This window comes from Uranotaenia lowii, chromosome 3, assembly GCF_029784155.1.
Source record: "Uranotaenia lowii strain MFRU-FL chromosome 3, ASM2978415v1, whole genome shotgun sequence".
Lineage (NCBI taxonomy): Eukaryota > Metazoa > Arthropoda > Insecta > Diptera > Culicidae > Uranotaenia > Uranotaenia lowii.
This window is the reverse complement of record NC_073693.1, coordinates 6,956,121-7,028,209: the sequence shown is the minus strand read 5'-3', so window position 1 is coordinate 7,028,209 and position 72,089 is coordinate 6,956,121. Positions and strand designations below refer to the sequence as shown.

General features: G+C 37.1%; 1 long non-coding RNA gene across 2 annotated transcripts; it reads right to left on the bottom strand.

Annotated features, from left to right (window-relative positions):
• Positions 1-31,485: 31,485 nt before the first annotated feature.
• On the bottom strand, positions 31,486-43,043 carry LOC129757807 (uncharacterized). 2 transcript variants are annotated; one of them, XR_008739813.1, is made up of 3 exons: positions 42,555-43,043; positions 42,316-42,490; positions 31,486-31,773 (listed from the first exon to the last, which is right to left on the bottom strand). It is a non-coding gene; the product is annotated as an uncharacterized LOC129757807 (long non-coding RNA). The 2 variants fall into 2 exon arrangements; XR_008739814.1 differs by lacking the exon at positions 31,486-31,773 and adding an exon at positions 40,584-41,276.
• Between the last annotated feature and the right edge of the window lie 29,046 nt (positions 43,044-72,089).

Sequence of the window (72,089 nt, the reverse complement as noted above, 5' to 3'; positions counted from 1 at the left end):
ATTTTTCAAATCATCTGGGTCGAGGTGTAGGTTTTTTTTTCGTTCGTTCGCGACTTTATGAAAAACATAAAAAAAAAAATAAAATCGGTACCGGGCGGGGAAATTTTCCACAGTCAGGTGCGCAGCGATCGTGATTAATTGATTTCAAGGGGTTAGTCGCTCAGTCTTCTTTGTTGACATATGCGGTTGCGTTGCGGTTGAGTTTGTTTTCGGGGTACTAAACCGAGAACTCCTAAAATTAGGAAACTTAGGCCGCGTTTGATGGTGCGAGTCGAAATGGATTCGTTTGGCACTTGTTTGATTCTTGATTTTGAAAAAATAACTCCACTATGGCGACACAAAAACTCTTTTTTGCTTAAGCTTGTGTTTTTTGTTTGCGTAAATTCGGAAAAAATGCTGTGTGTGCAATATTTGCTCGTTAGAGATGTCAGTGTAGGAGGACATGAAAGTAGTTTCAAAAAGTTTCCACAATTGAAAAGTATATATGAACACACATGAGCGTTTCTTTATGTCTAAGCACAATTAAAAATGAACAACATTTATAAACACAATTTAGGAGCGAATCTAATTTTTATTTCACTTTTATGGTCTGTATCTTTATTAACAGTGATTAAATACAAAATTGGATTCCAGATTTTGGTGGAGTTCTGAGTAGGCCTTGGTCGGTTGCGGACCCGTTTGTTTGACAATTTGTTGCAAGCGTTGTTTTTCGGTTTTTCATCATTATTTAGTAGCTAGAGAAGCTTAAAATATTCTCAAAATCAGGAATAAATTTTTTCAGATTCCTTCACGTTTCGAAGTGCCATCATTTTATATTCTTAAGAAGCCGGATGGTGCAGGCCCACTAATTCACTAAAGATGCACCGCTTTCATAGCACGATGTCCATCGCGAATTCAGCGAAATATCTACAAATTGGTGAGTTCGTTCCATTATTTTTTCTTTTCTTGTATATATTATCGATCTTTTTCATCGATAACAAATTCAAAATAGCTTAACTCTATCATTGGAGATTAGTGGAAGGGCAGGACAGGGCATCAAACGATCGGAAAACTGATATACAATGGATTGTGGGTTCAAGCCAGCACATATGGAGTCATGCGTAAGGTACTAGGTACCTTCCCAGGATTCTTTATTTGTTTCGAATAGTTTGAAGAGAGCGAGATAATTAAAACCTGTCCCAAGCCAGTAGTAACGGCCCCTTGGTTGTATTGCAAATATTGTTGATGAGTTAAGCATAAACAATATTTGAATGTGAGATCGAGACTTCCCGTACCGCTTCGGGTCGAAGGACCTATCAGCTACTGGTGGGTTCTTATACATATATACATACAATTGGATTCCAGATTTTGGTCACTTTTTCCAGTCTTATGCGAAATTTTCGATTGGATCTGCAGGCTTCGCATGTTTTCTCAAATTCGATTAGGTAAGAACCCAATAAGTTTCAATTGGTCTAACTGGAGGACAATTTGGCGGATTCATCTTCTTCGGTACGATCTGGACTTTGATGGATTTGTACCAAGCCATCGTCTCTTTCAAGTAGTGAACTGATGCCAAATCCAGTCAAAAATGTAGTGGGTGATCAAAGGACTGCCCCAAATTTGTATGAGAAATTCAAAACCTGTGAAATGTTATGCGCTGCAGGCTAAAATTGATCCTAGGCCTAGTACTAGATCTCATGCCAAATTTGGGCCAGATCGGATCACGGGAAGGGGTCGCTCAACGAGCCTGAAATTTGTATGGGTTTTTGAGACATTTTGTTCGGGAGAAACATGAAAAACCAGTTTTTTATCAATAACTTTGGCTCCCGTCGGCCGATTTCTTTCAAAAACTTTTTTAAGGATGGTATTCATCACTGTTAATGAGTCGGGCGGTCGAACTTATTGACGCCTCATTAGCAGTGATGAATACCACCGTAAAAAAGTTAGTCCATTTTGGATGTCTAATAACTTTTTTGTCTTAACTCTTATCGATATGCAGTCTTCGGATGAAACGTTTTTCATAGTTTAGGCTATAAGAAAACCCGTTTTTGAAAGCAATCGGCCGACGGGAACAAAAGTTATTGATGAAAAACTGGTTTTTATGTTTCTCCCGAACATGTCTCAAAATCCCATACAAACTTCAGGCTCGTTGAGCGACCTCTTCCCGTGATCCGATCTGGCCCAAATTTGGCATGAGATCTTGTACTAGGCCTAGGATCAATTTTAGCCTGCAGCGCATAACTTTTTCAAAAGTCGGGTCATTTGGGACACTCTAGTGATCATGCTTGCGGATCATGGGCATCAGGCGACGGTTTTGGCACTCTCGGACGACGTAAACAGCTGTATCCATTGCGTCAGTAGTTACGAACGGCTTGGAAAGCAGGCCACACTCACATATAAATGGCCAAATCATTGCATTTTTATCGATTTTTTGGCTCAAGCAAGCATGACTTTCCGGTCCAAAGTTTCGTCCACCGGACTCAGTTTGCGCTCCGTTTGAATAATCGTACTTAACTTACCTCAGGATATAGCTACAGAAGGTGAGGCGATATAGCTAATATGACTGCATTCCAAAATTGGATTTGCGATTTTATTAAGTCATTTTAGACATTTTCGTCATTATTACCATTTTTATCATCCTTTTCATTTTAATAATTTTTGCAATTTTTGCCATTTTTATCATCTTTTTCATTTTTATCATATTTCTCATTTTTGTCATTTTTGTCATTTTTGTCATTTTTGTCATTTTTGTCATTTTTGTCATTTTTGTCATTTTTGTCATTTTTGTCATTTTTGTCATTTTTGTCATTTTTGTCATTTTTGTCATTTTTGTCATTTTTGTCATTTTTGTCATTTTTGTCATTTTTGTCATTTTTGTCATTTTTGTCATTTTTGTCATTTTTGTCATTTTAATCATTTTTGTCATTTTTGTCATTTTTGTCATTTTTGTCATTTTTGTCATTTTTGTCATTTTTGTCATTTTTGTCATTTTTGTCATTTTTGTCATTTTTGTCATTTCTGTCATTTTTGTCATTTTTGTCATTTTTGTCATTTTTGTCATTTTTGTCATTTTTGTCATTTTTGTCATTTTTGTCATTTTTGTCATTTTTGTCATTTTTGTCATTTTTGTCCTTTTTTGTCATTTTTGTCATTTTTGTCATTTTTGTCATTTTTGTCATTTTTGTCATTTTTGTCATTTTTGTCATTTTTGTCATTTTTGTCATTTTTGTCATTTTTGTCATTTTTGTCATTTTTGTCATTTTTGTCATTTTTGTCATTTTTGTCATTTTTGTCATTTTTGTCATTTTTGTCATTTTTGTCATTTTTGTCATTTTTGTCATTTTTGTCATTTTTGTCATTTTTGTCATTTTTGTCATTTTTGTCATTTTTGTCATTTTTGTCATTTTTGTCATTTTTGTCATTTTTGTCATTTTTGTCATTTTTGTCATTTTTGTCATTTTTGTCATTTTTGTCATTTTTGTCATTTTTGTCATTTTTGTCATTTTTGTCATTTTTGTCATTTTTGTCATTTTTGTCATTTTTGTCATTTTTGTCATTTTTGTCATTTTTGTCATTTTTGTCATTTTTGTCATTTTTGTCATTTTTGTCATTTTTGTCATTTTTGTCATTTTTGTCATTTTTGTCATTTTTGTCATTTTTGTCATTTTTGTTTATCATTTTTGTCATTTTTGTCATTTTTGTCATTTTTGTCATTTTTGTCATTTTTGTCATTTTTGTCATTTTTGTCATTTTTGTCATTTTTGTCATTTTTGTCATTTTTGTCATTTTTGTCATTTTTGTCATTTTTGTCATTTTTGTCATTTTTGTCATTTTTGTCATTTTTGTCATTTTTGTCATTTTTGTCATTTTTGTCATTTTTGTCATTTTTGTCATTTTTGTCATTTTTGTCATTTTTGTCATTTTTGTCATTTTTGTCATTTTTGTCATTTTTGTCATTTTTGTCATTTTTGTCATTTTTGTCATTTTTGTCATTTTTGTCATTTTTGTCATTTTTGTCATTTTTGTCATTTTTGTCATTTTTGTCATTTTTGTCATTTTTGTCATTTTTGTCATTTTTGTCATTTTTGTCATTTTTGTCATTTTTGTCATTTTTGTCATTTTTGTCATTTTTGTCATTTTTGTCATTTTTGTCATTTTTGTCATTTTTGTCATTTTTGTCATTTTTGTCATTTTTGTCATTTTTGTCATTTTTGTCATTTTTGTCATTTTTGTCATTTTTGTCATTTTTGTCATTTTTGTCATTTTTGTCATTTTTGTCATTTTTGTCATTTTTGTCATTTTTGTCATTTTTGTCATTTTTGTCATTTTTGTCATTTTTGTCATTTTTGTCATTTTTGTCATTTTTGTCATTTTTGTCATTTTTGTCATTTTTGTCATTTTTGTCATTTTTGTCATTTTTGTCATTTTTGTCATTTTTGTCATTTTTGTCATTTTTGTCATTTTTGTCATTTTTGTCATTTTTGTCATTTTTGTCATTTTTGTCATTTTTGTCATTTTTGTCATTTTTGTCATTTTTGTCATTTTTGTCATTTTTGTCATTTTTGTCATTTTTGTCATTTTTGTCATTTTTGTCATTTTTGTCATTTTTGTCATTTTTGTCATTTTTGTCATTTTTGTCATTTTTGTCATTTTTGTCATTTTTGTCATTTTTGTCATTTTTGTCATTTTTGTCATTTTTGTCATTTTTGTCATTTTTGTCATTTTTGTCATTTTTGTCATTTTTGTCATTTTTGTCATTTTTGTCATTTTTGTCATTTTTGTCATTTTTGTCATTTTTGTCATTTTTGTCATTTTTGTCATTTTTGTCATTTTTGTCATTTTTGTCATTTTTGTCATTTTTGTCATTTTTGTCATTTTTGTCATTTTTGTCATTTTTGTCATTTTTGTCATTTTTGTCATTTTTGTCATTTTTGTCATTTTTGTCATTTTTGTCATTTTTGTCATTTTTGTCATTTTTGTCATTTTTGTCATTTTTGTCATTTTTGTCATTTTTGTCATTTTTGTCATTTTTGTCATTTTTGTCATTTTTGTCATTTTTGTCATTTTTGTCATTTTTGTCATTTTTGTCATTTTTGTCATTTTTGTCATTTTTGTCATTTTTGTCATTTTTGTCATTTTTGTCATTTTTGTCATTTTTGTCATTTTTGTCATTTTTGTCATTTTTGTCATTTTTGTCATTTTTGTCATTTTTGTCATTTTTGTCATTTTTGTCATTTTTGTCATTTTTGTCATTTTTGTCATTTTTGTCATTTTTGTCATTTTTGTCATTTTTGTCATTTTTGTCATTTTTGTCATTTTTGTCATTTTTGTCATTTTTGTCATTTTTGTTATTTTTGTTATTTTTGTCATTTTTGTCATTTTCGTCATTTTTGTCATTTTTGTCATTTTTGTCATTTTTGTCATTTTTGTCATTTTTGTCATTTTTGTCATTTTTGTCATTTTTGTCATTTTTGTCATTTTTGTCATTTTTGTCATTTTTGTCATTTTTGTCATTTTTGTCATTTTTGTCATTTTGTCATTTTTGTCATTTTTGTCATTTTTGTCATTTTTGTCATTTTTGTCATTTTTGTCATTTTTGTCATTTTTGTCATTTTTGTCATTTTTGTCATTTTTGTCATTTTTGTCATTTTTGTCATTTTTGTTTTTGTCATTTTTGTCATTTTTGTCATTTTTGTCATTTTTGTCATTTTTGTCATTTTTGTCATTTTTGTCATTTTTGTCATTTTTGTCATTTTTGTCATTTTTGTCATTTTTGTCATTTTTGTCATTTTTGTCATTTTTGTCATTTTTGTCATTTTTGTCATTTTTGTCATTTTTGTCATTTTTGTCATTTTTGTCATTTTTGTCATTTTTGTCATTTTTGTCATTTTTGTCATTTTTGTCATTTTTGTCATTTTTGTCATTTTTGTCATTTTTGTCATTTTTGTCATTTTTGTCATTTTTGTCATTTTTGTCATTTTTGTCATTTTTGTCATTTTTGTCATTTTTGTCATTTTTGTCATTTTTGTCATTTTTGTCATTTTTGTCATTTTTGTCATTTTTGTCATTTTTGTCATTTTTGTCATTTTTGTCATTTTTGTCATTTTTGTCATTTTTGTCATTTTTGTCATTTTTGTCATTTTTGTCATTTTTGTCATTTTTGTCATTTTTGTCATTTTTGTCATTTTTGTCATTTTTGTCATTTTTGTCATTTTTGTCATTTTTGTCATTTTTGTCATTTTTGTCATTTTTGTCATTTTTGTCATTTTTGTCATTTTTGTCATTTTTGTCATTTTTGTCATTTTTGTCATTTTTGTCATTTTTGTCATTTTTGTCATTTTTGTCATTTTTGTCATTTTTGTCATTTTTGTCATTTTTGTCATTTTTGTCATTTTTGTCATTTTTGTCATTTTTGTCATTTTTGTCATTTTTGTCATTTTTGTCATTTTTGTCATTTTTGTCATTTTTGTCATTTTTGTCATTTTTGTCATTTTTGTCATTTTTGTCATTTTTGTCATTTTTGTCATTTTTGTCATTTTTGTCATTTTTGTCATTTTTGTCATTTTTGTCATTTTTGTCATTTTTGTCATTTTTGTTATTTTTGTTATTTTTGTCATTTTTGTCATTTTCGTCATTTTTGTCATTTTTGTCATTTTTGTCATTTTTGTCATTTTTGTCATTTTTGTCATTTTTGTCATTTTTGTCATTTTTGTCATTTTTGTCATTTTTGTCATTTTTGTCATTTTTGTCATTTTTGTCATTTTTGTCATTTTTGTCATTTTTGTCATTTTTGTCATTTTTGTCATTTTTGTCATTTTTGTCATTTTTGTCATTTTTTTCATTTTTGTCATTTTTGTCATTTTTGTCATTTTTGTCATTTTTGTCATTTTTGTCATTTTTGTCATTTTTGTCATTTTTGTCATTTTTGTCATTTTTGTCATTTTTGTCATTTTTGTCATTTTTGTCATTTTTGTCATTTTTGTCATTTTTGTCATTTTTGTCATTTTTGTCATTTTTGTCATTTTTGTCATTTTTGTCATTTTTGTCATTTTTGTCATTTTTGTCATTTTTGTCATTTTTGTCATTTTTGTCATTTTTGTCATTTTTGTCATTTTTGTCATTTTTGTCATTTTTGTCATTTTTGTCATTTTTGTCATTTTTGTCATTTTTGTCATTTTTGTCATTTTTGTCATTTTTGTCATTTTTACCATTTTTGCCATTCGATTTTTAAATCATTTTCCTGAAAAAAGGTCCAAGTAGGCCTTACATTTTTATTGGTTTGAGTTTTTTTTTTTTTTTTTTTGAGAATGAGAAATTTTCGAAAAGAAACAAAACAATTGTGCTTGACATTTTTGTTTTAAATTGATTAGTTGAATGATACTCATAGAAAAAGAAGGGTAAAGGGTATCCCGACCAAAGTGATCTCAAGCCAATTGGGCGCCTCGCGCATTGTTTTTATTGCATATTATTGCGCGCCTTCACCAGCACGGCATGGGCGTGGAATCTTCCCCAGTCAAATGAGAACAAAAGTAAAGGCGCCCAAGTGTTCATTTGGACAACGACGACGGACGGCAAAAGAATAGCTAAGTACTCGGCCGGCCCATGCCTCAGACTATGGCGCACATACAATCTTGGAGGTCGCCAGTCGGTGTGAGGAATTTTTATTGCGCATTGAGCGGATGCTTTCGAAAAATCAAAACGGCCAAACCTACCTCCGCAGTCCGAGACTGATTGAATTGAATCCTTTAGCGACGACGTCCGACGCGATCACCACATCATAGGAGGAGGCCAGCTGGCCACAGCGGACATTTGCACAAATGCCTATTCATTGTGGTTTCGCGCGATCCGTTATAGGTCGCCAACTTGGATCGCTCTCGAAGTGTCAGCTGTGCTGCTGGAACTCGTTCGAGTGTCTGTGAGGCTGACGGAACATGACAGAGTTGGTATTCCATCATGATGGGCGGATCTACCGCAGCGGAGTTGTGTCCAGAAGAGTCCGTATAAAAACATGAGCGATCGAGGGAGATCTTCCGCCAGCCAGGGTTCCGCCTGGCCCATTTGGCAATGACAGCTTTGTTAACGCGTCAACTTCGGCTTTGCAGGCAGAAATGAATCGTGTGACAGCACTCTGCCAGCCAAGGTGTTGGCGAACTCCGCTGCATCTCTAATGACCATCATGACAGGGTGACAGTGTTTTTGCGTGTTTGAGTACCATTTTGTACCTCTCTGGCACTTCCCTTTTCAGCCTCTGATGAACGCGATGATGATAACAACGTTGTGATTCGAGACAGGAATCCCGACGAATGATGAGTTGCGAGACTTTACCGTTGTGTGGCGCATTCGAAAGATGCATCTCGGTTACTTAGGCTGGAGATTACGTGCGATTCTTTGCGCGAGTCTGTCTCAGACTAATTGAGACCTCACTTGTTGTGTAAATGACTCAATAACACTCACCGACACACATTATTAGATCCGCACGTGAGGAAATCGAAATTACCAGTCACTACGCGACATGCAATCAATTATGTTCTGCCGTCGTCATCGTACTTACTTAGTTAGTAGACTTACTTGAGACTTCAAATTGAGACCAGCTGTGCGCTGCTGCGCTGTTGCGGAGGCGATGTGAAGCTGAATGTATCACCACCAGTAGAATAATGGTGCAGGCTCTAGCGCTCTGTTGCATTTGTTTTGTCATGCAGCTGATCTTATGTTCGATTGTGATCTGAAAGCTAAGTGTGATTTTAGTTCCGTTACACAAATGCTACCGACTTGAAATTATGTTCCGGAGAACTCGGAATAATGTTTTTTTTTCCAAATGGACTGTCGATAAATGACTCTTTAAAAGAAATGATTTCAAATAGCTGGCAAGATGATTTTGCCTTTCAATGTTTTTTGGTACTATTTTAGAGCGACCGAAGGCTTTATGAAAAATAGTTTGGATTGGTTTTGGATTAAACCTATAATGCAGGGGTGAGCAACGTTTAAAACAAACAGGCCAGTTTGAATTTAGAATCTTTACGACGGGACGCAGTCAAAATAACACTTATTAATAATTCGCAGAACTTTATTCATTATAAAAAAAAATTAAATAGAACATCTTTTCGACGAAACAATTTTGAAAACAAAAAACAAACGAATTCATGTGTTTTTATTCGAAATATTGAAGGTTTCATAACGTTTTTCAACGCAAGTCGGATAATATCAGCCAAGTTTAGAAGTTTTATCACTAAATATTAGGGCCATTGTTTATTTTGTGAATAATTTAATTAATTCAATTAATTTGAACATCTTTGCTAACCTTTGATTTTCCTCTCATAGACATCATTTGCTTAATATTTATTTCTGCGGTTTTTCAAGGCGATTCACGAAAACGTTTGAACTATTTATCTATCCCATTCGAAAATCTTCTGGAGCTGTGCAGTAACTACAAATTAGGAAGACATTTTTGTAAACCGCTGTATTATCAGCTTTTGGCATTGATACGATATTGGATTTTTTCAATAAAGGTTTTTTTCTCTGAGCGTATTTTCGAGAAGTTGTTCCACAATTTAAATTTGCCCTGGAAGCCTTGATTTGTTTTCTACAGACGATTGTTTTTCAAAATTCAGTAAGAAGATTTTTAAACAATTTTCGGCAAAGAATCGATGTTACAGTTCACATTCTTTAATCTTGAAATCAAGTAATTTTTAACGAAAAATTCAATTAAATCAAGAATACAAAAAGTGAAATAACTATCATCTTCCACAATATGTTTTTTTGTCTTATAATCTTTGGAATATTAGATTTTTATCTAAATTTATATAAATTACTTCGAATTTTATTTATTCCCCCCTTCGGGATTTTGGGAAATTTCGAAGATATTTGTTCTAGCCCTATTTACTTAAAATAAATTTTAAAAAAAATCACCGGAAATCCTGCGCGGCATTGAGAATTTTTCCATCGTTCATGGTTCCAAGAAAATTTGATCAAAATCAATTTTTTCATTTATTTTTGCACGAATTTATTGTCTTTTGATTTTGAATACAGTACATTTATCCTAAATTTGTGTACATTTACTGAAAATAATTTTCTTTTCCTTTGATAGAACAAAAAATAAGATTTAGATTCAAAGAACACTACTGCCGTAATCTGGCAATCTGACGTATGCGCCAACGAGTAAAATTTTCAGTACGGAGCTTTTTGCAAAAACGTTTTTATATTGAGCCTACGAGCAAATTTCAATAATCAAATCTGTACACTAGTTTAGACGATGACAAAGCATGGCCAATACATGATTTGTGGAAAAAGGTTTATTAACGGAAGTTATATTACCAACGTCATTTTGTTGTGGAAACAGCTATTATTTTTCACTGTTTCCAAGACCAAATGACGTACATCCATCACAGCATGCCACGAACCATTTCCAGATATTTTCTTTCACAACCAGTCAAATATTCGCGGCTCGTGGATGGTTTAGCTGTATCCGAACCAAAAAAAATTGAGTTTATAGCTGAGTACGGTACCATGAGCGAGAGTGAGCCTGAGGATAATCCGGTAATAGAACAGGTGTCTGGGGCCTGGACTAACAAAGCGTGAAACGAAGCATTTGAAATCTGTGGCAAACAGGAAACGGAAGCAGAATGTGATCCTCACAATATGTAAATGTGAATTCAATTGCTTGAGTCACATTTCCACCGTGATGAGAACTAAAATAAATGAAGAGTATTGAACCTTTCCCTGGATAAGAAAAGGGTCTTCATACTCCAGCTCAGCCTTCGCCAGGACGTTAAACGCCGACGGGTCGAGCCTGATATTTCCGGTTCAGGTTTCCAAAAAGCATTTCATATGCGTACAATCTAACAGGTGAAAGCAAAGCTGTTCACCAAGTATGTCCGCACTAAAACGCGTCTTTCATTATGCAAAAAATATGAAACACAAGGACCTAATTATATCCCAAACCCACCTCCTTCCGCCCTTCCCAACCTTCTCGTGAATAGGCAAAGCCATTGGCACATTTTGAAATTAATAATCATTTTACAAGTATAAAGGTATTAAGGTTTTGTCCCTCATTTCTATTAGTCCTGAAGCTGCCACTAGTAATTTACAAGTTATTTTAATTCGTAGAATTAAAGAATTAGACAAAGACAGTCTTTTATTATGGTCCTCACAGTCACTGTTACTTTGAGACGTAAGCAAAGCGTTGCAAAAATATTTTTTATTAAACTTACGTCACGTTGAGTAGAAATGGCGCATACGTCATTTTGTTTTCATAATGTTATGTTGGTATTTTTTAACATTTCTGAACATATTTTTATGTTATTAGGTCGAGTTTGGTATCTTCTATCGTTCAACTGCAAAAAACACAAATCGGTAATGTTGGCGCATACGTTAGATTGCCAGATTACGGCTGACTAGAACCTTGATTCAAAAACGTATTTTTTTTGGTTCGATGGCTATCTCTGCGATCTCTGGATTTTTACCAAATTTGCTCGAATTTTCCCGGTTCGGATACGTACGGAAAAAAATCTGAAAACTGTATGATAATTGCACTGACGCCTATATAAGAACACAATAAATGTTAATATGGACAGTAAATGTTTCCTACGAAAAAGTGGAGAAATAACTTCAATTCAAGAAAAGCTTCACGGACCACACAAAAGGGTATCGGGACCGCGGGTTGCTGCTATAATTCATAGTTTTGTTTCAAAACAAAATTAACTAAAATCAAACTATCTCGGAAACATATGGTTATTTTGAAGTTCAATGTCCACAAATAAAACGAGATATATTACACAATATTAGGGATTTTTAAATTGTGTATTTGTATTGAAAAAAACTTAAAAATTCAAAAATTATTATAACTTAACCTTTGTATGACTTGAAAAAACGACTTTAAACCTGACCGGTTATATTATTCGAATTATTAAAATAATTAAAATATTTTTGAAAAATTTTTATTTCTAGATTTTGTTTTGATTAAGTCGTATGAACCAATATAAACAAAACTGAGTTATCGACTGCAAATGATTGAGAGAGACTCATTCTATAATAGGTAAAAACTTGGTTTCATTTGACTAATGAATAACTTTACCTCGTTGATTTGAATTTAGGACGTATAACGACTTTCTCATTTTTGAGTGCAATTTGATTTTTGCGACATTTTGCGTTGCCGTGTTTTGCCGTGAATGCAAAAGGATACAAAAAACGTTTCGGCGAGTTGGTTTGTACGACGTTATGCATCGTCGTGAAAAGTTCTTCAAAATTCAATAAAAAATTCAACTTAAGAGTAAACCCGTCTGTAGGCGTGATCATAGCTTTCCTAACAAAATGAAAGGCTGCAAATTTCTGTTGGGTAAGTACAACGAAACTTTAATTTCCTGTTTGCAAAGCCACTATTATTTTCATATTACAGGGGCAGCCGAAATAATTAAAAGCGCTGGAACTCGAAGCGCACTCGTTGAACAGCCAGTCCGTCAAAGGTGATGACCAGAAACGTCCAAGTAAAGTCCAAATTGGTAGTCCCACAAAGACATGAATTCGGATGCACTTCAGCGGTAGCTTCCAGGTATTCATCGGAGTGGAATATCGTTCGACCATTTCTTCAAGCAACTCCGAAAATAAAATACCACAGATTCGGGCCCAAGGAATCAGTTTTATCAATCAAACTAATCGATTGACGAAGATGACGTTTGTGCAAAACGAGAAATGCAATAAGTCGTAAGTACATCTTCATTGATAAGAACTAAACTAACGCAAGTTTTGAGTACAGTGACATGTTCTCCTTCCTGTTCTTCTTTGAGTTTTGAAATTGATGACGAATTTGACCAACATACATTAAAATTAGAATTAAAATTGTCATTCAAAACTTCAGCAGCGATTTTCTCGAAACGCATCAAGTGGCTCATACGACTTAATCAAAACAAACTCTAGATTTAATTTTCATTATGATGGTGATGGTACAAAAAAAGTGAAAGTGTTAAAAAAATCAAACCATAAGAAAAAAATCAAAATTTTGGAAAAAAAATAATACACCAAACGAATACATGTTGAATTAAATATAATTTAATAATTTAATAGATGGTAAAAAATGACAAAACAGGCATATTATGCAACATTTTTGAAAATGTCAATTAAAGTAAAAATGAAAAAATGACAAAAAAGACATGAATGACAACAAAATAAAAATAACTAAACTACAAAAATTACAAAAATTACAATATGGCAAACTTTACAAAAGTCACAGTTAGAACAACAAAATGACAAAAATAACAAAATATAAGAAAATTATAACAATGGCAAAAATTATGAAAACACCAAAAAATGATAAAAATGAAATAATTGATAGAAATGACAAGAATGACAAAAATTTAAAATAATTTGGCGAATTTATCTCCTTCCGTACGATCTGGACTTTGTTGGATTTGTACTAATCCACCGTTTCCTTTGAGTAGTGAACTGATACATATGGCTTTCAAAACCATTCCCTTTAAGCGCATTTTCCAATAAAAATGTATTTCTCCGTCTCGTCAACACTCGGGCCACCCCGAACAGTATAATACTGGTCATCCAAGAGCGTTTTGTAATCAAACTTACAAAAAGTTTCTTCGTTTCTGGACAGACGATAACAGTTTGTTTTTGATTCCGCTTCAGTTTCTTCTGCCATGTATGTCTTTAGAGCCAATCTTACCTTATAACGATGGACGGTGCTGAGAGGAGATCCCACTTTTTGGCCACATTCCGAAGTGAGGCAGTCTCAAAACTGGCGTAAAGAAGCATGACTTTCCGGTCCTAAGTTTTATCCACCGGACCCGGCTTTTGCCCATTTTTTTGTCCACGAAGATGCTTTCCTCTGCGTACTTCCAAATCGCATTTCGGACCGAACCAATACTTACTACTCCCATCATATTGCTATCTGACTCAGCGAAATTTTGGGGATAGTACAAAATTTGTGCAGCGATATATTTTCGCTTTTCCGGGGAAATGCTTCTCGTTTTCACGAAAGTTATGGAAACTGGAGTTCACACAGTAACAACAACACACAGTGGAAATCAGCTGTTTAAACGTCGTCCAGAATGAACAGGATTGTGTCGTGTAAATCGTGCTTAGACAGAATGAAACACACTATATTAAGTAGGAGATCTGAAGTATAAGGTTTAAATTATAAAGAAGGAAGTCTGAAGTACGAAATCTGAAGAATGTAAATTGAATTGTGACATACAGCACAGTGGTAAACGTCAAATAGTAGGTATGAAAAGGATTTTAAAGAATGAGCACAGGTGAAGATGATGAAGATGAGTTGTACAAAATATTGAGTAAAACTCATGCAATCGCCTCAAATATTTTGATCCCTTGAATTGCCGCAGTAAAAATTAAACTTATTGCCCTGGCGTGTAAGGTACCAAACCGAAACACCCAAGTGTAGCAAGCAGTTTGACCATTTTTCACACGCTCACTCACTCTTCGGTGGGATGATGTTTTTCAATAATGGCGTTAATGAAAACCACTTGCCGCGGCATGGATCATTTAGTAGAGGCAGTGGAAAAAAGGAGCGACAGGAGCATTCGTGAAATAAATGCCCTGCTGACTGAGAGCGATGGGTGAAAGTTAATGAAAATCGTTGTGACCGGCGTAAACAAACAGTGAAATGTTTATGCATTACACTATTATTGCTCCCTTTGACGCTCAGTGTAGCTCGGGGTTTCCATGGAATTAAGTGTAGATGTTACAGTGGTTCAGCAAGTTTTAAAAAAAATTAAAATATACATATGTTTATACGAATTTAACCAACGGGTCATTACAAGTTTTCTGCATTGCTTATCAACTATTGAATAATTTATCAAAGTCCTTACTAACTACAATTTGTTATAAAAATGAGGCTGAAATTCATCTCGAAGGAGTGTGCTCCACCATACAGCAAAATGGATCTTTATTCAGAAGCCGGTGGGAAAATGTTACATTACTTTTCCTGGCCTGTCGGTCCCCGATGGTGCATTTATTGATTGCGGAAAGTGTTGAAAGCATGCAATTCTGCCGAATCGGCACCTCCTTTTTCATGTGCGAGAGCTGCATTCGGAAAATTTAATGGAGCAAGATATTTATAGTTTCAAGTGCGATTTGCTGCTAGATTGCAGCTGTCCGATTTCGGTGCCCGGAATACCTCCGGTATTTACATTTATGATCAAAATAAGACTTTCCGCGTGATGGTAATTTTTTAATTTTTAACATAGGCCTATATTTTTCCTCACAGTATGACTAAGTAATCCCACTCCTTTTCTTTCCAATTTGCAGGTGTTCTTACTCCTGCCTGAGCCCATATCGTTAGGTGAGTGACTAAATTAAATCCCATACGTCTATCGGATTCATTAGCATAAAATCTGGATTCCTAACCCCTCGAGACACGAACCAGGGACAAAAAAATCGATATGCCGGAACAATAAACAGAGCGGTGCATTTACGAAAAAAGCTCAAACACAAAAAGACACTTTCCACTTTAATTTCCCACAGGAAAAATCTCTCCCCTCTTGTGTCGGTCTTCTGTTTTGTTGCGCGCTACAGCCTATTCCTGGCTACCTACTTCCGTTTCGTTCCGGTGTTCATTCTTCTCGGGTTTCTGTTTTCGGGCGCAGAGCCGTGCCGTGATTATAACTATGTTATCGTCCTTTTGACGAGTTATCGATCATGGTTGGTGCCGGAGCCCCGAAGTCGTAACCCTTATAAGGAAAGGAAGAGAAACTACGGGGAAGTACTTCCGAATGCACTTTCGACCCCAAACGTTTCCACCTTTCAGTTTAGATCGGGCCGCAGAATACGCGCTTGAAGCCTTGTCATCTCACCTTCCGGAACGTGACATCCAAGTTACGAAATAAATGCTGAGCTACGCTTCCACATAGCGACTTTAGGCAGTTTTCTTCATCCAAAAAACCCATAGTAGGCTGAGAAAGGCTTCATTAGCTGGGACACAAAAGTCTTGGCGTGCTTGATTGTTGTCTGTCGTTTTGTTGTTGTTCTGCTGACGGAGTTGCACACGTGCATCGTCATTATTTTTATTTATATTTTTTCTCCACTCTTGTATGGCATCGCCTGCTTTGCGTTCGATGCTCTGAAGCGATCCACATCGTACTACTTAGGTATATGCAGTTCGTTTGATGCCTACTGTGTTTTTTTTCTGTAATAGGAAGTTGGAGGAACTAAAGATCGGGACGATTTATTGTGTTCAACTTCCTACGCTTATGGCGGCGGCGACGGCGGCGCGTCTTAATGCTTTAATTCCGGCCACGTGACGCTGCTGGCTGGCGAGTTGAAATGTGCGAAACATATATTTGGAAACAAGTTCTACGGTAGGTTAGACTACACCCGAGTTCAAATCTGGTGGGTGGTAACATAGAATTTGATATATTCGGCGCGCGGTTTCCGTAGCTTCGCACGTGTCGATCAATCTTTCGATCTGAGTAAAATGATCAATTCCAACACAGAGAGCGAAATGAAAGCTGCAAATTAGTCGTGTTAATGAAAACCTTTCGCTCGCACCTTCCCTAACCAATGATATGAAAGGTAGGGTTGCGTTTTCCCGATTTCGAATAATCTAAAATTGATAGAATTTAGCTCGTCGTTGAAGCAAGCTTGAGATCGATTCATCTTGTAGCACCAGGATAGATTGGTTTGTTTACGCTTTATAAGCTGTATTTTGATTAAGGTCGATCGAAGTTTACAAATTATGGCCATTCTTTAAAAGAGGTGGGTACGTGTTTGTGGTGGGAACTGTCAATTTTGGTCACCTTCAATATTCGATATTGACAATATCGACAATTTAACAACTGAAGCAAGGTATCACGGAGAAAAAAGAATAGTATTTCCAACAATAATCCATTTATATTCAATCATATATCTGATTGATTCTCGACCAACTATTATTATCAAAATTTCAACAATACATATAAGTGACAATCTGATTGATTTCGTACATTCAACAATATATATAATACATTTAACTATTGTTGTATGATTAATTTTGTGCATATTTATATAATAGATTGAACTATAATTTTACGATTGATGTCATACAGTCAACAATAATTATAGTAGATTCAACTATAATTATATGATTGATTTGATTAAAAACATGATAGATTCTACTAAAACAATATGATTGATTCAATTATAAATATGATAGATTCAGTTATAATATAATGATTGATTTTATTATAAATATGACAGATTCAATTTTATTTCTATGATTGATTCAATGAGGTCAAATATAAATATTGTTGTTCCTTTGTTGTTGTTCTATTGGCATCTTGATGCATGGTTGCCCAGCAAATTGTGCGTCTTGACTAATCGGTCCCGGAAGACGTCCTTAGAAATCCGTGCTTCTGCACCTGGCGAAGATTGACCTTGTGGCGGGAAAATTCACACAATACCATGACATCTATGTATCATACGCTGACTTACCAATGCTCGTTTCCTGTGGGATCCTTCCAGGATCACGTAAAGGAACCTTGAGACCCATGTCGATTTCGCGGGCTGCCAGAGTAGGTGTACCTTTTCTCATTCCAGAAACTGTCGGCCTACTACACGACCGCTGCCAGGAACTGGAAAAGTAAAATATTCCCCCATCGCCGGAGAGCGCTTTCGCTTTGCCACCGATGTCAGGAACTGCCGGTTGAGCCTTAAAAATAGCACTACGATCGTTGCAGGGTACACGTACTGGTCTCACATTTACGATTTTTTTATTGATGCTGATGAACACGGATGAACTCTATAGTATTCAAGTATCACACAATCAATCATAAAAATATGGTTTAATTTACTATTTTCCAAGTAACACTAAAAGATTTGTAAACATCCTCAAGCCCCTTATGAAACAAAAATTGACCAGGTAGCATACTATAAAGCTTTAAATGTTACTTGGGTATTTATAGCTCAATACTTAGAATCAATCATACATTTGTAGTTGAATCTATCATGTTTACAGTTGAATCAATTATACCACTACAGTCGAATCTATCATGTTCATAGTTAAATGTCAACCAGAAATGTATAGTTGAATCTATTATATTTATAGTTGAATAACTAAAATCAACCATACAATGGTAGTTGAATTTATCATATTTACAGTTTAATCAATTATACCACTACAATTGAATCTATCGAATTCATAGTTAAATATGAGACGTCAACCAGGATTGTATAGTTGTATCTTTTATATTTTTCAGTCGAATGCCTGAAATCAATCATACAAATGTACACAGAAAGAAAAATGTAATCTTACATTGCACGTTTTCACATCATCGCCACGAAAAATATGAAAAAGAGTATAACATTTAAAAGCTAAGATGAACTTAACATGTCACCGCATGCGAAATCCAGCGTCAACGTCAGTTTGCCGATTCTGTTTTGTTTTCGTTCCTATTGGATTCCCAACGAAGGTGAACTTCATCAATTAGCTTGAAATTTCATGTAATTCTTAGCGTTCACAACGTTCGACCGTATTTTGTTGTACCTGCTCGTGTGCTGTTCGCTTCTGTTCGAATCGAGGGGGTGCATGCTGAGTTTTAAAGCAATTAAGTGAGAAATAAAACTAAATACCCTTCTAATTATTGTAGTTATTATATCAAATAGTCAATTTTATTTGTTCCAGAAAAAATGCCACTTGAATTCAACGAAAGCTCGGGCTACCCCAAGTGCATGACATCTTATTTTCCTACCAGCATGTCAATCGCCGTTGCCGTCGTCGGGGGAATAGCACCAAAAAACCGGTATTCGTGAAAATTTATTGAATACCAATTTTTCTTGTGTGGATCAAATAAAATGTATGTGCAAGATATTAAAATCTCTTATAGACAAATATCGATGCTTTTCTTATTGGATAAACAACCATACCAAAAAGAATGATTGGAAATGTAGGTTTACAGTAAACAAAACAGTTGAAGGCGATGGGAAGTTTACATGAATTAAGCCGTATTGATACATGCAAATATCCGATTCCCTTCTACCCATGCAGTTGCATCCCAAGTAACACAGATTCAGCCAACTAGCATTTCGATGTTTTATTATGGTTTTATTATGGCTTTTTTTGTGCAGCTCGTTTTATGACGGTTTTATTATGGTCATGCAAAATGCTTATATTCTTGAATCGATCATCTGTTTTCAGATAGTTCTGAAAACTCTCATAAATCTTCCATTAAACATACTGTTTTAGTTATTTAGAAAGAGTTAGGAATGCTACGTTTAAACTATAATAAAACACAAACTTAGAAGTTTGCTCCAAGCTTTTTTTTGCATGTTCTATAATAGCACTCAGTGCCTGATTATTAAACCGCCATAAAACTTAGTGACAGTCAGAGTGCCTCCAGTAGGGTGGGTGCATACTGAGGAAAAGTAGGCAAGGGGTACTAAAAGTTTCTCATTGGTGGGGGGTGGAGACGGTGCGCTTTTTGACAGCGAATTGTTCGCCTACCATGCCTACGATTACGATTGCCTGTCACAAGGGTCACAAGATGGACGATTCCGTGCATTGGTATAAGAACACACCTAGCTTTACCCGCCTTGGTGACAGTTCTCGATCAAGACGTCAAAACAGGACACGCTCAGATTAGATAGCACATATTTGAATAGGAATTCCCATTTTTACAAATTTTTGATAAGTTCTGTGTGTTGATTTTGAGTTGAAATAATAAAAAAATATAAAAATCTAAGAAAACTTCGAATTACCGGAAGTGGAATGAAACTCTACAATATGAGTATTGAGTGAAAGGGTTCAAATAGGAGGGACAAAATTTGTTGCTTGACGCCATCATTAATACAAGATGGCGGCTTCCGCTTTTATTTTCAAAGTTGTAAATAACTGAAAATATCATGAAACCTTTTTAATATTGTTATTCGGAGAAAGTAATAAACGAGTAGAAGTCGAATTTCGTTGTCCGTCGCCATCTTAAATTCCAAGATGGCGGCTACCACTCAACTTGAAAATACTGTATATGACTGGAAATTGCATAAAACCCTTACAATATGGGTATAAGTTGAAAGAGATCAACCGGTAGAAGTAAAATTTCGTTGTCTGACGCCATCTTAAAATCCAAGATGGCGGCTTCCGCTGCACTTTGAAATGTAGAAAATGACTAAAAATGATATGAAACCCAAACAATATTGGTATTGGGTAAAAGGGCTATACGAGTAGAAGTCGAATTTCGCTATCTGACGCCATCTTGAAATCCAAGATGGCGGCTTACGATAAACTTTTAAAATGCTATAAATCATTGAATATCGCATGAAACCTTCAAAATATGGATATTTTTGAATTGGGATAAGCTATAAGAAGTTAATTTTTGCTTTTTGGCGCTATATTGAAATCCAAGATGGTGGCTTCAGCAGAACTCAAAAATACTGTAAATGAATGAAAAAGGTATGAAACCCCCAAAATATATTGTATTCGATAATAAGGCTAAACGATAGAAGTCGAATATCTTATTTCGCGTTTCTCTGAAATGCTTTAAGTGTTGCCCTTTCACCCAATACCCCAATTCAAGATGGCGTTTGATAGCAAACTTCGACTTCTACTCGTTTGGCCCTTTAACCCAATACCCATATTGTAGGAGCTTCATGCTATTTTTAGTAATTAACAACATTTTCAAATTCAGTGGAAGCCGCCATCTTGGATTTCGAGATGCACTTGATTGCGAAATTTTACTTTTCTAGTTAAGCCCTTTAGCCAATACCCATATTGTGGGGGTTTCATGCAATTTTTAGTTAATCCTGCATTTTAAGGTTCAGCGAAAGTCACCATCTTGGATTTCAAGATGGCGTCTGATAGAGAAATTCCTCTTAAACTGGTTAATCCATTTTAGCCAATGACCATATTGTGGGAATTTCAAGTGACTTTCAGTGATTTCAATCATTTTAATGTTTAGTGGAAGCCGCCATCTTGGATTTCAAGATGACGCCTGATATCGAAATTTGTATTCTACTCGTTGATCCTTTTCAATTTATATCCATATTGGGGGAGTTTCATGTGATTTTCAGTGATTAACAGAATTTTAAAGTTCAGTGGAAGCCGCCATCTTGGATTTCAAGATGACGTCCGATAGCAAAATACGACTTCTAGTTTAGCCCTTTCTCCAAATACCAATATTGTGGGTCTTTCATGCGATTTCCAGTGATTACCAGCATTTCAAAGTTTATCGGAACCCACCATCTTGGATTTCAAGATGGCGTCGGAAAGAAAAAAAATCGACTTCTTCTAGTTTAGCCCGTTCACCTAATACCCGTATAGAGGTGGTTTAATGCGACTTTTTGTCATTTACAGCATTAAAAGATGAGCGGATGCCGCCATCTTGAATTTCAAAATGGCGTCTCAAAGCGAAATTCGACTTCTACTCGTTAAGCCCTTTCACTCAATACCCATATTGTTGGGGTTTCATGCGATTTAAAGTCATTTACAACATTTTAAAGTTCAGCAGAAGCCGCCATCTTGGATTTCAAGATGGCGTCAGACAACGAAATTTGACTTCAACTCATGATTTATTCCACGGGTCATTCACAACCAATCCCTATTTATTAAAAAAGTCTGTCCTCATTTACTGTACTAATGATTAACAACTCAGAAATGAGGAACTCATCCTAAGCGTGTAATTGGTTGGCTTGCGAGAGAAACGTCAAATCGTAGCTTTTTTTGGGGTCATCATTAAACCATAATAAAACTATGAATTGACTCACGCCATGTTGGTTGCAAAATCGAAGGGCACAAAATGACGCCATGTTGATGGATTCACAATGCAAGCATTGAAAAATATTTTTTCAGGCCTTTTTCCATGAATTCCATCATGATTGACCATCAGATTTGACGAGGCGCATTTATTTTAAGATACTATTTCATATACATTTTACCTAAAATCTTGACTGGCAGTAGAAAAGAAGCTCAATATATGGTTAAAACATTGGATTTTTAGCTATTAATTTTACCAAATCATATCTGAATAATGCAATCATCATTCATCAACCATTATGGTTGCTGGAAAAAATAAAAAAAAAACTCCGAGAACTGACAGAACCGAAAAAAAACAAAAAATTCTAGCATGTTTTATAATAGCTTTTTAAAAGCTTTGGCGACCAACATTTATGACCAACAATTATATGTCTTGATGACGTTTCTAGGGTAGGGCCAAATAGCCTGATTTTGGCTTTATTAGAGTCCAGGTGATGTTATAGAATGCGCTTTAGCTTTTTATGAAGATTAATGCGATAGTCCAAACGATATTTTGCTGACCATAATAAAGCTAAAATTGTTACTTGGGATGTAATGTTACAGGGATTTTTCTAACTGTGTAGTTGAATCTATCATATTTACAGTTGAATCAATAATACCATTATAGTTGATTCTATTATATGCATAGTTGATTGTGTAAGGTCAACCAGCAGTTTGAAAGTCGCAGAACCTTGTGTTTCTAAAAACCTTGAATTTTCACGAATACCGAGTTTTTTTGGTGCTATTCCCCCGACGACGGCAACGGCGATTGACATGCTGGTTGGAAAATAAGTTGTCAGTAGCTTGGAGTAGCCGGAGCTTTCGTTGAATTCAAGTGGCATTTTTTTCTGGAACAAATAAAATTGATATAATAATTTCAATTATTAGAAGGGTATTAAGTTTTATTTCTCACTTACTTGCTTTAAAACTCAGCATGCACCACCTCGGTTCGAACAGAAGCGAGCAGCACTCGAGCAGGTACAACAAAATACGGTCGAACGTTGCGAACGCTAAGATTTACATGAAATTGCAAGCTAATTGATGAAGCTCGCTTTCGTTGGGAATCCAATAGGAACGAAAACAAAACAGAATTGGCAAACTGACGTTGACGCTGGATTTCGCATGCGGTGACATGTAAAGTTCATCTTAGCCTTTAAATGTTATACTCTTTTTCATATTTTTCGTAGCGATGATGTGAAAATGTGCAATGTAAGATTACATTTTTCTTTCTGTGCAATGTTATTAATTTTAGCGGTTTTGAAATTTTGTTCATTTCGACAATTATGAACATTTCGGCAAATTTTGAGAACCATTATAATCACATTAACAGTTTTGCAAATTGGTAAAATTCAGATATATAATTTTTAAAAAAAATTGACAATATTGGCACAACTTTAATCTTTTTGAAATGTTCAATTTAGATTTGTTGAATTTCGACCATTTTGAAGATGTCTTAATTTTTTTTTCTATATTGACAATTTTGAAAAGTAAGACAATTTTGACAATTTCAACAACTTTCGACAACTTTACCAATTTGGATAATTGTTACCATTTTGAATATTTTTTATAATTTTGGAAATTTGTACGGATTTGACCCCATTTTTAAAAATTCTTACCACATTTTTTTTAAATTTAGTTTATTTTATCAGTTTTATAAATTTTGACAATTTTTACAGATTTCAATATTTAAAACTTTTGACAATTTTGATTATTTCTACAGTTTTGAAAAAAATAAAAATTTTAAAATAATGATAATTTTAATAATTTTGACATTTTTGATAATTTTATGACAATTTTGATGATTTTAACAATATTGCTAAATTTTTGATAGTTTTGACAAATCAATTTAGAACGATTTGGAGATTTTGACATATCTACAATTTAGACAAAGTTTAAAATTTTAGTAGTATTGACAGATTTGATAACTTCGACAATTTTGATGTTTTGACCTTTCTGAAACATTCGGACGGTTTTGATCATTTTACCAATTTTGACAGTTTTTACTATGAGGATTTTTTTTAAAATTTTGACGATTTTGAATATTTTGACGATTCTGTTATTATTGACAATTTCTACAATTTCGACAAAAAAGACTGGACAATGAGCATGAAACATGTTTTTTTTATTTACACGGTTTTGCCATAAGTATACGGTTCGAAAGATCTTGACGAGATAAGACAAAGGAATAATGGGGCCTTTTCTAACATTTTAAATTTATATTTTAATATATTTGTGAGCCGTGTATAACACATTTGTGGTTCGTAGAAAATCAAAATTAGCCCAGTCTCCTTGTGAAGCTTTGATTATTTTAAAAAAATTCTACAATTTAAATTATTTTGACAATCTTGACGATTTTGAAATTTTTTGCAAAGTTGGCAATGTTCTAATGAAGAATATTTTGAAATTTGAAAAAAATCTAAAACAAGGCTAAACCTAAGCAGTCCACAAAACAATATTAGAAGTTCAAACGGTTGACTCATCGAACGGTCTCTACTCTCTACGTACCCTAAATTAGGGCACACAATCGTTCGAATCTATTTTTTAATAATCAAACATATTCGTCACGTGCCGCGACACGTGGCAAACAACATCCAATAATGTTCTTCCCAGTTTCGGTCGAGGGAAAACTATACTAGCCGACTAATGAACTGAATTCTCATCAATATTATTTAGACGGATACATGTCCAATGAAGGGAGGCCCAGACCGAGGAAAGAGGCCAGAGGTTTGTTAGCCGTTCCCAACGCTTAGCGAGCGAGTCTCCGGCTGACACCATTATTAAAATTAAAACTACCGGGGTTATTTGGTTGGACTGCGCCTGCCGCCGGCTGATGTGTTGTTGCTCGGGTCAAAGTAGGCGAGGCAAGCGGGCTATCACGTGACCACAAATTTGTACGAACCGATGATAGCGACGGCCTACTGGAGTGCCGCAGGTAGGAACTTGAACTCCCCGAAAATGTGGATGAATGCTTTAAATATATGGTGACCGAAAATCATGCCCGTTTAAGGAAAATCTTGAAGTGAATAGCAAAGTAAAAAATTAGTTAAATGCTCAAAACCTAAGTAAAATCAGGATAGGGTAAATGATCTTGAGCGGAACTAGTCAAAATCTGATCTTGAGCGGAACCATTTACTTTTCTTAAGAATTAGGCATTGATTGTTTATGAATCTTATCAAATTGTTGAAAAAACACTTTTTCAAGATCTTTTTATACAAGCATTGACAATTTTTCTAAAATTTATGAACTGAAATAATGTTATTAGAAGATTTAAAAACATGTCCATTTCTACTGCAATTTTCATGAATCTACGCTGACTTTGAACGTCAATTTATGTCACCCTTGACCGTTGTAAACTGATTCTCAATGACTAAAATGGTAGAAAAATTCTTAAAAAAGCATTATCCAGGTTTTTGTAACAAGTTTTCCATCAAAATATCAATTTATCACTTAGTTTTTAAAACCAAAATATGATCTTGAGTGGAACCATCTCTGATCTTGAGCGGAACTACTAGCTTCCGAAATAAACCGCTAGGTGCGCTGCCTTATGCCTAATGTCTCACACGCGGTTTTTACCCCTGAATGTATGCAGCACCCTTGTATTTTTCTTATTATATCAGCTTTAGGGAAAGAAAAGATGTAAAATGAAGTTCGAATAGAACAAAAACTAATTAATTGATGCCACAGCGTACCAAACTAGGCACACAAAAAGTTATTTTTTTTTAGATACAAGAAATAAGTTCTTGATTCTTTTTTTCAGAGGGACGACGGGAGGAGGAAGGCTTTCAAACATATTTTTTGATAAAATTCGAGAACTAATGCAGCCAATAAAGTTAAGTCATTATTTCAGAATAAGAATCAATCTTCATTGTCATTACTATTCGTACTTTAAGAAGTAGCTTTCTTTTAAAGAGGTTGTTTTCAATGTTCACAATCCAATTGAAAACGATATAATATCTAATAAACAAAAATTCCAATTTGTTTTTACACACATTCCTTCAGTTATACCAAGTGTAGTAAAACACACCGAGTTAGCAATTTTATAATACTCCACGATTCAATTTCATGGCCTGATATTGAAAACCTATCCGATTCCCTTGTGTTTGACTTTACACTTGAGCTCGAACTGGAAATCGGTTTGAGGAATAATTGTTTTATCAATTGAGCTAAATAATTTATGATTCCATGAATTTTTAATATAAATAAATATTAACGTGATTCATAAGAAACTGGAATTAACTATAAAATTTATTCTATGAATGAGTTGCTCAGCGCAAGGTCGCCAAAATCACAGATAAATCTGTTATTTTACAGAATTTTGAGAAAACTTTTATCACAGCATCTGTGTTTCAGAACACAATATTTTAAAATATTTACAGATTTCACAGAATTTTTGAATCTCGAATGGGTTTTCCATAATTATAATTTTTTGGGTCAGTATGAAATTTTAGTTTCTTACTTTGAATAAGAAAAGTATGATAAGATTTTCAACGAAAACTGATATTACCCAACTAAAGTATAAAAGAAAAAGGATGAAAAGATTTTCAACGTAAACTGATTTATAAATAAAATATAAAAATGACCCAATTTATCATGAATTTCCAATAAAATTAAAGGAATTAAGGGAATAGGAAATTAAAAATAAAATTTTTTTCTCAAAAACATTGATGTTGAGCAATGTACAGTATTTTTTTGCAAAATCTGTAATTTAAGGCATCTTCTTTTGTGTCACTGACTTTGTCGTTACCTTCAAAAGTTGTTCGGGGCAATTTGACCCTAAACACGCACACGCAAAAAGTCAATCAAATATACTTACAAATTAAATTTTTGAGACAAAAATAAAATAAAATTTGAGTTTAGAGAATCGATTCCTTCAAAATAGGATACAGTGTATCAAAGTGAAAATTGGACTTTTTTTTAAGCAAGAAACAAGTTTGAATGGATATTTTGAGAACAACTTTGGAACGCTATGTTTCTTTTTTTTTAAGTAAAAACATTAATTTTTGAACTTTAAAATCTTCAAAGATGAAATTTTATTGAAGTTTTCACAGTTACAGAAGTATTAGGAATAAGAGCTATTAAAGATGTTGACAGAAGAAAATGGTTCCGCTCAAGATCATATTTTGGTTCCGCTCAAGATCAGCGTAGTTCCGCTCAAGATCAGAATTCTTACTTCAGTAAAACAGCTCTAGAGTTATAAGAATTTACTCTAAAATATTCTAAAAATCATCATTAGAAAGCGAAAACCCAGATCTATCCGCTGAACTGAAAAAAATTTTGTTCGGATCTAACCCAAAGCCATACCACTTGATCAACTGTTTTGAGTTGCGTCGAATTGAGCCAATTAGTTCCGCTCAAGATCATTTACCCTAATTAAGTTTCCTTTTAAATTTGAGTTAAAAGTTCAAAGCCTGAAATTTAAACTATTTTATTCCTGATATCCTGTTATTTGAATTTGATATCTGAAAATAAATCCAGTTACTTTAAATACGATATCTGGAAGTAAAACCAGCTTTGAGTCTAAATATTTGCTGGGTTCTAAAACTTTATTCGTTTCAAAGATTAAGTACCGTAAACTGGGGGAACTTTGATCACTTTTTTCATTCATTTTCGAATATTTTGGAAGAGGTTGCTCTTTCGTAATACCTCAAAGCTTTAAAACCCTTACTGAGGTGAGGAGTATTAAACATGATCATTGATTGCAGTAAATTCAAACGACATTGGTGCACAGATAAAAAAATGTAACCTTACACTACAAGTGATTTTACATTTTTACACCGCCCGCCGGAAAATTTTGAAAAAGAGTATAGCATGTTTGCCTCTTCAATGAAAATTACATGTCAATGCATGCTTATTCCAGCACCAGAGTCAGTTTGTCAGATTTGTTTTGTTTTCATTCCTGTTCGTTTCACGTCCTTTTCTGCGTCGGCAAAGTTTTTCTTTCAATCTGACCGTGATTGCTGATTAAAGGTAAATCAATATTGAAAACAACTGAGATTGACTTAACATTTTCACCCTAATTGCTGTTATTTACAGGAAACTGATACTAAACCCCAAAACATCAGAGCGCCAACTGTGCGACAGCCAATTTTCTGCTGTCTTATCGCACCAGCCGTCGTTTCCGTCGTCGGGGGAATCGTCGAAAATTAACCAGTATTTGCAAGTTGAAGATCGGTGTAAGTGGTTTTATGCAAAAAAAGTGTGATCAAAGTTAAACAAAAGTTTTTTTCTGCCTCGAACCAGTGACTTTTTTATTTTGCGAAAACACTCCTTATCCAATAAGATTCATGAGATGTGCTAAATAATGTAAATGTACAGTAAACAACAGGCATGAGCGCTACCCGGAATTTACATGAGTTGTACAGTTTTATCACACGTAAATGCCCGATTCCTTTCTACCCATGTTGTTGCATGTAAATCTACGTGGATTTTTCTAAGTGTGTGGTTATAATTAAATGTTTGTTACAAAACCAGATTTCGAGTTTCGGGGTAATTTTGATCACTCTGGTTTTTACGTATCTCAACATCATCAAATTTATTGTTTTGATGCCATTAAGCACAGAAGGCTCAAATCATCGATAACTGTATTTTTTTGTTTGGACTCAATTGAATTTTTCAACGTTTTCTTTCAAAAACAAATATACTCGAAAGATGGACAATGTTGCTGCATACATTTAGGGGCAAAAATTATAAACCTTTCCTAATGTTTTTTGGCCTCAAAAACAAATAAAATTTTACCTTCATGCAATTCCCCAAGTCCTCGTACTATTCCCATGTTCTTTGTTTCTTCAAATGCTTGTCCATTTGATAGGGGTTTTAGCCATTGTTTCTCTTCGGGCTTTTTCATGGAAAATGACCGTTCGTTTTCATTATCCAAAAATTATCATCAAATGACCGTAAAAATACCACTTAAACTAAACCTAAACCAAAAAAAAAGTTGAACTTTCACATAAAACAATCCATTTGCTCCTAAATGCTTAAATTTGATCAGGAGAGATGTTTGTTTGTAAGCCTTCGAAAAACCAGATATTTCAAGATTTTAAAATGATATTTTAAGTAATATAAAAAATCTCCTAATAAAAACCTAATTTAAGTTCAGTAGTTTTTCGATTTTATCACTATTCGATTTTATCAATACTCGCCAAATTCACGCTCGATTTTATCACGGTTATTGTTTCGATTTTATCACGCTTTTTTAGAAATCATTCAGAAACCATTTCCAGGACCTTAATTTTCTTCCAAAATCGTGGCGCATTTTTGTTTATGATATTTTTTTGGTTTATGTTATGGTTTATAGATATTCAATAATATGAAAATGCCATTAATCTGCTTACTTTAGCTGTATAGTGTTTAAAAACGTCATTTGGATTTTAAAAACATTTGTAATAATCGACATAAGTATTTAAACGTCACGCTTATGCTAGTGTTGTTATTTGTGCTTGGTAAGAAGCTAAAAAAAAATTCGGTTATGCGAATCATATAAAGATGTGGGCAAATTTAAGCGTTTTTGAAAAGAGATAGATGTCTTTGATTTCTTTTTTTAAATTGTTTATTTGAAAGGGTGGTGTGCGCAATCCTTATTGGAAAGCCTTTGGTATTGTCTAAATAGATAATTTTGGATGATCAAAATGAAATTCTGCTAGCTTTGCCTTTCAATATGTAAAAAGGACTAATATTTTTGTTTTTCTACATATGAAAAAGAAAGAATTATCTGCCTTTAAGTAAATTTTGAGGAACGCACTTTAAAAGTCTAGGTTGAACAAAATTCAAAATCTTTTTCGAATAGGTCAACTTTTTAGTTAATCAAAGGTTTGAAAATTTAAATATTAAACTTTGAAATTTGCTGAAGATTTTGCAGTTTTCTTTGAATTTCTTTTCAAAATCTTTATAAGAGATAACAACTGTTAAATTTCCATAAAAACTAAAGAATTCACTTTGATTACATGTTGAATATCAAGTTGATATTATACATGGTTTTACAGCTATTGAAAAACTGAAAATTGCTATAAAGAAGTATAACTTGAACTGAAATCGATCCTTTGTGCTTAGCAAACTTTGATAATTACATCTTATGTTCAAAATTTATTGATACAAAACGTTTCCGCTACTGAAAACATATTAAATTATTGATTAAAGACAATAAAAATGCCCTTTTCCACATTAATTTTTAGTTTCGCCAAATTCACGGTTTCGCCATATTCACGGTGAAATTTTTTTTGGCCGTGATAAAATCGAGAAACTACTGTTATTCGTTACTCAATTTACAGGCTATCAAACGTAGTAAACAGTTTTTAGATATTTTAACTTTATACATAGTTAATGATGATTATCTGCAAAAATTTCATGTTGATCAAAGTTACCCCGCTGATCAAAGTTCCCCCAGTTTACGGTATACCTCCTCTGATTTCAATTAGCTGAAAATTATGCTCTGTCGATGGGAAAACCAAAACCATATGCCCGGTTCAACCAAGGCGGTTCAGATCAATGATGGATTTTGATTTTAGTTTTCCTCTGGTTTGAACCCCGAATCTTGGAACTCTCTCCTTTTCCAAGTCTGGCCGGGCCATCCAGCCAGATCTCGTTAGCAATGGGCGGCCAGGATCTCGCACACACTAAATACATGGCAATTGCAACAAAAAAAGAAGGTACCTACGCAAGAAACTGCCACCACATGTCCCATCCGTCGTCGTTTAGAAAAGCCGCAATGCATCATCCTGGGTAGCAAATTTTAATTAGTAAAATATGTGCGACTGTATATTTTCCGACGACGAATTAAAACCAGAGACAGCACACCGCTTATATGGTATGAAGTGGTACACAAATATAATCTTTGCATGAAAAATTGATGCGAAAACGGTCTTACTTATGGCTTCGCGGAACGTCTTAAGCGGAAATCTAATCTCGCGGAATTAGCTCTCTAAGTAGGCGCAGTTTTCGCTTTTCTGCGCCACCTATGCAGTCTGTTCGTATGTTTAAGGTATTCAGACGACTTCAATCTTCCACCAACCTAGACTCAGCGACTGCTATGATGATGCATTTGTCAGTTGCGACCTGCCGCTGTCTACTATGATGCATTTGCCCGAAGAGGAACGAACGTGGTGAAAACACATGTTGTACTAAAATGTTTCCAATGTGTGCAATAAATTTAGAAAACTCGTGTGGTTTGGTTGTGGTGTGGAACTGCATTTCCGAAACGAGAGAGGGCGCCGCCGAGCCATGCATCGCACCACGCTGTATGAATGAAACTTTCCTAGGACTAATTAAAATCTTGGCTAATAGCAAACAGGCGCGACATTATTCTCGTTAATTATCGGCTCGTAAAAAGTGCAACTTACTGCATGTGGTGCCGGTGTCGGAAGGCAAATAAGTTGTACTGGCTGGCTGCAGTGCTCATACCTCAAGTGGACACAGATATCTTCATATCAAATATGACAGTTTTTCGAACGGTAGGTTAACAATAAATCAACTCAGAGTTCAATGAGAGCAATATCTAAATTGTACGATACTTTGCTCATTCATTAAAGGTTATCTGACTTGTCGTCGAAAGTTTAATGGATGTTAATTTCTGATGACACAATCCCATGATTCTTCAAAAATTAAAAAAAGGATCAGCGGCAAACGTAAGGTGCCTTCAAGTAAAATTAGTAGGGGATAAAGTAGAGACAAACATATATAATTTATAGACCCAAGATACAATGATCGGATAGTGGTACAATTGACATGGACGTGGCCGGCGCTGCCATTGTTGATTTGAAGTTAGAAAGAGCGTAAGAGCTTACTTACCTGACATTTGGATTGTCCGACGCATGGGGCCGAAATAAAAGATCACCACTGTTGACAGTCAGCCGAAATTCTCTTCGACAATTCATATTTCTGCGGCTAGGCCTGGTCACTACGAGCTTGGTTCAATCTATCTTGTCTCGTTTGCAAGATCGTTTAACTGAATTTACATGTCAACATATCATATGCATCTACTTCTATTCTACATAATTTACCGAAAGTTCCATGGCTGCTAGTGATAATAATATTCTGGATGACACTCTATTGTTTATGCAATTCGAAGTTGTATTGTGGTCCACCTGAAAAGAATATAGAAATTCAAAAATTAGCAAAGATTCATATGAAATTTGACTGAAGTTATTTATTTGAAGCTTGAAATTCTTTAAAATTGATCAATTGACCAAGAGCTCTGCAATGGTTGCCACTAAAACGGACATCTATTTGATACCATAGCTGATCCGGTGTGCTTTATTACACCTTCTAAAGTTGGTAGAAATTTCTATTGATTTGTTAGTACATACATTATTTTATATTTAAATTTCAACATAATTAAAAGTCAACCCCTTGAAAAGAAAGCTGCAACTTGTATTTCGAATTGCAAAAAAAAGAAAATTTAATCATATTTAATTTTTTTTTGTTTTCCAATCATGTTTTGTATTTGAAATTAAAACTCTGTATTTGTTTATTCATAAGTTCCTAAACTCTACCAGAATAAATGTTTTACTTGTATAAAACCCCTCCCCCATGCCAATATTCTGCAATCAAGGGTTATAATGTTTTATACTACTTTCCTCAGCAAGTGTTTTAAAACTGTAACACCCATGGAAGAAGTTGCGAAAATCCAATGCCTATTTAGCAAATCTCTGTGCCGAAAATGCGCTGAAAAGTGTACTGTGCCAAAGATGATATGTTTAAAAAAGCACTACTGACATAATGACTCGAGCTCCCAAGCAAAATGATCCACTACATTGAAGCGAAACAAGAAATACATTTTATGGGATTTTCATCCTATTGGATAATTCGTCCCAGAAAAAAGAAAATAAAAAAGCTACAGTGCCATGGGGAAGTGAAAATCGAACTCACAACACCATTTTTATATCGTCTTGTCAATCCGGCAGCTTAACCAGTGTACTACCTGAGCTAGATGGAGAACGAGGGACATTTGTCATAGGCTTTCTGCCACCGATCAATCACCAAAAAACGCACAACGGTGGCTTCCTGACGTTTGGCCTCCTTTCAAGGTAGTCCTTTGTCTTGTGAAGGAAACGGGAAAGGGAATTGATTCCCATTGCATGGGAATTTTGTTTTGCTTACTGCCTGACTCAAGAAAACTGGAATGGGAATGGATTCCCATTAAATGGGATCTGTGTTTTGGTCATATCACCTCTTGTCTTACAGCTCCGATTCTCTACTTTACCGAGGTGCGAGCAACCTTAGCGGAGATCGGGTACCCAACCCCGGTGGATGCTCTGGTCGCATGCAGACTGAGATAGGGGGCTTTGTACGCGTCTGTTCTCCATGTCAGGGGCGACTTGCGGAGTTCAACAACGTCCTGGTGGTGTTCGGGACCCAAAACATCAACATCACGAGGGTCCTCCTGCGTGATAGTGGGGTTAGCTGCGGGCCTTGCGAGCCCGTGACTACAAAAAACACAAGCAACGAACAACAAATTTCTGATGGAAATCGGCAAAGACCCACTCAACGAAAAGGGACTAGCGATTGGAACATGGAATTGCCGATCTCTAAATTTCGTAGGCAGTACCCACGTGCTCTCCAACGAATTTCGTAGCGCTGCAGGAGGTATGCTAGAGACCTACGATACGAACGTACTCAGATGGTCGTGCCATCTACCAGAGCTGCGGCAACACACACGAGCTTGGAACAGCTTTTATAGTGATGGGAAAGATGCAAAAGCGCATGATCGGGTGGTGGCCGATCAACCCACGAATGTGCCGGGTGAGAATCAAGGGCCGGTTCTTCAACATCAGCATCAGCAACGTGCCCAGCCCTTACCTCGGAATTACCGGTAACGACATAGACGAATTCTATGCGCAGCTGGAGCCTGAATACGTCCGCTACCCAAAAAATGATATTAAGATCGTAATCGGAGATTTTAACGCTCAGGTCGGCCAGGAGGAGGAAGATGGTAAGCTTGACGAAGCATCTCTGGAGGACTGTTGAGATACGATCAAGACAGCCATCAACAGAGCTGCGGAGAACGTCATCAGTCATGTGGAACGAACTCGACGGAACGACTGGTTCAACGAGAAGTGTGAGAGGGTGATGGACGAAGAGAATACCGCGCAGGCGGCAGTAGTGCAAAGAGGTGCCCGTCGAAATGTGGAAAATCACCGAAATGTGCCAGGATAAGGACGGGGGCATCCTGACGGACAATCTCACGGATGATCAAAAGGTAGAAGCATCACTTCGTTGAACACCTGAACGGCGCACATGCAGGAGATCAAGACTGTGGGGGAAGGTACATCGCCGGCGTAGCCCACGACGTAGAGGAGCCACTCCCAACGATGAGTAAAATTAAGGAGGCTATTCGCCAGCTGAACTGCAACAAGTTGACTGGGAAGGATGGCATCGCAGCTGAACTCATCAGAATGGGCCCGGACAAGCTGGCCGGATTACCTACACCGGTCGATGATCCGGATCTGGGACATAGAACAGCTGCCGGAGGAGTGGAAGGAGGTGGTAATATGCCCCATCTACAAGAAGGGCGAGAAATTGGACTGTGAGAACTACCGAGTGATCACTGTCCTAAATGCCGCCTACAAAGTGGATTACGGCAAATTCTCCAAAAATGCTGTGAACACCATGTCCCTACGCACCATCTATTCATCGACTTCAATGCCTCATACGACATGATCGACCGTGACGAGCTATGGAAAATCATGGGTGAGAATGGCTTTTCCGGGAAGCTGAAAAGACTGATCAAGGCGACGATGGATAGAACGCAGTGCTGTGTGCGGATTTCGGGTGAACTGTCGAGTTCATTCGTATCGCGCAGGGGGCTTCGACAAGGCAATGATCTATCCTATTTGTGGCGCTTGAAGGTGTTATCCGACGAGCTGTGGCGCAAAATGCGGGGCACGATTTTCAACAGATCCAGTGAACTTATCTGCTTTGCCGATCTACCGCAAACTGAAACGTGAGGCAGGAAGGATTGGGTTGATATTTAATACGTTCAAGACGAAGTACATGTTGCCCTGCGGATCCGAGATCGACCGAACCCGCTTGTCCACTAATAACAAGGTCACGATCGACGGCGACGAGCTGGAGATAGTCGAAGACTCCACAAACAACTGCGCTCAAGAAGACTTAGCCCTCGCACGAAGTGTAACCTGTATATGACGCTCATTAGAATGGTTGTTCTATACGGGCACGAGACATGGATATTGCTTGAGAAGGACCTGCGCACACTCGGAGTATTCAAGCTACGAGTGTTAAGAACCATCTTTGGCGGAGTGCAGGAGAAGGGAGTGTGGAGGCGAAGGATGAACCATGAGCTCGCGCGATTCTACGGCGAACCCAGTATCCAGAAGGTGGTGAAGGCTGCCCGCATACGCTGGGCAGGACATATTGCGAGAATGCCGGACGACTGTCCGGCAAAATAGGTGTTCGCTACGAATCAGGTAGGAACAAGACGAGCAGGGGCGCAACGAGCAAGGTGGTTAGGACCAAGTGAAGCATAATCTCGAGAATGTGGGATGTACGAGAAATTGAAGAACGGTTGCCATAGACGGAGTGAATTTTAGGAATTATGTTCGTCAAATTATGTCGTGAGAAGGAATATTACGAAAATAAATGAAATAATACAGGAGTTTAATATTGCATTGATAAATTTGTTTTACTGCTATCAAAAATACCATGTGCCGCGCAGAGCCGTCGTTCGGCATTTAATTTTTGATTGCCGTATGGCCGTTCATTCAGCCCCTGTCCCGTCCTACTAATGGTATGGTGGTGGTTCCATTTTCGGGGTGCTTGGTACTAACATCTAATAGCATCTAACCAAGTGGAATATTTTTACTTAAAAAAATTATTTAAATTTTACCTAATATTAGTTGTAAGAGTTAACTTGTGAACATCGCTCAAGAGCTCATTATTTTGTGCCATATTTTCGAATAATTTGATCTTAAGACAAAAGAAGACACTTGCGTAAATTCCCAACTCTATGGCTTGCAATCATCCACATGGCATAATATTCGTAAAACTGCTGTAATCTGATTTATGATGGACAAATGTCATACAAATTCTCAACAAGCGCCGCGCAGAGCCGTCGTTCGGCATTTAATTTTTGATTGCCGTATGGCCGTTCATTCAGCCCCTGTCCCGTCCTACTAATGGTATGGTGGTGGTTCCATTTTCGGAGTGCTTGGTACCTACACAGCATCCGGATAGTATGCAATTTTCTCTTCTTAGAGAGGGGAAACCTCGTCCAATCAACCATCCCTACAGAAGAGAAAAATGGATAGGCAGGCGGGCGGGCAGTCGTTTTGACTCCGACTGAACCAAAACAGTAATCAAATTATTTAATAATTTTGTAATCACAAGGAACGGAGCAATTTGTTCACGTGCTTGTTTGCCCTAAAAAGAATTGACGCAATGCGCCATTTGTTTCCCTAAAGTGTGTTCGAAATGTATAATCAACTTACTTGGATACACCGGAAAATGGTGAGTTATTTAGAAAAGGCTGGGTTGTAGTTATAATAAAGAATAAAAAAGATAACGTGAATATTAATGTTAAAAAACATGCGAAACGCATGCTTTTGTACATTAAAACAATGACGAATTCATTTTTCCACAAAAACAGTTTATATATTTTATAGATTGATCAATATCTGGCTCAGGATCAGGGGTGCCAAGTGGTTTTGATAAAAATCAGGACACCGCAATGATAAAAATCAGGACTTATCAGGACACCACTAAATTGATGAAAATAACATCCAGCTATGCTTAGATTGCATAACTAAAGGCGAAATTCAGTTGCTGAAGACGCCTAAAGTTATGCAACTACAGCGAGAAGAACTTTCTATGTCCTGAAGTTAACAACGAAAAACACTATTTAAATATCATTTGAACCAAAGATTATCATCGGTTAAATTAGTTAAACCACAGAAACTCTGTGGTTTAACTATTTTATAGAAGATTTGTTTGATTTTCTCACCATTTAACAATAAATTTATTTAAAGTTTAGATATTTTTCAAAAATCAGGACAAATCAGGACATTTTAAAGGTCATTTTTCAAAAATCAGGACAATTCTAGCGTTTTTGAAAAATCAGGACGGCCTCTCAAAAAAGGAACCTGACACCCCTGCTCAGGATTCAGTCTATTTTAGATTAAAATTAATCCTGGTAAGCCGTGGAATTTTCTATAAAAAAAAGCTGCTTTCGAACGAAATTGTCAAATAGCGCCGACATGACAACTTGTCAACACGTTTTTTCCATTGACTTCCAATAAGAAAACTTCGCTCGGCTTGCAAAATTCCGCAGAAGAGTGTCAAAGATTCATAAATTAAGATATTTATGAACCTCGCCTCTCATCATCCGGTTTTAATACAAAAAAAAATAATAAGAAGGAGATGGCACGGTACGATTACACCATCTCTAATCGAGCCCAACAATAGACTTGCAAATCGCACCGCACCTAAAATGCCCCGGGAGTGTGATTTTTATGACATGTGTGCAATTGGCGTCATCCGCCATATTGCACTCGGAGGAGGCCATGGAACGCACTTAAGGTGATGGAACTACTGGCATGCACAAGCGTATAGCATATTTATATGAATCTATCTCCTACTTCATATTCATATTCATACTATTAAATTTTCAATCCCCAAGGGGCACACCCGGTTATTTTTTTCCTCGATTTTTTTCATCGAAACAGCAGCCAGTCAGCGCAAGATGCAAATTGATCGCAGTATGCCATGTGAATTATTGAGTGGTTTTTATTGCGGGAGGCGTTCTGATGAATTTCGATTTGCAGTCACTTCAGCAGCAGAGATTGATAGTGCAAATTGACGATGGAGCCATCTTCCGAGGAAAAAAAATCAATATATGGTAATACCCTATACCTGTGCCGACAGCGCCAAATGGCGGCCATTTTGCTTCTGCTCATCACGGGTTTCCCCAACTCCTCCGCAGCCCCAAGCAATGTTAACGCCCCGCTAAGTTGGATGGATGCACCAGGCAAGGACATTTTTCTACCGAAGAATAAATCGAGACAGTGCGCATAATCCAAGGAGGCGAGAGGATTTCTCCTTTCAACGAAATACCCCACATTTTGCAGGAGATTCAAGTTGGAAAAAGGGGAATCCAGTTGTCCTTGCGATATTCTTGAGTACAACATTGAACTCAAGAAACGACGCCTTGGTTGTACGATTTCATCTGTTCATTTCTAGAAATTTTTAACCAAAATTATGGATTTCGTCTTCGGTTCGCAAATTTATGGAATGATTCACCTAGCTTTGGCTTCTGAATTCCAACCGAAACTACAAGTGAAAAACCCTTTGAATAACTTTTATGAAGTTATTTGAAGTTTGAAGATATTCGTAACAAAATTTTGTACCTAAGATTTTGTCAGATCACAGATAATTTCGTGCCTCGTGAGGACCACCTTGTCGCCTGAAAAAAAGAGCAAGTTCACTCGTGTTGAGAAAAATTGGTAGAAATGTTGACACTTGTAGCACATTTTGAAAATTTGGCCATGTAAAAATGTTTTCAATATCCTTGCGTGTTGTATTCTTTTACAGCACTGTTTATATTTCAGCCGGATGTGATAGAAATATTGCTTTTTTTGCATCACAGCATGCGAAAATAAAACACGTGTTGTGAAAACTTGAGAAGGCCTCAGATCTTGAAAATATTTTTGCATGGTAAAGTTTTCAAAATGTGCTAAAAGTGTCAAAATATCTACCACTTTTACCCAACACAAGTGAACTTGCTCTAAAGGTTTTGAACCACTTTTAATCATTATTTTAGTTTTTTTTTATTCATTTTTGTTGGAATTCAACTCATTAAGGTAATTCTTCCTCGCATCATTAATTTATGGAAGGGTTTTTTTGTTTGTAAATGGTAAAATCATAACTTCAGCATCCTGAAGGGCTCCTATAAGATAGATATTTCACTATCTCACCGATCGAACTACACCGAGAGTTCCATCTATTTTCTTCTGTACTGTAAATGTTTGAACTTTGGTCTTTGGGAAAGGCCACCCGGCCAACTGACAGTTGGGTACAATATGGCGCTCGAAGAAAATGCACTGCTTGACATTTAAAACAACGATCAGACCTTTCGGTCGGTTTTTTTTTCTTGAAGAGCTGAACAAACCGAAGTCGAATCGCGCTGATTCTCTGTAAGTACCCACAAACTGAAAACGACGATTCTGTAAGAAAGGAATGCACCACACAGAGGATGATGGTAAACAGAAGGTACTGGTCCCCGGCTGCCTGGTGCCTGGCAGACAAATTCGATCTCCAATATTTGTTGAGCCTAGAGCTGAAGATTCGATCAAGGAAACCGTTTTCCGAACAGCCGAGTTAGAGTGTTGTTTGCATAGTTCGTTAGGAGTTGATTCAACGAACGGCCAAGTACCCAGGCCTGCACTGCTTGGCACCGGGGGAGGTCCTCCTCCCTCAGAAAGTGCTGCGGAACACGGACGCACGCCAGGTTGGTACGCTAAACCGGTAATTCCAGGCGCACAGGTGACTGACTGGCTGAACTTCCATTAGTGGCTCGCAAGATAAGTTGTTTGCTTAAGGTTTTAACTTGTTTCCATTAACTTCGCGGCCCCGTCCTCATCTAATACTAGCATAACGAGATAGTCAGCAGAACAACTGCTCGGCCAATGCTCAGCATGTCCGGCAGATTGTCGATGCAAGGTCCGTTATTGGAGGTGGAAAATATTTTCTATGCTACCAAGATTCTTTCAATTTATGAACTTATCGATCGGCTAGCAGGTGGCTTACTGGTTTTTGACACCTGCAGGCGCTTCAAGAATATTTCTTCGAATAATAAAATAGAATCTGTGGAACCAGAGAGAAATTCGACGCTGTGGATGCGAACAATGCGTCAAAAAATTTAGAACTCAATATTAATATCTGAACATTGGTTATCCAAGGCGGTGCGTGCCTTCAACGAGCTTGTCAAATGATAAAAATGCCGTTGAAATTCGGCGGGAGTCATTCGGTAAGACCAAGTTTTAAAAGCTCAAAGACATCTTTTTTCCACACCTGCTTACTGTATACACACACTATTAATTTTTTGGTGTAAATTTAGGTCAAATTGGATGCACAAAACTGAAGCATCACATTTGACATAAATTTACATCATGAAATAAGTGTCGTATAAACTCCAAAGACAGAAACGCTTAAAGACCTAAATTTTGGATAGAATAGACATAAATTTCAACTAATGAAAACAAACATTTATGTCAAATTTGATTCATTATTGTAAAGTAGCACATGCAGCACACATAAAATTATATACCCTGTGATGTAATTTTCTGTCATTTTGTATGCACAAAAACGAAGCATCGTTTCTAATGTAAAATTAGGTCGTCTTAAATATACTTCTTATCCCCCGGATTAGTGAATCAAACCTGCGTTAAAAAAAAAGAAATATGAGTAGTTGCACAAATCTTTATTAGTCATACACCTACACATTTCTTAAGCTATGATACTGATACACAATTTTAATGTTTGAGTCTCTCTGTAAGCATTTTAAATATATTACAATGTTTACAATAATTCTTTTCTTTAATGCATGTTGTATTTATTCTTCATGATTTAATGAATTAAATCCTAGTTTTATTCTAGAGTATGTATTCCAATCAAAGCTCTCAGAATCAGGGGAAGATAAGTGCTTATAGGTTAGTTTCCAGAAAACATGCTTCAAAGTTGTCAAGGGGCTCTATTTTCCATATACATATATTTTTAAATTCTTTTAGTTTTTATTCAATCAAAAGTGTTAAAATTTAAAAAAAAATCAGATTTTTTCACCATCTGTAGATTAAGATAAAAAAAATCGATTGGCAAACTTAACTTTGACACTAATCTCCGAATTTAGGCGAAGGCTTTTTTATTCTTGAACTCTCTAAGAGTTTATAATTCTGTTTTTTTTTTGCTATCTGAAAACATTCTTACTTTAGTGGCTTGTGATAGTGATTGTTCACGTCATGGTTTATAATACTTGCTTATAAATAAACTCGGCAGAGATTTCTATAATATGAAAGTTTTTTAAGAATTTGCTAACCAATGTCTAAACATTTTTTCTTTGATACTCTATTCTAATTTTTTTTTTTTAATGAAACCAGTAAAATCGTTCAATCGCTTGCCATCCAACACAATAAATTCAATAAACCATAATTTTGTTGAAAGGCTAAGCAATTCAACTATGTATGTTGTTGGAGAGAACACATGCAATTTAATAGCGAACCTGTTTGAAATTTTCAATTATCGATGCAGCAAATCGTGATTCCTGCTTTCCGAGAAAAAGGAGAGCAGTGTGTAAAGACTAACGAACACGACAGACGCACATCGGTATCGTACACACTTGAGGACTTTCAGCCAACCTGAATCTGTTAGAGTCGAATTGCCGATCATGTCCGTTTAGAAATTCGAAGTTAACAGCCGGTTCCTCGGCGGTAGTCTTTTTGTCGTATGGCGTTTCCAGAACCATGGACATTGCAGGAGCCGCTTGAATATAAACTGCTGATCGAACTTTAGCTCTGTTTTGTTCTGATCTGTTTGTTTTTTTTGTTTCTTCCCAAATCTGATTCGGTGGTAGCAGGGATGCCTGTTAGAATTTTTTTAATTTTAATTTAAGTTAAAAAAAAATCTGTTGTTGTATTGAAAAACGATTTTATAAAACATATTCACTTTACAATGGTAAAGAAACGTGAATTTTGCTTTTCCCAATTAAAAATATATTTTCAATGATGATGAAAACTAAATAATTCCAAATTATTATTTGATTATTTTTATTGAATAAGACATTTTAACGTGAAAACTATATTGGAGAACAAAAACTTTTACACACTTTACAAACTTATAACGTTGGTAGAATCATTTTCAAGCCACGCTTAATGTTCTTGAACTAAAGAAAATACATGTAAATGAGGTTTAATTTTTTTTTGTAATACGTTTCTTCGCACCCGAGTAAGAATCTTAAGACAAAGATATCAAAGCCATGAAGTTCCCAGAGGTTCACTGCCGTTCCAAGCAAAACTGTCCCATGTGACTTTTGGGAGCTTTTAAAATGATAGAAAAAGTTTAGCCGTGTGAAAGTTTTTCATAGAACTACTTCGGTATGTGTTCTGATTCTACGCAAAAGTGTCACACGAAGCATTTTTGGCTCTTATTTTCCGTTTGTTGTAGGAAATGATTTTTTTTAGGCAGAAAATATTGTAAAGTGATTAACTTGAACTGTTTACTACGAGAAAACTGTCGGTGAATTTTTAGTTTGAGAGAAAAATTGAAAATATAGCTGAACTTTTAATCGTTTTTTCCTGGCTTGCTCGTTTTTTTCACATGGGACAATCTTGCTCGGAAGGGCAGTTCATTAATATGAAATTTTATTCCTGCCTGATCTTGCAGCAAATAATTGATTTGAATATTCAGCTCAAATAGGCCAATTAATTTTTTAACACTAATTTCATCAATTAATCATTTTAACTGATAATTTTCAAATTACAAAAACTAACCCTGTCAAGTGAGGCGTCCTCTAATCCAGATGTGATATTTACACCATGAAAACCAGCTCCTTTGCAAATATTTACATATTAAAAAAACCTTCATCAAAAAGTTTTATCACGAAAAATTTGCTCCGCACTCACCTCGAACTATCCACAATCCAAACTGATCCAAATGACAAAGCTGATGGTTTAGTCTATGCTCTGCTACAAGAATGCCAGAAAACGCCGTCATCCCCAGATTCGGAGTTCAGAGCAAACATCTCGCTCGGGAAAGGCATGTGTTTTGTTCCTCCTGTCTTGCGATCTATTTTGAGAACTGTAAGGAAGATCATTTTAGCTTAAACTGGTGGTTCTAAATAAATTATTATTTCAAAACTCACTGATTTCGTGTTTGGTGTTGGATATTTCTACACATCTAAGTAGAAACAACAAAACCAGTCCTTCTTTGGATTCCGGATTTGCTGTCATTTTTGTCATAGGAGGGATTCTTAACATTTAGTTCGCTTTTGACCTTTTCCGGTTAGGCGTCTTTAACCACATTCTGTTGCTTCCGTGCACCGTTCCTCACAATCAGAAGTTGACTGCAAAAAGGGCTTACTTACATGATCGACCGGAGGAATCAAGAGTAGTAGTTCGGGCCATCTCGAGGGCTGTTTGCTGCATAGATGCGCTTTATTTGTCTAGACATGGATCTGCTGTGGATCGGAATAAATTACAACATCGTTCTTCGCTTTTTGGTGGGCTCTAACAAACGGAGACCGGTGCTGCTCTATTCAACCCTTTTTTGCTGCTTTCCAGATGGGCCCAGCCTCAACGCGACGTGAACCGGATGTCCGTCAGCAAAACAGAACATACGGAAATGCACCGCCTACAAGCAGCGTTGCCACATTTAAATCTGTATTTCCGAGGCAAAAAATCTTTTTTATCTGTATAAAATCTCAAAAATCTGTATTGAAATCTGTATCTACAATTTTGATTCTGGATACCAACGTTGCATACGATGACATTCTTATAATACGTAACGCACTAAATTGAACAGCGCTCCAGATAACTGCGAACTGCATACTGTTAAATCTATGTAAATTTTGTCATTTTGCAACACTCCCCAACAAACATTTTTGCTGATTAAAAACGCCAATTCTCTGATCGTATGCTGTTTTGAGGTGCTGAGTGCTGTTTCAGCTTTCTGGCTGAAGAAAGAAATATTTCAGCGCTGTTTCAGCGTATAAGGAAGTTTTATTTCAGTCAATAGAAAGTAGGGGAAAATTGACTGAGGAATAACTCGTTCAGCCTTTGTCCAACCATTTTTGACACCTTCAAATTTGACAGCCGTCAGCTGTACAAGGGTAGCTTCGAAAGCGTCTTTCAGCAATACCAAACTTTTTGTTATTCATGACGAATCAAAATAATTATCTTTTGAATCGTCTAATGATTCGAAATTTCTCATTTTGCATGTTGAAATGGCCTTGCCGGGAAATTAACATTTTATTCTCGTAGCAATTTCAATTTCTTCATATGAAATTGACCTTGGTTGAGAAATATTTTGGTCGCTTAAGAGCGACACTTTTCTGTTCCTTCGCAGAATGCATGGTTGGTTCTGCCTTCTGCGGCATGAGACCAACAAGTCGTAGGTTCAAAGTTCGAGACAAGTTCAAATGAAGAAAAAATAACACGGGAGGGGAAAATTAGCTGGCAAACATCGGACATACATCGGTCAACATTCTTTTTGTTTTTTTTTTGTTGCTCCGTCAATTGACGTTTCATGTGGTTTCATGTCATCTTCGCTGATTAATTTCTCCAGATCTCGATGTTTAAGGGCTGAACAGCAGCTTCTCTCTGAATTTGGGTTGCCTTCTTTCAGCAAGATAGCTGATTTAAAATTAGAACAAAACAATGTTTCAGCGGTTGTTCAGCAAAAAATGTTTGTTGGGTCGAACCGTTTTTGGTTTAATTTTGTAAGAAGAAAATGCGACTGCAAAACTTAACCGAATTATTCTGTACAACGGACGATTTAAGGTCACGCAAAGTTTTGAGTCGATGTTTTTCGTTAAATGTATCAAGCTTTATCCTTCCTGGGTTTAATAGTCAATTGAGGTAGTCTCTGTACTTATTTATCTTTGCAGTATACTGCGAGAAAAATGATCATAGATGCGGAAGTAGTTCAATAATGTTTAGGTAACTGCATGGCATTAAAAGTTACAATTAGTATAAAGAAATATCCTATCCTGATCCTTAACGCAGGTTTCAAAAATGTTTTCAGACCCTTTCATTATAAGCGCTGTATTTTACGGTCCCGATATTTGATCTGAAATTTTTTTGTTCAAACTTGCCGGTGTGACAATTCAAGGTGGCATGAACGTTGGATGATCGAAATAGATTATAATCGATTAACTCACATTTTTAGCTTTTTTCTTGACAAATTTTCGTTTTGCTAAAAATCTGTATTAAATCTGTATACAATTCCAAATATCTGTAATCTGTATATACAGATTCTTGGTTCAATAATTTCAAAAAAATCTGTATGATTACAGAAAAATCTGTATATGTGGTAACGCTGCCTACAAGTACCGGACCAAAGCAAAACGACCGACAAATCAAAATAAAATAAATAATTTTGACGTTTCTTTCTCAAAACCCAACAGGGATGCCAGACGTACATGAATTTGATCATATGCTTGAAAATAGTTGGACACGTAAATATCGTCGACACGTAATTTTTTTCGACCTGTAAAACTACAGTAATAGTAATGCTCCTTTTTGTTACAGGATATTAGTAATTTTTTATGGCTTTTAACTTACTTTCAGACGAATCAATTTAAAATTACATGTTTTTTGACTTACAGGCCGTCCTATTTTAAAAGCAACCATTTTCAATGACACGTAATAGTCATTATTTTTTTCTGTGCAGTTAGCCAGGGGCATAAATTTGGAAACTTGAAAACTTGCATCCCTGAATTAAGCATCTTTTTGTCATTTCAATTTTCTCCACTCTCTTTCCGCAATAAATGGGATTAGAAGACTGTTCGAAAAAACGAAGCCTTTACTGTACTACAGAGAGATGACATTCAAATTGGACGATGGAAACAAAAGCGGTATAAAAGTAAAAATTATCAAATAGGGCCGACGACCTAGTGAGAGCGATGCAAGGCGAATTGGCGAACGCGGTCAATGCGAACTCGAGCCCGGAACAAATTGACATCTGCTTAACCACGTTGATTATGTCAGGTTTAAGCGATTCACACATTTTCATGAAATGTGGTTCGCCGCATTGATTCGCATTCGCCAGTATGGCCGATGACATAGTGAATGCGATGCGATGCGATGCGAATTTACGGACGCAGCCTATGCGAACTCGAGCGGCGGAACAAACTAACATCTGCTTCGCCGCGTTGAGTATGTCAGGTTTAAGCGATTCACATACATTTTCACCAAATGCATATGGTTCTCCGCATTGAATCGCATTCACTATGTCATCGGCCTTAAGGCTAGCTAACATTGCTTAACGATTTGATACTTATATCTTTATAAGACGCATGTAATCTCAAAAGAATTTTTTTCTCAGTACGTACATCTTTTACTTCCGAAAATTATATAACTAATTTAATATAGTAGTGTGTTATTTAATTGTGTGAGATTTAAAAAAAATTTTTTTAAATGGTTTGTTAGAAGTATTAAGCAGCAATATCCTTTTATAGAAAAACATAAATAAGCAATAATGTGACGTGAAGGGCGTAGAAATTCGACCTTGAGGTAAATACCTTTCATTGGGGTGCAATTTTTTTTTCCTTTGGGGTTGTCTAGGGTGCAATTTTCACAACTTTCACTTTACTCTTTGCTTGAAAGAAATAAACAACAAACAAAAATAACTGGTGCAACAGCTGTTGAGCAAATAAGTTGTAAACATTTCGCTTTTGATTTTTTTAATTGTTTTGTAAAGTGTTTGGTTATTTTGACAAAAAATTAAAAGGTTTACTCAAATTTGGAAGAAAATAAAAATCTGCAGTCGGAACGGGACAAAATTTAATCTTCATGTAGGTACAACAAAAAATCCAATTGAATATTTTCAAATATGTAGGTATTTTATGCTTTCAGGGTTGCAGGTGAAATCCGAAGTTTTCGCGCTGCTGACTGCCAACCAGCGACGACGAAAAATTTATCAAACATCTCGATAATCGACAACCCTTTTTTTTCTTTGGTTCCGACCGTTTTGACACTTGGAAGATGTTTGAGTGACAATATAATATAGAGCAGGTATCCTACATCCAAACAATTTAATTTTTCAACATTGGAATAAACCAAGTATAACTGAAATTTCAAAGACCAATGTATGGTTAAAAATTGCATGTTCTGCTAAATTCAATGGACTGTCATGTTCGAAGTGTTTTATAACCTGATACCATAGGCTTCGATTTTTTGAAGACTTAATCTTATGAACAATTTGGTGATGCGTAGAGTTTTAACTAATTGAGTATTCTATGGTATATGTCATTCAGGGGTGTCAGGTGTCCTGATTTTTCAGGATTTGTCCTGATTTTTGAGAAGCCGTCCTGATTTTTGAAAAACGCTTGAATTGTCCTGATTTTTGAAAAATGTCCTCTGAAATGTCCTGATTTGTCCTGATTTTTCAAAAAAATATCTAAACTATAACTAAATTCATTGTTAAATGGTAAGAAAATCAAACAAATCTTTAATAAAACAGTTGAACCATTTAAATCTTTGGGTTAAATGATGTTTAAATAGTGTTTTTCGATATTAACATCAGGCCATCCAAGGTTCTTCTCGCTTTAGTTGCATAATTTGAGACCTCTTCAGCACCTTTATTTCGCCTTTAGTTATGCAATCTAAGCAGGGATGCATGATATTTTCATCAATTTAGTGGTGTCCTGAAAAATCCTGATTTTTTTCATCGCGGTGTTCTGATTTTTGTCAAATCCACCTGGCACCCCTGATGTCATTATAAAATCTGATAAATTACTCATCTATGAGTAATTTTTTTCACATCCAGCTCATGATGCCTCTAGATATGGTGATCTCATATGCCAAATCGCCATTCCGCCATATTGAAAAAAGTTTTGACAGGTGGCTGTAGTGTTTACGAAAAAAGGGGTCCAGGGATGCCAGGTGTTAGAGATAAAAAATCAGATGGCAAAAAAGTGTGTATGTGCACAAGCCAATCGTAAACGAAAGATCAAAAGATTCAAAACCGTACTGGGGTTTAGTTTATTTTATTATATTTAAATTGAGTTTTCGGAAAAAAAGCAATGATATGAGTATATTCAATTAATTAATTTGTATTCTAAACACTTTTTTATAATAAAATTACAATACAGTTCGGTCTATCCGTATGTTCCGAAAAAGAAAAACTTTTCATTGACCGTTATGATAGAAAGGATCTTAAAGGGTGGAACAAACAACCAAAACCCTAAACCGGATGTTGCTTGTTCCTTATTCTTGTTACCTTATCCAAAGAGCTATTTTGTTTCCCTCCAATCGAAAAGTGTTGGATGAAAATAAAAGTAAATCGGTTCTGCTAAAGGAATGCTATAAATTCTGCTATTGATAATTTTCATGATTAAATGATAAACGATTTTATGGTTCGAAATTTTTTTTTTCAAATAACTGTTGCATCATGTAAATACTGCTTAAGCCTTTTTCAATATTAACATATTCAGTTAATGTACCTTCACCACCACCCACGAGCAGCGCTGAGCTGGAGCTTTGCTGCACTTGAGGATGACTAGCAATTGGACAGCATCACCTGCAGAATCATTCAGGGGCTCAATCCATTCCGGACAATCAACAGTCTGCAGTGGATCGAACTGATTCCCCAACCCACTCATCGGACTTATCGTCATGCTGCTCAGGCGCCTAACGTTGCGCCTATTTTCCTATTTCAGCTCATCGGTCCCATCATTCAAAAGTACCAAAAACTTCATCTGATTTTCCCAAATGCTACCCATCAGATCCGGATTACTCGATTGAATCTTCTGGAGCAGCGATGGCAACAGACGGGGGTCCTCCTGAAGCAGCTTTTTCATCTCGATGAAGATCGGATGTTCCTGCAGGAGGGCGCTTCTCGGACGATGGAATGTAACGCCTCGCCATGTTACCATCCGATTCGATGACTTTCTGCTGCTTCTAGATAGCTTTTGAAAGAAAAAAGTTTTGAATAAGCATAAATTTGTCATAAGTAATGCAAAATTAATGTTATTCACCGCTACCGACAAAGCTGGCACCGTCGTTTATAGGTCCAACTTCTTCCAGCTTTGCTTACCAGCCCGGAGCTCAGCCGGAAGATTTTGTTTCGATTCTATGAATTATATTTGCAAAAATCAAGGCGAAGTCTTTGTCTAAGCAATAGCTTGGTGATTGGCAAAACTTCGTGTTTTACAAAAAATCAGAGCACCTGGCATCCCAGCCAGCCAGCAGCCAGCCGAACAGCCAGCTGTCAAATTTCGGCTCCTCCTCCACTTCCAACCCTCGTCTACTTTTTGCCAAAGAGAGACCACCATATCTAGAGGCATCATGATCCAGCTCTCTGAAACAAAATCATATATTCAAAATTGAGTCACGCTTACCTTTATGGACAATTCAGCAATCGTCGAGTAACATTGCTTTATCTTGTTTTAATCATTCAATGTATCGAATAAGCTGCACTACGTCACCATGTCCGTAGAAATTGAACATTTGTTTTATTTGTTCCAAAGTTGATATGGCTGTAAATTTGTGAGAGAAGCTTTTTTACTTTTTATTCGAAATGTTTACCTTATAATACTTACCTTGCCTCAGGATCACTCAGATTATTTTTGATAATTTTTTATACAGTAACATTCACAAATCCTCTTTAAGTTGTGCATTGAAAAGGTTGGCCATGAAAAAACTTTAAAGATAAATTTTTTTTTCGTTGTTAGTTGAATTACTCCACATTCACATTTACCGGCTGTTTAAAACTTCGCTTTTTGCAATGCAATTGTATCAGACACAGATATAAGTCAATATCACTGCACAAACAGCATACGATTATGAACAACAAATCAATCTGCCACTAGCGCCATAATGGAAAACGCTTTGACTGAACTCATTAAAACTGATAGACATAATTTTATGTTTTCCGTCACACAGCTTTAAATTCAAGATTCAAACTTTAGGTGCACAATGATGTAAAATTCGGTTCGTATTACTTCAAGTTTCAGTTTATATCCTGAGATTTGAAATCATCTATGTATGTGTGTATTTTATATTCGAAAAGATGTAAAATTAGATTTTTCCTTGAATAAATCAAAAGAAAAATAGGTGCTTAAGCGTTTCTGTCCAGTTTAATTTTCATAATTTTTTGGTGTGCAGTCATCTTTTGGCATTTAACTTCCTGTGTTTGATGATCATTCAATAGCACTTGTTTCCGTGAACCAAACAGCCGGTTTAGACCCAAATTCTGACCAGCGCAACGTCATCCGTAGTCCATTGATACCAATTTCAACTCAACTTTTTTAGAACCGGTATGATGATCGCTCTAAAACTGATGAGATTGAAAGCTTGTTACACTGGATTGGATCTAATTTCGTTGATCCTATTCATGTATAAATTAGACCCAAGAATAGACCAGATATACAGAATAGACCAGAGATACCTTTGGGTATCACAAAAAATGTAGGACTCCAGTCCCAGTTATCCGAATCCATGTGAAATTTTAGGACCTGTGGATGCTGCTCAACTATGAACAACATTCAAAATATTATTTTACAATTCATAAATATATCTACAAAAGTTTGAAATTTATAAAATCAAAAATTCCTGTGACATATTTTGTTAACTCATCGGATTAAAAGCAAAAATTTCTTTTTGTTATTTTGGAAACAATTTTAATAATTGTCATTTTTGTAACCTTTGTCATTTGTCAGTTTTGTCATTCTTTTATTTTTTTCATTTTTGTCATTTTTAAATTTTTTTTTAAATTTTTGTCATTTTTGAAATTTCTGTCATTTTTGTAATTTTTGTTATTTTCGTAATTTTTGTAATTTTTGTCACATTTGTCATCTTTGTTATTTTTGTCATTTTTGTCATTTTTGTCATTTTTGTCATTTTTGTCATTTTTGTCATTTTTGTCATTTTTGTCATTTTTGTCATTTTTGTCATTTTTGTCATTTTTGTCATTTTTGTCATTTTTGTCATTTTTGTCATTTTTGTCATTTTTGTCATTTTTGTCATTTTTGTCATTTTTGTCATTTTTGTCATTTTTGTCATTTTTGTCATTTTTGTCATTTTTGTCATTTTTGTCATTTTTGTCATTTTTGTCATTTTTGTCATTTTTGTCATTTTTGTCATTTTTGTCATTTTTGTCATTTTTGTCATTTTTGTCATTTTTGTCATTTTTGTCATTTTTGTCATTTTTGTCATTTTTGTCATTTTTGTCATTTTTGTCATTTTTGTCATTTTTGTCATTTTTGTCATTTTTGTCATTTTTGTCATTTTTGTCATTTTTGTCATTTTTGTCATTTTTGTCATTTTTGTCATTTTTGTCATTTTTGTCATTTTTGTCATTTTTGTCATTTTTGTCATTTTTGTCATTTTTGTCATTTTTGTCATTTTTGTCATTTTTGTCATTTATGTCATTTTTGTCATTTATGTCATTTTTGTCATTTTTGTCATTTTTGTCATTTTCGTCATTTTTGTCATTTATGTCATTTTTGTCATTTTTGTCATTTTTGTCATTTTTGTCATTTTTGTCATTTTTGTCATTTTTGTCATTTTTGTCATTTTTGTCATTTTTGTCATTTTTGTCATTTTTGTCATTTTTGTCATTTTTGTCATTTTTGTCATTTTTGTCATTTTTGTCATTTTTGTCATTTTTGTCATTTTTGTAACCTTTGTCATTTTTGTCATTTTTGTCATTTTTGTCATTTTTGTCATTTTTGTCATTTTTGTCATTTTTGTCATTTTTGTTATTTTTGTCATTTTTGTCATTTTTGTCATTTTTGTCATTTTTGTCATTTTTGTCATTTTTGTCATTTTTGTCATTTTTGTCATTTTTGTCATTTTTGTCATTTTTGTCATTTTTGTCATTTTTGTCATTTTTGTCATTTTTGTCATTTTTGTCATTTTTGTCATTTTTGTCATTTTTGTCATTTTTGTCATTTTTGTCATTTTTGTCATTTTTGTCATTTTTGTCATTTTTGTCATTTTTGTCATTTTTGTCATTTTTGTCATTTTTGTCATTTTTGTCATTTTTGTCATTTTTGTCATTTTTGTCATTTTTGTCATTTTTGTCATTTTTGTCATTTTTGTCATTTTTGTCATTTTTGTCATTTTTGTCATTTTTGTCATTTTTGTCATTTTTGTCATTTTTGTCATTTTTGTCATTTTTGTCATTTTTGTCATTTTTGTCATTTTTGTCATTTTTGTCATTTTTGTCATTTTTGTAACCTTTGTCATTTTTGTCATTTTTGTCATTTTTGTCATTTTTGTCATTTTTGTCATTTTTGCCATTTTTGTCATTTTTGTCATTTTTGTCATTTTTGTCATTTTTGTCATTTTTGTCATTTTTGTCATTTTTGTCATTTTTGTCATTTTTGTCATTTTTGTCATTTTTGTCATTTTTGTCATTTTTGTCATTTTTGTCATTTTTGTCATTTTTGTAGTTTTTGTATTTTTTGTCATTTTTGTAATTTTTGTCATTTTTGTAATTTTTGTCATTTTTGTCATTTTTGTCATTTTTGTCATTTTTGTCATTTTTGTCATTTTTGTCATTTTTGTCATTTTTGTCATTTTTGTCATTTTTGTCATTTTTGTCATTTTTGTCATTTTTGTCATTTTTGTCATTTTTGTCATTTTTGTCATTTTTGTCATTTTTGTCATTTTTGTCATTTTTGTCATTTTTGTCATTTTTGTCATTTTTGTCATTTTTGTCATTTTTGTCATTTTTTCATTTTTGTCATTTTTGTCATTTTTGTCATTTTTGTCATTTTTGTCATTTTTGTCATTTTTGTCATTTTTTTCATTTTTTTCATTTTTGTCATTTTTGTCATTTTTGTCATTTTTGTCATTTTTGTCATTTTTGTCATTTTTGTCATTTTTGTCATTTTTGTCATTTTTGTCATTTTTGTCATTTTTGTCATTTTTGTCATTTTTGTCATTTTTGTCATTTTTGTCATTTTTGTCATTTTTGTCATTTTTGTCATTTTTGTCATTTTTGTCATTTTTGTCATTTTTGTCATTTTTGTCATTTTTGTCATTTTTGTCATTTTTGTCATTTTTGTCATTTTTGTCATTTTTGTCATTTTTGTCATTTTTGTCATTTTTGTCATTTTTGTCATTTTTGTCATTTTTGTCATTTTTGTCATTTTTGTCATTTTTGTCATTTTTGTCATTTTTGTCATTTTTGTCATTTTTGTCATTTTTGTCATTTTTGTCATTTTTGTCATTTTTGTCATTTTTGTCATTTTTGTCATTTTTGTCATTTTTGTCATTTTTGTCATTTTTGTCATTTTTGTCATTTTTGTCATTTTTGTCATTTTTGTCATTTTTGTCATTTTTGTCATTTTTGTCATTTTTGTCATTTTTGTCATTTTTGTCATTTTTGTCATTTTTGTCATTTTTGTCATTTTTGTCATTTTTGTCATTTTTGTCATTTTTGTCATTTTTGTCATTTTTGTCATTTTTGTCATTTTTGTCATTTTTGTCATTTTTGTCATTTTTGTCATTTTTGTCATTTTTGTCATTTTTGTCATTTTTGTTATTTTTGTCATTTTTGTCATTTTTGTCATTTTTGTCATTTTTGTCATTTTTGTCATTTTTGTCATTTTTGTCATTTTTGTCATTTTTGTCATTTTTGTCATTTTTGTCATTTTTGTCATTTTGGTCATTTTTGTCATTTTTGTCATTTTTGTCATTTTTGTCATTTTTGTCATTTTTGTCATTTTTGTCATTTTTGTCATTTTTGTCATTTTTGTCATTTTTGTCATTTTTGTCATTTTTGTCATTTTTGTCATTTTTGTCATTTTTGTCATTTTTGTCATTTTTGTCATTTTTGTCATTTTTGTCATTTTTGTCATTTTTGTCATTTTTGTCATTTTTGTAGTTTTTGTATTTTTTGTATTTTTTGTCATTTTTGTCATTTTTGTCATTTTTGTCATTTTTGTAGTTTTTGTATTTTTTGTATTTTTTGTCATTTTTGTCATTTTTGTCATTTTTGTAATTTTTGTAATTTTTGTAATTTTTGTAATTTTTGTAATTTTTGTCATTTTTGTAATTTTTGTCATTTTTGTCATTTTTGTCATTTTTGTCATTTTTGTCATTTTTGTCATTTTTGTCATTTTTGTCATTTTTGTCATTTTTGTCATTTTTGTCATTTTTGTCATTTTTGTCATTTTTGTCATTTTTTGTCATTTTTGTCATTTTTGTCATTTTTGTCATTTTTGTCATTTTTGTCATTTTTGTCATTTTTGTCATTTTTGTCATTTTTGTTATTTTTGTCATTTTTGTCATTTTTGTCATTTTTGTCATTTTTGTCATTTTTGTCATTTTTGTCATTTTTGTCATTTTTGTCAGTTTTGTCATTTTTGTCATTTTTGTCATTTTTGTCATTTTTGTCATTTTTGTCATTTTTTTTTTGTTTGTGTCATTTTGGCCATTTCATGATTTTTGTCACATTGGCCATTTTAGTCTCCACCCCGTTGATCTGAGAGCTTAATCAAAAAAAAATTGTTTCAATGAAAAATTCTTTACAGACGACCATAAGGTGTTTCCGATATGGTTCGTGATTTGTTCCGCTCCTTCAACATAGCCCAGCTGCAGTAGGAAATCATTACCTATGTCTTTCTTCTACACGTGTGTTACGCTCAATGATTTTCAAAAAATAAACTGTGAACAAAACAAACGAAAATCTTACCGGTATCGACAGAGCTTCACCCCTTTTTAAAACCGTCCAATTTGGTTTTCTTAACGCACACGGGAGAAGATCTTGTGAAAACTCCCTTTGGCTTACTAAAGTTCGTTGGTCAGTACAATTCGAAAATGATGAGTAAGGTTCAAATTAACTTCTAGATAGATAGGTTTCAAGGTTTTGGTATTCAATTTGAGATGTTTGAATTTCGCCTTGCGATAATGGCATGCCTCGATCCGAAATGTTACGTCAAGTGGGACAGTTTTTCTCTGTGAATGCCTCTAAATGGCATGACGAAGACAATGTGCCTGCTACGATGATGTTTGGTGCACGTGGTTGATTATATCAGTTTTTTTTTTCGCTGCCGTCTCAATGAAAATGTCGGGGCAGAACTACCGTGACTTACTGGGTTTTTCAGTTTTTTAAGGTTTTTGCCTTTGCGTGAATGTGAATCGTCTTTGAGTTTATGTTCAGCTACCTGTGACATTTCCGGTAGTAGAAAAGCCAACAGCTGTGCTTTGCAATCGTTTGTCTTTCGAGTTGAAATCAGATACCAAGGTGTATAGTAAAGTAAGTATTTGAATGCCAGACAGTCACCCACACCTTTTCCATCAACAGCAACATCATCATCATCATCCTTGCTCGTCATGATCGGGAGGCGATTTTTTTTTTCTTCGTGTCATTTCCTGTATAAATAGCGACCTTCTTTGGAGCTGCAAAACGCAACTCCCCATCAATGTAATGTGTCGGCAACATGTGCCGCAGCCGTCGTCGTTTTGGAATCGCTCCTCCTCCTAGGTGGGATTGAGGTTCTTGTGTTGTGTGTTCACAAAAGTCTCTGAAACGTTAAATGCCAACATAAATTGCCGAGAGGAAGCAGACAATTCAGTAGCCGATGAAGACGGTGATTGAATGCAAAATGGCCAACGCTGGCACCGTTCGGTTTAGATAGGCGTTGAGGAGATGCCGGAGACGGAGGACGTGCGGATTGACAATTGCAACGCGAGATCAAACGAGGTTTTGAAATGTGTAACGTGGCCATTCGTTGATGGAGGGCCACCGAAAAACCACAACCACAGATCTATAAACAGCTCATCCATTTGACGGAAGGGCGCCTCAGGTGAGGTCTACACATTTTCGCATTTCCTTTCGACGGATATTGTATGTTTGATGGATTACGTGCGGTAAAATCTTTTCTATTCGTTTTAGAACCAACCTCAAGTGAAAAATTCATGCACCAGCTTTCGATCAAGGCTTATATTATCTCTTTACCGAACTGACGTGCTAAACGCTTGACCAAAACTGCAAGTGGGACCTGTCGTGATTTCCTTCATCTCATCTCTACAAGACCCACGAGCTCACCGAAATGCTCACCCACCGGCTAAAATTCCGGTTAGATCCGCTCACAGAACGTCACATTTTCTAAGAAATAAATTAGCCCCAATACGCCCGGTCGGTAATAATTTAACAACTTAATCTTATCTCGCCGGTCGTGGACAAGACAGCGCACTGGACTGGATGGGACGCCCGATTGAGGGAAGAAAAGAAAAAGTTGCCATTTAAAATAAGTAAGATTATGCCAAACGTCCGTCGGTCGTCGTTTGAGTTGATATATGTAAACTCAGGGCGGGGTGATGGTGGGTTTCACCAAAGTTGTCCTATACGCCAAGGATTGGGCAGCCCCGCGGACAGCCTTAGGCGAGGTCCCGCAGTTAACAAGTTGGGCAAAAGTTACCAGAGGCGGCTCAATACTGACAGGGCATGTTTTCGGTGACCAGCAACAACAACAACAGCAGCAGCATGTGGTCAGCTCAATATACGGAAAGCCTAAGATATACGATATGTCTGTTTGTACTGCTGCCTGGCAGATTATAGGCTATAGCAGCTAAACCACAGCGTTAAAAGAGAAAAAAAATGCTCCTACGTCGATTCGTCTTAGGTTGCAATTGCACCAACCTACCGACAACCAACATACATACATATTTAAGTAATCGCGCAGAGACGAGCCACTTAAGATGCAATGTGTCGTGACAAATGTGATCCGAGTCCAGACGGGGTGTGGGTTTGTGTTTATCGAGTTCCACTGCTGTCTCATATTTATAGTATGGTATATCATATTATATGCGTGGTTTTCCTGTTATCTGAATTGACTCCCAGCAGTGACATTCTGTCTGTTCAGCAACGGAATGCAATGCACAATGGCAAAATTTGGACTTAAAATCGCAAAAAAAATTAAAGCCGCAGCTTTACGGCCCTGAAATAATACTTATGAAACGTTAAATTTTCTCAAGAATTCAAATCAAGAGATTTACCAATAAAAAGATTATTTCTTGGTAAATAACGTCAAAAAACACTTCATTCAAATGTCTCCGGTAAACTCCGACGGCGGATTTGAATTTCTAACAAAATTGCCGCTTCAACTTGTTTTGTGATTTTTGGTCAGAACTTTCCCAATGTTCAATGGTTTAAATGTGGTTTGAAGCGGGTTATGATTTATTTTACAAATCAATACTGTAACATTCCGAATAAAACCCCCGGATTCCCAAAAACACAACGTGCCAAAAAGCCCATTTTTGGCCATTTTTTTACCAACGCCAGATCTCGACGTTTTATACAATTTTATGTCATTTGGCTTTATCTATATATATAAAATTGAATTTCTGTCTGTCTGTCTGTCTGTCTGTCTGTCTGTTCCCTATAGACTCAGAAACTACTGAACCGATTTGCGTGAAACTTGGCAGGTGGGGGTATTGGAGGCAGGGGAAGGTTCCTATTGTGGTTTGAGACCCCTCCCTCTCTCATTAAGGGGGGGGGAGGGGCCTCCCAAACAAAAGACAATTTTTTGCATAACTCGAGAACCCATCAAGCAAATGGTATCATATTTGGCATGGGGTGGTATTTGGGAACGAGGAATATTTCTATGAATATTTGGTACCCCTCCCTCCTTTCAGTGGCGTGATAGGAAGGGGGGAAGGGGGCTACCTTACAATTTTTCATATAACTCGAGAACTAATCAAGATATTGGATCCAAATTTGGCATGGGAAGGTATTTGGATACGAAAAATATTTCAATGATTATTTGAGACCCCTCCCTCTTTCCAGTTGAAAGGGGGAGGGGCCTCTTTCATATTTTTTTATATACTTCAAAAACTAATAAAGCAAATGGAACCAAATTTGGCATGGGAGGGTATTTGGATACGAAAAATATTTCTATGATTATTTGAGACCCCTCCCTCTTTCCAGTAGGGAGATATAAAGGGAGGAGGGGCCTCTTCTATATTTTTCAACATAACTAAGAAAGTAATTAAGCAAATGGAACCAAACTTGGCATAGGCGGGTATTTGGGAACGTGACATGTTCTAATGATTGTTTGAGACCCCTTCCTTCTTACAGCGGGGAGGAAGGAAAGAGGGAGGGGAGTTTCATACAATTTTTACTGCATAACTCAAGAACTACAACAGCAAATGGAACCAAATTTGGTATGGAACGATATTTGGGTACGAGAAATGCTTCTATGAATATTTGGTATCCCTCACTCTTTCGAAGAGGTGGATGAAAAGGGGGAGGCGAGGTCTCCCTTACAATTTTCAGTATAACTGGAGAGCTGATCAAGCAAATTGAACCATATTTGACATGTGAGTGTATTTGGATACGAGAAATGTTTCTATTATAAATTGAAGCCGTACCTTTTAAGCGGTAAGATATAAAGGAAGAAGGGGGGGTTTCCATTTTTTTTTTGCATAACTCGAGAATTAATCGAGCAAATGAAACTAAATTTCATCATAATCATCAAAAAGTATTTGAGTACGAAAAATACTTTTATGAATATTAAGTTATCACCCCTCTATTGAAAGAAGAGAACGGAAAGGGGGATGGTACTCCCTTTCAAGTTTATACATAACTCAAAAATTTACTACTTAAATAAAACCAAATTTGGCATGGCATGGAATATAGGAAGGGAAGAGGGAAGCTTACATTTAACTTTTATTTTACAAAATCCGAGAAATGGACAATACTTAACATGGAAAATCATTTTGATATGACTCTATGATTATTTGACACATCATCCTCCTTTCAGTGAGAAGGTACATGGGAGGAGAGAGGTGAGCCCAATACAATTTTGTTAGCATATGTTCTAAATTTATGCTTACGAAGCCAACAAATGGAAACAAATATGGCATGGAAAGGTACTTGGATACGAGATATGTTTCTACGATTGTTATAGACTCTTATGCTGTACAGTGTAGAGAAGGAAAGAAAGAAAGGGGCTCCATACAATTTTTGTTGTAAAGCTTAAATACTTATCAACCAATGGAGCTATATTTGATATAAGAGGATTTTTGGGAACGAAAAAAATGTTTATTAAAGATTACAATCTCCATTCAGCAGGGGGTGAAGGGAAGAAGGGTGGGGGGGGGGGGGTGGTCTCTCTAATCAGTTTTTTAGCATAAATCCAGAACATATCAAGCAAAAACAACCATACTTTATAAGTTAGATTATTTGCGAACGATTAATTTGGGACCCTTCTTTTTTAGGGCGAAACTTAAGGAAACAGATGAAAATTATCAGATCTTTAAAACAAATTTATAAATCAAGATTCAGAATATAAGTTATGGTTTGTGTTGCAATTTGAAACTCCAGCTGAAGCTCTCATTTTATAGTGGTTGCTTATTAATTTCGTCATAATTTGATTTAAAATAATACCAAAAACAATAAAAATTTGAATGATTTCTGAAAATATCATTTGATTCTGAAAGGTTGTAACGTCTTTATCAAAATTGAGTATGATATGGCTTAAGCACCCTAAAATAATGAAATGCGTTTGAGCGTGTATAAATGACAACCGAGGGGAAAACGTCAAAAAAGAAAGGAGGCCACGCGGCAGAAAAAAGGCGGGCTGGCTTCGAAAAGGAGACACACCGGCAGCCGAACAAAAGAAGGAAGGACGTCGTTTCTCACGAAAAAAAAACTCGCGACGTGTGTCGTGCGGTCCGGTTGAAAATTTGGTTCGATTGTGCTTTTCTCGTTGCAATTTAATTCCGCGAGTGATGCGATAATTGTCCGTGATTCGAATCGGAAGTAAACTTCACGGAAACATTACAAGCAGCCCCGAATTATTATACCGGAGAAAGCGTCAAGAAAAGAAAAAGAAAGAAAAAGGGAGGCCACGCGGCAGGAAAAAGGCGGGCTGGCTTCGAAAAGAGACACACCAGCAGCCGAACGAAAAAAGGAAGGACGTCGTTTTCGTCGACTGTGCCCGGGCTTTTCGAAGATCTCGCGTGAAAAGTGAATTGGTTGGCTAATTTCGAGTTACCCGTTGTTTAACTCCGTCGAAAGTTGGTGCGAACGGTGGCCAGTTCCGGGGGGCACCGGAAACATCTGAATTCGGGACCGGGTCTCGCGTTTCCGCAAGAAGGTCATCCACGTTGACGTCTTTCTTCATCTGCTCGCTGTCACTACGCACGTCAGTGTTGAACCGACCAGGATTCTGGTGTTGCTGTAGGGGCGCGGTCAAAGTAGCGGTAACAGTAGGGTCGAGATCGCAAGAAGGAAAAGGAACCGTATCCTCCGCGAAAGCCTGCAGTGGGAAGGAAGAGGAATTTTGTAGTGCCCCTATCACCGCGCTGCCCACGCTGCTGCCGGAATCGAAAGGTGAGTGACGCACATTTGTCTCACGCTAGGGTGCCCGGCATTAGGCCGGAACTATAAGCCTTTATTTCTGTCCTGGCCACGGATTGCGCCACTTTACAATTAGAGGGTCTCTCTCGCTACATTGGCGCCCAACGTAAATGAATCCAATCACTGAAGCAATCACTATTATTGTTCAGTTATTTTGAAATTATAACTGAGAATTTTTGAAGTTTTGTGGCATTTTGTAAGTTTGTGCGACTTTTTGAATTAGTCCCACTTTTGTTCGTTACCACTACCATAAGTTATTAGCTCATTTAAACAACACTATGGATCCTTCTTGTCTAACGGAGGAAGAGATCAATTATGAATTGGCTCTGAGACACATTCCACGGCTCACTTCTATCAATCGCCGTGCAAGAGCAGTTCGATTACGTGCATTAATGCAAGAAGATGAAATTAGAGGTAGATTTTATGAAGATTCGTCTCACGTCATGGACGTTGAGCAAAATATTAGTATATGCCAAGGCGCAATGCGCGAACTTTTACCTGAAATTGAAAACGCATTTAAGAGAAGCGATTTGGACTTTATTCGCCAAACTCGTTCTCGCTTGATTCACTACCGAAATAGACTAGACATAATTGAAGCTCCTAGTAAATTGTCGGATACTTTTTCAACGCTGTCTCTTCTCGTACAATTCACGCTCGAAGATGTTGACGACGCGCTCGGGAGAAAAAACAAACGTGCTACTAAATCTGTCAACGCGAATAGTGCATCTAATATGAGTGGTCCACCAGATGTCAGGGAAGAAGCTGAGGAAGTAGCAGCAGCTCAAGCAACAGCGAACGAAGGAGGAAGGTCAGCCAGGAGCACCGGAGCGATACCGAGGACGACTTCACAAGCTAATTCGTCAGATGCTTTTCGAGGTTTCGACGACAACGGGAACGAACCGTGCAACAGCTCTTCCTTCAACGCTTCGCATCGTTCTACAGCAGCATTTCCGGGCCAAGCCAGCCGAAGCTTGCACGATTCAGCTACAGCTAGAGCATCGGGAATAAACATCAGGGGACGCAGTACAGCAGCAGCTAGTTCAAATCCTTGGCAGCAACACATCAACATTGCTGACTGGAATCCTTGGGAACCGCGGGACTCACAACGATCGAGGCAGCCGCACACTAAAGCCACATTAGGTTTTGGTGTCGGTGATACTCCACCACCACCTTACCGGGTTCCAAGATTCGATGCGGGTGAAGACAACGCTCGAGCTGAATACGACCGTTTGCGGGAAGAAATTTTGGCTGATTTGTGGCGACAAGGCTACGGCAGACAACACACAACTCCAGAAAACAATTTTGCTTTTGGCGAGGATCGAAGAACGAAAGCAATTCACAACTGGCGGCTACAGTACGAAGGTGAAACGGATGGAGTTTCTCTCAACACATTCCTGCTTCAAGTCGAAACCTTCGCGAATTCGGAAGACATTCCAGGAGAGCTGATCTTAAAGAACATCAAGCATTTCCTAAAGGGCGATGCTCTGCGATGGTACGTCAGCGCCTTCCGTCGTGGGAGTATTCGGACTTGGTCAGCATTCAAAGCAGAGATCCGGAAGCACTTCCTGCCGAGCAACTATTCGTACGTCGTTCGGGTAGAAGCTTATCACCGTCTTCAAGGAGAAGATGAGCCGTTCAGCAACTTCTACCAAGACATCGACATGCTTTTCAGCCACGTTCAGCCGCCGATGGCGGAGGAAGAGAAGCTGTTCATAATAAAAAAGAACGTCAACTCTACATACGCAGCTATTGCCGCCGCGCAGCACACTCGAACAGTCTATCAGCTAGTGGAGGCGTGCAAAGAATTCGACGACTTCAACAGACTTCAGCAGAACATGCGGCGCATGACAGTGCCTCACAGCGCGCTGATAGAACCTACGTTAGCAACTCCGGCACCAACGCGTCAACACAGAACGGCGATTCAGAACCAACGCTTCAGTCGTGTCAACGTGATGGAGGCGAATGCAGTGCAACGGGCGAAGCTGGAAACAGTGCAAATGGAAGGTGAAGCAACCGTATCGGAGGAGCGAAGCGACAGCGCGGATAGCAAAATCGAGATGCTGATACAACAGGTCGACGCCTTACGCATGAGGTTTGATCGCAACGAAGGAGCAGCTAGATCGCAGAACCAGATCCAGAGCAACGTTCAGCCGCAGCAACCAAGAGAAGTCAGGGACGCAAACAGGCAACGTCAGGCAGACAACGTATGCTGGAACTGCGACGAAGCTGGTCACCGCTTTACGGATTGCAGAAAGCCTCAAGCCATTCTATTTTGTTATCGCTGTGGGCAGAAGGGCTATTCACTCCGAAGTTGTCCGTCTTGTCAACACCGATCGGGAAACGCGCAGGCGGGGACTCAACCACAGAGGGAGCAGAATCCTCGCACTATGTAGACGATCCCTCAAGCATTCCAGAATTTCGTCAAATCAACACGCTTATCATCAATTTAGAAAACGACAACAGACCGCACGCCGTGGTAGACGTTTTAGGCGAGCAGATGACTGGGTTATTGGACAGCGGCGCAAATTGTTCGCTTCTCGGTGGTCGTTTGGTGGAAGTAGTCAACCGGTTGGGACTTCGCAAAACAGCTTTGGTTGGAGGTATCCAGACAGCGGATGGTACACAGCATCGTTGTGAATCCTTCGTTAGGCTTCCGATAGCATACAACGGAAAGAACGAGACGGTTCCAGTGATTCTTCTTCCTTCGTTACCAGATTGTCTCATCCTCGGGATGAATTTCTGGAATACCTTCGGGGTGCAAGCCATTTGTAGCACCATTAAAGCTGACATCGCCGAACAGGTCGAGGAGTCGGAGAGAATGAAGCCACTTAGCCAGCAGCAGCAGGAGATCCTAGCGAAGACGATTCAACTGTTTCCTGTAGCCGAAGACGGAAAGCTGGGAAGAACCGACATGTACAGCCATCGGATTGACATCGGTGAAGCCAAGCCTAGGAAACAGCGGTTTTATCAAATGTCGAAGTATGTACTTGAAGAGGTGAATAAAGAGGTGGATCGAATGATACAGCTGGATGTCATCGAGGAGGCTCGTTTCTCACCCTGGAATAACCCGTTAGTAGCTGTCAAAAAGAAGAACGGTAGTTATCGTGTTTGTCTAGACGCAAGGCACCTGAACAGCATCATGACGAATGAAGGCTACCCAATTCCACAAATCTCAGCGATCGTGAACAACTTGGGTGGATGCACATACATTTCCTCGATAGACCTCAAGGACGCGTTTTGGCAGCTGCCGCTGGAAGAGAACTCTAGGCCGTTTACAGCGTTCACCGTGCCGCAACGTGGACACTTCCAGTTCAAGGTAGTTCCCTTCGGACTTTGTACAGCTAGCCAAGCGTTAGCTAGGTTGATGACATACTTGTTCGCGGATCTAGAGCCACAGGTGTTTCACTATCTGGATGACATCATCATCTGTTCGCGCTCATTTGACGAGCACATTACGACGCTGGAGGAAGTCGCTGCCAGACTGCGACGCGCCAAGCTGACGATATCGAAGGAGAAATCGAAGTTTTGTAGAGCGGAGATGAAATATCTTGGGTATGTGCTCAACGAAAAGGGTTGGAACGTTGACGACGACAAGATCAAGTGTATTGTGCAGTTTCCGATACCGACGTCACGCAAGGAAGTCCAGAGGTTCCTGGGATTATGCAACTGGTACCGCAGATTTATCGGGGATTTCTCCAAGATCGCTACTCCACTAACTGAGCTGACGAAGGCGAAAACAAAGTTCCAGTGGTCGGAGAAGGCGGAAGACGCATTCCTTAAGTTGAAGTCAGCATTAGTCTCGGCACCTGTACTAGCCATGCCAGACTACACTAAACCATTTTCCATCGCGTGTGACGCCAGCGACGTGGCGATAGGCGCAGTGCTGACACAGGAGTGGGAAGGTCAAGAACATCCAGTCTGCTATTTCTCGCAGAAACTATCGTCGTCTGAAAGGAAGTACTCAGTCACCGAGAGAGAGTGCCTTGCGGTAATTCGGGCAATTGAGAAGTTTAGAGGATACGTGGAGGGCGTTCGCTTCGTCGTCTTCTGCGATCACGCCGCTCTAAGCTACCTGAAGCACATGAAGAACCCGACGGCGTTGATGAGCCGCTGGTTGTTACGCCTGAATGCCTTCGACTTTGAAATCAAGTACCGGAAAGGATCCATCAACGTTGTTCCAGATGCCCTTTCAAGGATCGCCACTGCCACGGTGTTCACAGTTTCTACAGTTCAGGACACCTGGTACACAAAATTGGTTGAACGCGTCGAGAAGGAAGGAGGAAAGTTCCCAGATTTCCGGCTAGTTAATGGCGAACTCTTCAAGAATTGCCTAGTCAAGGATGAGGTTGGAGCAACGACACACCGTTGGAAGAAGGTGGTGCCAACAGAAAAGAGAGCTGAGGTCATCCAGAAATTCCACGATTCGGCTTCTGCGGCACACCTAGGATTCCGGAAGACTTGGGCGAAGGTTCAAGCTCACTTTTACTGGCCAAAGATGATGCAGGACGTAGCGAAATACGTAAGAGGTTGCGACACTTGCAAGGCGTGCAAATCACCGACCACAACATTGATGCCGAGTATGGGAGCCATGAAACCAGCGAAACTGCCTTGGGAACTCATCTCAGTGGACTTTGTAGGCCCGTTCACTCGTTCCAAAGCTGGCAACACGGTGATGCTGGTAGTCGTTGATTGGGTGACGAAGTATGTTATTGCGCATCCGATGCGATCGGCAGATGCAGCGAAGATGGTCGAGTTTTTGGAGCAGCAGATCTTCCTGAAGTTTTCCAGACCTCGGATCGTTTTATCAGACAATGGGAAGCAGTTCTTGTCGGCATCGTTCAAAGCACTACTAGCCAAGCACAAAATATCCCACATGCAGACCGCTTTCTATTGCCCGATGGTCAATAATGCAGAGAGGGTCAATAGAGTATTGATTACCTGTATTCGTTCGCTTCTGGAGGACGATCATCGTGCTTGGGACGAGAATCTACCAGCTATCCTAGCCGCGATTAACAGCGCAAGACATGACGTTACCGGTGTGAGCCCGCACATGGCAAACTTCGGTCGTGAACTTATTCTCTACACGGACCTGTATGACCAACAGCACCTCAACACTTCCGACGATCCGAAGGTTGCTCAGGATCTACGCATTTCTACTATCAACCGTATCCAGCAGTTCGTGGTGAAGAAGATTCGGAGCAATTATGACAAATCGAAGCAGCGTTACGATCTAAGAAAGCGATCGGTGAATTTCCAGGTTGGAGATGTGGTTTGGCGAAGATCGTTCACGTTATCGTCGAAGGCCGATCACATAAACCAAAAGCTGAATCCTAAGTTTGTGCCGGCGTTGATAAAGCAGATCATCGGCGCAAATCTATATCTCTTGGAAGATGTCATCAGCGGGAAGCAAGGTCGCTATCACGCCAAAGACATCAAGGCCGACTAAGTTTCTATTTGAAAGCTATGTAAGCAGCAACGCTAACCACAAACTCAACTTGAGCAGAAAACACGAAATGGAGAAGGCTGAAGGACCAACATCATTTTGAAACCTCGCCCCAACAAATCGGAGAAATTAGGCAGAAATTCTTCCATCCGAATAACTCAACGGAAAACAACGGAACTCGTCGCTAGTACACCGACGAATACGAAGAAGTAGGCGTTCATGAAGGAGACAAAGGCCTTGCGTGGGACCAGCGTCAGCGGTACGGACCCTGAGAACCCCGCCATGTAGTTCGTCAGAATTTGGGGAGGGTCGGCAACCTTGCGTGGGATTGCCGCCACTCAGTGTCCTGAAAGCAATCCTGTCATTCACAAGCAGCGTTATCGCGCTGGGGATAGTAGCACTGGTGAGTCACCGTAGCCAGGCGCTGCATACCATGTCGCTGCAATTGAAACGATTGTCAGGACACCAAAACCACAAAAAACAACCGGTAGGAACATATTCAAGCTATGTAAGCAGACTTCATGTTGTAGACCACGAGCAGTAAACGCCACCCAAACACGAAATGATGATGGCTGACGGACCAACATCCCACTCTAGAAACCTCGCCTCTCATACTCATCGGAGAAACAGTCATTGCTGGAATGCCAAGCATAGTCGTGAAGAACCTCCGCATTCCTAGTGAAAAGTGAAAACCCTTAACACCACCGACGGCACGAGGCAGCAAGACGTCGAATAGAAACTACGGAGAATACTCGTTACTGAACAACATATGCAGCCAGCAAACGCATGTAACAAACCCCGAATAGGACGAAACACCCCATTCGACAACACGTCCGATTATGACAGCAGTACCCGAATGCGACAGATTCCGAATACGACAACACCTGAATGCGACAACTCCCGAATGCGACAAATCCCGAATACGACAATACCTGAATGCGACAAATCCCGAATACGACAACACCTGAATGCGACAACTCCCGAAGGTGACGATGTTCCGAAGGTGACAAATGCCTGATGCAACGACACACCGAACTCGACAACACCCGAATACGTTTAGTCAAGAACGCTTCACTTTGCCCTTCCAGAAAAGAAACCGGCAAAGCAAAGCCATCAGTCAAGGAGAAAACGACGCAAATACTTCCCGAAAATGACACTCCAACGAATCAGCACTGCATTGCAAGTTGTGAGGGGTAGACTTCATGACGGCCGCTACCGCCATATCGACTTCAGTGTAGGCTGTGAAACTTCGTACAGGACGCACTCATTCGTTACCGAGCTATGCAGAACCATCGCAGCAACCAAGAAAGCTTGCAGCAACAACAAACTGTGCAGCACGTAAGACTAGAGGACACAGAGCAGTCAAAAAACCTCGTCTACGACTTAGCACAAGCACCATAAACGAGAACGATTAAAATAATAAGAAACCATACAGCTATCGACAATTAAACAACTTCAGCATAATCTCATGTTGATCTATCTTAGTCTAGAATTAGAGCATAATGATAAGGAGCATAGTATTGATTAGTATTTCTATGGTAGTGAATTAAAATTTGAGGCATGGGGTTTTGAGGATAGTCTTCGGTTGTAGGGGGTTGTCATGACACTTCCCTTCAAAAGCAACGCGAATTGGAAGCGCGGTAAAACTTCCATCTGGACTCATGACAATTTGGGTGCTAAATCCACCCTTTCCCGAGGAATACCGACATAGACATGCCTCATTATTATTGAGCTAATAATCTGTTCTTTGTATCTTGCAGTTCCTTTTGTGAGATCTCTTGGTTAGTCAATTGAACCAAACTAGATTTCGTTTGAATGTTTACCACAAGACTGTTTGGTAGTAGAGTGGTTAGGGCGGCATAGAGACGACTTCGCCAGCTTGGCTGGTTTACTGATCACTTCTGGCAACATGGATTGTCGTTATGTATTTGTGGCTTTGTGGACGTTAAGGATCAACCGATCTGGTGAGCTGTGGGCTCATGTATATAAGTTTTGTTGAAGTTTAGCTTCGTCGTACCGCTCAAGATATACTTGAGGATAAACATCTCGATCTGAATAGTCTCTATGTCGTTCCTGGTTTGAACAGAATTTTGAGTTTCTTGTGAGCTTGCTTCGCTTCAGCTCACAAGAAACTCCTCTCTTGTGGTAGTGTTGTGTAACGTCTTTATCAAAATTGAGTATGATATGGCTTAAGCACCCTAAAATAATGAAATGCGTTTGAGCGTGTATAAATGACAACCGAGGGGAAAACGTCAAAAAAGAAAGGAGGCCACGCGGCAGAAAAAAGGCGGGCTGGCTTCGAAAAGGAGACACACCGGCAGCCGAACAAAAGAAGGAAGGACGTCGTTTCTCACGAAAAAAAAACTCGCGACGTGTGTCGTGCGGTCCGGTTGAAAATTTGGTTCGATTGTGCTTTTCTCGTTGCAATTTAATTCCGCGAGTGATGCGATAATTGTCCGTGATTCGAATCGGAAGTAAACTTCACGGAAACATTACAAGCAGCCCCGAATTATTATACCGGAGAAAGCGTCAAGAAAAGAAAAAGAAAGAAAAAGGGAGGCCACGCGGCAGGAAAAAGGCGGGCTGGCTTCGAAAAGAGACACACCAGCAGCCGAACGAAAAAAGGAAGGACGTCGTTTTCGTCGACTGTGCCCGGGCTTTTCGAAGATCTCGCGTGAAAAGTGAATTGGTTGGCTAATTTCGAGTTACCCGTTGTTTAACTCCGTCGAAAGTTGGTGCGAACGGTGGCCAGTTCCGGGGGGCACCGGAAACATCTGAATTCGGGACCGGGTCTCGCGTTTCCGCAAGAAGGTCATCCACGTTGACGTCTTTCTTCATCTGCTCGCTGTCACTACGCACGTCAGTGTTGAACCGACCAGGATTCTGGTGTTGCTGTAGGGGCGCGGTCAAAGTAGCGGTAACAGTAGGGTCGAGATCGCAAGAAGGAAAAGGAACCGTATCCTCCGCGAAAGCCTGCAGTGGGAAGGAAGAGGAATTTTGTAGTGCCCCTATCACCGCGCTGCCCACGCTGCTGCCGGAATCGAAAGGTGAGTGACGCACATTTGTCTCACGCTAGGGTGCCCGGCATTAGGCCGGAACTATAAGCCTTTATTTCTGTCCTGGCCACGGATTGCGCCACTTTACAATTAGAGGGTCTCTCTCGCTACAAGGTGTAGCAAAGCACACCGGGTCAGCTAGTTTAAAATAAAAAAGGGATTTCCACGATTTCCTTTCGTGATTTTTCAGGGTTAGAAAATCTAAAATTCTAGCGCTTTAAGGCTCTCCTAAATCAAGTCCAATTGTGTTGAAATTTTGCACAAATCACTTTTTGAGCCAACGAGGTATATGGTCTGTTTTGTTAAATTCGATGATTTAATTTACATTGAAAATAAAAATGAAGGACGAGATTAAATTGAAAAGAAAAATGAAGGACGAAGTTATAAATTTTCCAGGATGTTTACACGTTTCGGCTATGTTGGTAAAAGAAGAAGAAGATAACTTATGTATGTATATGCTTTGATTAAGCTGTTTTGGAGAGTGCCAAATGGCACACTTACTTACTTACTTAATGATCCCGCGCCGATCCACCGGTGCATAGGGCCGTGGTAAAAGACCTCCACTGTTGACGATCCGGAGCCAGCGTCTTCACCTGGTCCCAGTCAAGATTCTCGTCGACAGTTCGGATTTCAGCGGCTAGGCTTCGCCGCCACGAGTTTCTGGTCTGCCTCTTCTTCGATGCCCATCTGGATTCCAGTCAAGCGCCTCTCTGCAAATCTCGTTTTCATCTCTTCGCAGCGTGTGCCCAATCCATCTCCACTTACGTTCCCGAATCTCGATTTCTAGCGCCCTTTGATGACACCGGCGATGTAGTTCCTCATTCGAGATCCAGTTGCCAGGCCACCAAGCGCGGATGATGTTCCGCAGGCAGCGGTTTACAAATACTTGCAGTTTTCGCGTCGTCACCGCATATGTGCACCAAGTTTCGCACCCGTAAAGCAAAACGGATTTGACGTTTGAGTTGAAGATTCGAATTTTTGTTCGTAGAGAGATCTGGCGTGATCGCCAGATGTTTCGGAGACTCGCAAACGCAAATCGGGCCTTTCTGATCCGGGTTTCATTGTCTTTCCTGGTACCACCATCAGGCGTTATCTGGCTACCAAGATACTGGAAGCACTCCACTTTCTCAACTTGTTGCCCAGCTACCATGAAACTGGAGGGATTTCCTGTGTTGATCTCCATCGACTTGGTCTTTCCGACATTGACTTTGAGACCTGCTGCCTTGAAACTTTCGGTGAGGTCGTCGAATTTGCTCTGCATGTCCGGTTGTGTTTGAGCGAGCAAAACAATATCGTCAGCCAGGTCAAGGTCGTTCAGTTGCTCCATTGTTAAAGGATTCCACGGCAATCCTCGGTTCGGTGCACAGTCGATCGATCCAGTCAGAATCTCATCCATTACGATGAGAAAAAGTAGCGGTGATAAGATACATCCTTGTCTCACTCCAGCAGTTACCGGGATTGGTTCGGACAAGACACCATCGTGTAAGACCTTGCACGAAAATGCCTCGTATTGTGCTTCGATGAGATGGACTAGTTTCTCTGGGACCCCTCGTCGCCTTAGAGCCGCCCAGATGTTTTCATGGTTAAGTCGGTCAAATGCTTTTTCGAAGTCAACGAACACCAGCAGAAGAGAGTCCTGGAATTCGTTGATTTGTTCCAGTATGATTCGTAGCGTTGTGATGTGGTCCACACATGATCGTCCGGATCGGAATCCAGCTTGTTGCCGTCGGAGTGTAGCGTCGATTTTCTCCTGGATCCTGTTCAGGATCACTTTGCAGAGTACTTTGAGGGATGTACAGATCAACGTTATGCCTCGCCAGTTACCGCACTCTGTCAGGTCTCCTTTCTTCGGGACCTTTACGAGGATACCCTGCATCCAGTCGGCCGGGAATGTTCCAGTATCCCAGATGTCAGCGAAAAGACGGTGCAACATTTGTGCTGACAGGGCAGGGTCGGCTTTCAGCATTTCAGCAGGGATGCAATCGATCCCAGGTGCTTTGTTGGATTTCATGTTGGCACACCCTTCATTTAAATAATCGAATAAAAAAAACTCTGAAAAATTAATTGAAAATCATGCAACTTGGAAACTTTGAAGCGTATTTTCTCGAATTTAATAATTTGAATGCACATCTATTTATTCTTTAAATTTTGGAATTAAAAATTAATTACCGCCCATGGATTCTGAAATTCGGGGCCGATCAAGAACTTTGCAAACTAACCTTCCGAAAATGAAAACCGTTTTTTCCTCATAACAATAAAAGAATCATGCCAAGGATCAGTGACCGTTAGACAATTTTTTGTCTATAGGTACCATCAATGCTTCCCAACACTTTTGAACGTTCTGAATCCCCACGGGGACCACGTGCCTCCGGTGATCATTCCGGCCTATTTTCGGCGCTTGCTAGCAGTAGTAGCACATGTAAGATCGCACATTCGAAATGCATTCATTCAATTCACGGTTGTTTGTTGCTATCCTACTGACTGCTGCTTGAATATTTGTTGACCGATCACATGGCGTGTAGAAAGTATTTAATTTATTCCTGTTTTTATGTGTCCACGCCGCGCCGGCCGATCTTCAGCAAGCAGTTGTTGTGTGGTTTGGCCGAAGTTTTTCGTATTAATGCATACCAGAAACCGAATAAATCGGAAGTGGCAAAACAGTTGCACATGTGCGTGAAATAAAAAAACGAACCCAAGACGTTGCTGGGTGGAAAAACTGTGGAGGGAAGTCAATATTAGGAGAGACGCGGTCGGGTAGCAGATTGCAGCTGTGCGATATCATTCAACGAACTAACAGAAAAAAACCTATAAAGTGCAGAAGTGCGTTTTCGGTCTAGCGATTTTAAAGCCCTAACCAAGAATGATCAGGCAAATGTCGAGAAGTAAGAGTCTATTCACGAGTGAGTGTCGAGATTCAGTTCATGAAGAACACGTTCTTGAAAATGTGACTACACTAGGAAAGTTCCTCTTATTTATCATCAAAATTATTTTCTTGTTCACAGAATAGTAACATTAGTTTTTTTTAATAATTAATAAGAAATCCAATTTATATCTTGTTGAATATGTTTCCTGATATTCTGTTAACTTTGTATGGACTTCAAACCGCATTAACATAAATTTATAAAAATAGAAAAATACACGCGGTCTGCAGTGATTTTTTTTATTAAATGAAGAACTGTCTCCGCATATTTTGCATATCGATTGAAACAACAATGCTTCCTCACGTTGGTCTGTGTTGTTCAATCAATCATCCTGAGAATCGCAGAACTCGATCTTACGTAAGTTGACCACACTGATGGCATACATTTTGCCCGGAGCCGAAGAGAATAAAAACAAACAAATTAAGCTTGTACCGAGTTGGTAAATAAGCGAAAGGAGCACATTTTGAATTGTTAACAAACTGAATGCGCAATCCAGACACACAACCGTATACCTACCTATTAGGAGCAGCTATCATCGAGAAGAAGCTGATTTGCAAAGTTCCATGCTTTTTGCATGAGTGAAAAATGCGCCGATCTGTCCGTCAATAATCAGGATGAATATTGAAAAACACAGACGAATAATATGTTATGTGGCGCAACTAGAAGCGAAAGTAGAGTTTTGAATATTTAATGGCGAATCTCAATTGCAGAAGTTGTTGCCTAGAACGCTGTCTGCACGGAGCTGTTTAACGATTTACTCTTGACTGCATTAGTTTGCGAAAAATTTTGTTAAGGTTATTCAGTTTTATTTTAAAATTCTCTAAATTGTTAGTCATGGATAGCAAGACATTTTCTATTATTCATTACAGTCGAATTGAAGGATTTGGGATTCTACGTTAGTACATTCTGTACCTATCACAGTGTCGTGATCTCACCTA